Source organism: Dama dama, chromosome 18 (genome assembly GCF_033118175.1).
Source record: "Dama dama isolate Ldn47 chromosome 18, ASM3311817v1, whole genome shotgun sequence".
Lineage (NCBI taxonomy): Eukaryota > Metazoa > Chordata > Mammalia > Artiodactyla > Cervidae > Dama > Dama dama.
In genome coordinates this window covers 78,870,917-78,943,005 of record NC_083698.1, presented here as the reverse complement: position 1 = coordinate 78,943,005, position 72,089 = coordinate 78,870,917, and the positions used below count along the sequence as shown (strand labels likewise).

Here is a 72,089-nt window from a genome sequence, read left to right as displayed (position 1 = left end):
TTCTGATAATTGTGTGGTCCAACATGACATTTCAATAGCATAGGACCAAACTTTGCATACCCTGATAAAAATTCAGTGTTTGGGGTTTGCAATTAGATTCGTAGCAACTAATGACTTGTTTGCTTTACTCTATGCTGTATATGTCTAGAGCTCTCAAAACCATCATCATAGCTTTTCACATACCCAATTAATAGGCAATCATATGTTTATTCTTATTTGTTGTATTTCCACTTTTAAGAAAGTCAAAGAGAACATTGGCTGAAGCAGTCAGTACATGGAACTTCTTCACTGATGTTGTCCAAAATAAATGGCATTTTTTCCCCCATTAACAGCACACCTACTGGCATTCCGAGCTTTTACCCGAAATTGCAGCCTCAAACTTACTTCTACCTAACTTATGCCCAAAGTTCAATTTGCAACTCTGGGCACTGTACCTTAGGACAGAATGACTAAGACAAATGGCCTGGTCCAAATGAAGATGCCCGGTCCTCAAATCCTCCTCTTGTCCCCTTGGATCACTAAAACACTGGCTGCCTAACCTTACCTGCTGAGGGTCACCACCTGTGGATGACATTAAATGTTGCAGGACATAGCATTGATGTACTGGGAGTATAAATGTATTTGTTTAAAGACCATTTCTTCCATTTTATAAAATGGATACTGAAGGCAATATCCCCTTTTTATTTATTTATTTTGCAATGTCCACTTTTTACTTCATTTTCCTCTTAAAAACTCCTGCATTGAAGTTCTTTTCTAATTTTGGAGGGAAAAGCATATCATATTTGAAAATTTGGTGTGTTTACCAGTTAACAAAAAGTATGTATTCCACTACAATTTTTTTCTTCTTTCTTATTTCTTTTTCTTACTTGCCTCTTTTTTATTGAGATAGAACTGACACATAGTCTGAATATTTAATAAATGCATATTCAATATGACTTACATGATCTTTTGGGTATAAAGAGAGGTCATTTCAGTGCCATCATTAAAAGCAAAAGCATTGTTTTCACATATAAGTAGCAATACAAAGTATAAAAGAAAGAAAGTGAAAGTGAAGTCACTCAGTCATGTCCGACTCTTTGCGACCCCATAGACTGTAGCCTACCATAGACTGTAGCCTACAGGCTTCTCCATCCATGGGATTTTCCAGGCAAGAGTACCGGGGTAGGTTGCCATTTCCCTATGCACTGTGACAATACTGTAGTTAACTGAAGGATCCAGGTCAGATTAGAGAGAGTAAATATTCAGGATATAAAAACATGACTTAATGTTTCTAATATCATTAGATATTAGAAAGTAATATCTAATATACTTACTTCAGTCCAGTCCACTTACTTCAGAATAAACAAGTCTCTGTGTGAGTGTGAAAGTCACTCAGTCATGTCCAACTCTTTGCGACCCTATGGACTATGCAATCCATGGAATTCTCTAGGCCAGAATACTCAAGTGGGTAGCCTTTCCCTTCTCCAGGGGATCTTCCCAACCCAGGGATCGAACCCAGGTCTCATGCATTACAAGCAGATTCTTTACCAGCTGAGCCACAAAGGAATCCCTATTGGATCCCAAACTTTGCCAATAGTAACTAGTCATGTGACTTACAGCATTTAAGTGAACTTCTCTAAACCTCAGTTTCCTTATCTATGAAATGAGAATGAAAGGATTCCTGTTGAGGAAAAGATAAGGCACTGAAATACTTATCATGGTGCCTGGCCCTCAGTAAATATAGCTAATATTGATTAATATTAAAATTCTCTTTAATGGGATGGTTTCGAGGCCATTTTATCAGTCTTCCACCAAACAAAAGGTGTAGATTTTACAAGCAATAACTATTACATTGGGCTTCCCTGGTGGTTGAGTGTTAAAGAGTCTGCCTGCCAATGTAGGCAACATGAGTTCGATCCCTGAGTCAGGAAGATCCCTTGGAAAAAGAAATGGCAACCCACTCCAATATTATTGCCTGGGAAATGAAAGAGTCTGGCAGGCTACTGTTCGTGGGGTCACAAAGGAGCTGGACATGACCTAATGACTCAACAACAACAACAGCTATTTAATCAACTAAGAAAGGAAAACAGTTCATCAAGGTGTCCTGCCAGCCACAGATCATAGAACATGGGTCCCCATTAAGCCAGAATTTCAAACACTTTTCCACCACAATAGAAATGGTTTGAGTGTTATCCTTGTTCTGTCACGTTCACACTTTCATCTCAAGCACCCAGCACAGAAACAATTCAATAAATATTTGCTGAGAGAATGAAAGAACAAATGAGGATATGTAACCATGCACACCATTTTCATGGACTTTGGAGCTGAAATGACTTGAGCTGACAAACTTGTCCATATCCAGGAAATTTATGGCTGATTCATGTTGAGGTTTGAAAGAAAACAGCAAAATTCTGTAAAGCAATTATTCTTCAGTTAAAAAAGATTAATTAATTAAAATCTCTGTGTGTGTGTTTTCTAGAAGAAAAATTTCAACTGCTTACAAGCAGAGAAAATAAACCATTTCCAAAGTAGTTTAGTTTCCATATACAGTGACCAGTAGCTGAAAAATTGTTGTTTGTATTCAGAGCCCAAGAATGTGGCAGTCACATAAGGAGGAATCCTAAATTGATTTTTTCTAAAAAGCATCTGTCAGAAATTTCTTGGCTATCCAGGGGTTAGGATTTGGCACTTTCACTACCATGGCCTTGGGTTTGATCTCTGATCAGGGAACTAAGATCCCACAAACCCCCAAAATAAAATGAAAAGCATCTGTTAGTCTTTCATAACCAAGGTAAAAAAACAGAAAAAACTTACTTACCATGGGGAGTTATTATGAGCCTAGTTCCTTTTCCAAATATCTTCTTTCATTCTGAGCCATTTACCCCGGTTGAAGCTCCCACAATAATCTCAGCCTTCACCTACCTTCATGACATGACTAGCAGTTAAAAACTTTGTACTGGCAATTAGATTTTCTGGATTCTTTTGGAAGTCCTTGAACATAGGTTTTGTGGTATTTGATGTTTTATTAGTTTTCCTCAGATAAATGGACCCAAATATCTGCTTTCCACAGAGGAGAGATCATTGAAAACACTGATAACAGATGAAAAGCGTAAAAGCAGGAAAAGAACACATCACTGGCACCAAACAGTTAATTACTGGCCTTTCTAAATTTCCAGGAATAGTATTCAAAGAATTAAGACTTTTTTTTCCCAGGTGTTCAGCTCTGTTGAAACTGCTTAGAGTTTACATCAAAGGAAAGGCCCTTCTGTTTCCACAAACACCAGGGCTGCTCCATTAGCAATTTAGGAATGTATTTCTGAAGAGAGGAAACTCTTCAGTAACTGAAAATGCAAATATGCCAACACAAGTATACTTGAGAAATGTGAACAAAGTTCTCCATTTGTTGAGTAACGTAATTCTTTACCACACCAATGCAAGATGAGACTATATCTCCTATGATGACTTACTATTTTTCCTGGAATAAAGGAAGAAATTTGTAGAACTCTATCTGCTTTGAGGTTAGATTCCTTACTGAAACTAAAACTTGAAAACAATATCCATTTCTCTGATATGTTGAAAGAAGACTCTTAGAGGCTGTTCTGTAATCTCAAGCCACTCACCTTAGATCAGGAGAAAAAGAAATAGCCAGAAGCAACTGACTGCTTCTCTGAGCACAGATGAACAGTCCATCTGCCAGAATCCAGACAGGACTGGCCCTGAGATTCCCATGTCCATGCAGATCCACCCAGTCCTGGCCTGAGGCTCGTGAGCACTCAATGCCACTGCCCTGAGGATGAAAGTAAGAGATCATGGTGAGCAGCTGTCCACTTATAGCACCCAACACAATAGAAAAGGATGAGAGACCTGGATGAAAATCATATTTAGAAAGGAGTCTTTTTTTTAAGGGCTTCCCTGGTGGATCACACGGTAAAGAATCTGCCTGTAATGCAGGAGACCTGGGTTTGATCCCTGGGTTGGGAAGATCTGGAGGAGGGAACAGCAACCCACTCCAGTATTCTTGCCTGGAGAATCCCCATGGAAAGAGGAGCCTGGCAGGCTACAGTCCATGGGGTTGCAGAGTTGAACATGTCTGAGTAACTAAGCACATCTCATCTCATCTCATCTCATTTTTTTTAATTGAGAATTCTGGGTTATTAGTACTTGGGGCTGACATATACTCTTTGCATCTATTATAGACATGAGTGATGCCCACTCATCTCCTTTTTGACATCTTGTCTTCTGTTTTTCCTTATTCTAAGACCATGAGCAGAATTGTCAGAAGCTTTAAGAGTTGTCTGTATTCCAAGACCTATGAAGGATTTAAGTAGTAAAATGTAAAAGAACAGGTAAACAGTTATAAAATCTTTGATTATATTTACAAAATAATACAAGACCATATGAAGAAAACAGTATAGGATTTTACTAAAGGGCTGAGAAAAAACTGCATAAATTGACTGTAATTCCAATCAGAGTTAAGATAAACTTTATTTGTTGTTGTTGTATGTTGTAAGAATTGGGGTTGAGCTAATTATATTGTAAGAATTTTGAAACATAAATGAAACAAAAGTCCTACACAAAACACTCCAAGCATATATTAATGTAAAAATATGATAAGGAATTTTTAAGTTGTAGGGAAATGAGAGATTATTTTAAAACTGGCTTTGATCTACTGATCATTTGATGGGAGAACGAAAATAGCTCTTTATCAAATACCATATAAATTTGTTGCTGTTGTTTGTTGGGGTCCTTTAATGGGCCGGAACCTGGTCGTCCAGAGTCGACTATGAGAAAGTGAAAGAAGGAAAGAGGCTAATATTCCCTGGGTTACGCAGCCGGCTTTCACGCTCCAGGGAATCAGGCAGAAATAGAGAGAGAGAGAGAGAGAGAGAGACAGGGACCCAAGCTCTGATGGAACAAGGGTGCTTTATTGAATTCTGTAAGAATAATATATATACACAATACAAGTTAGCTTCTTCAGATAAAGATCAAGAGACCAGACTTTATAAGTTACCAAGGAAGCAAGGAGCAATAGAGGCCATAAGGCCAAAAGGCGATCCATATCAAAAGAGGGTCATAAATAATCCCTTTCACCAAATGGAAAAGCCAATGAAGGAAATCCTATGCAAGCATCCCATCTCTTCGATCTCCATCCTGGGAGAGGCTTGCCTGCTCCTCTTGCACCTAAATGGACCGATAAGGAACAGAGGGCTCAAGAGAGATAGGAAACAGCACACGGGAATCCTACTGTTAAACATTCCCTGACAGTTAGTTGTTCAGTTACTAAGTCATGTTTGACTCTTTGCAACCCCATGGACTACAGCGCACCAGCCTCTTCTGACCTCCACTATGTCCCAGAGTTTGCTCAAACCCACGTACATTGAATCAGTGTTGCTATCTAAACCTCTCATCCTTTGCTGCCCCTACTCCTTTTGTCTTCAATCTTTCCCAGCATCAGGTTCTTTTCCAATCAGTCAGCTCTTTGCATCAGGTGGCCAAAGTATTGGAGGTTCAGCTTCAGTACCAGTCCTTCCAATGAAGATTCAGGATTGATTTCCTTTAGTATTGACTGGGTTGATCTCCTTGCTGTCCAAGTGACTTCTCAAGACACTTCTCAAGTGTCTTCTCTAGCACCACAATTCGAAAGCATCAATTCTTAGGCACTCAACCTTATTTATGATCCAACTGTCACATCCATACATGACTACTAGAAAAATTACAGCTTTGACTATACAGATTTTGTTGGCAAAGTGATGTCTCTGATTTTTAATATGCTATCTGGGTTAGTCATAGTTTTCTTTCCAAGTAGCAAGTGTCTTTTAATTTCATAGCTAAAGTGACCGTCTTTAGTGATTTTGGAGTCCAAAAAAATAAATTCTGTCACTGCTTCCACTTTTTCTCCTTTTATTTGCCGTGAAGTAACGGGACCAGATGCCATGATCTTTATTTTTTGAATGTTGAAAAGCCAACTTTTTCACTCTCCTCTTTCACCCTCATCAAGAGACTCTTTAGATTCTCTTCCCTTTCTGTCATTAGAGTAGAATCATGTGCATATCTGAGGTTGTTGGTGATTCTCCCAGCGGTCTTGATTACAGCTTGTGCTTCATCCAGCCTGGCATTTCCCAGGATGTACTCTGCATATAAGTTAAATAAGCAAGGTAACAATATACAGCCTTGTCATACTCCTTTATTAATTTTGAAACAGTCAGTTGTTCCAGGTCCAGTTCCAGCTCTTGCTTCTTGACCCGCATACAGGTTTCTCAAGAGACAGGTCTGGTATTCCCATCTCTTTGAGAATTTTCCAGTTTGTTGTGATCCACACAAAGGTTTTAGCACAGTCAATGAAGCAGAAGTAGATGTTTTCCTAGAATTCTCCTGCTTTCTCTATGATCTGAAGAATGTTGGCAACTTGATCTCTGGTTCCTCTACCTTTTCTAAACCTAGCTTGTACACCTGAAAGTATTAGGTTTATATTAAAAAGCATCTAGAAAAGTGAGCTAGAAGGAACAAGTAGGAGACTGTTTGGATCTTTGGGTAGAGAAACTTGGAATGAGAAGATGGAAAGAGACATCTTTGGCTTTCCAGGTGACTCAGCGGTAAAGAATCTACCTGCCAATGCAGGAGATGTGGGTTTGATCCCTGGGTTGGGAAGATCCCCTGGAGAAGGAAATGACAACCCACTCCAGTATTCTTGCCTGGGAAATCCCATGGACAGAGGAACCTGGCAGGCCACAGTCCATGGGATTGCAAAGAGTTGGATGTGACTTAATGACTAAACATTAGGAGACCTCAATACTTAATATTTAATTTTTGATGATGTGGTGGGAAGTGTTACTCCCTCTTTGATAGTTTTGGAATATTTTGAGACAGATGTTCTTTTCTAAATATTAGATAGAATTAATCTTAGAAGCTGTCTGGTTCTAGACTTTTGTTTTGATTGCTGATGCAGTTTCATTTCTGATAGTGTATATTTTCTATTTATATTTTCTATTTTATATTTTCTATTTCTTCCTGGTTAAGTGGAGAGATTTTACATTTCTAGGAATTTATCCATTTATTCTAGGTTGTCTGTTTTCTTGCATGGCATATGATTATTTGCAGTAATGCCTTATCCTTTGTATTTTGATGGTGTCAATTGCAATTTCTTCTATTTCATGTCTAATTTTGCATATTTGAGATTTCTCTCTTTTTAACTTGATAAATTTGTTTTTCCAATTTGTCTTTTCAAATAACCAGTTCTTAATATCACTGATATTTTCTGTTTTTTAGGCTCTATTTTATTTATATCTGCTCTGATCTTTATTATTCTTTCCTTCTACTTACTTTTAGGTTTGTTTGTTCTTCTTTTCTCTAGTTCTTTTAGGTGTTAATGTAGGCTGTTTATTCAGGTTGTTCTTGTCCCCTGATGTAGGCTTGTATCACTATAAACCTCTCTCTTAGAACTGCTTTTGCTGTGTGCCACAGATTTTTATGGTGTTCTTCTATTTTGGGGCTTCCCTAATAGCTCAGTTGGAAAAGAAGCCATCTGCAAAGCAGGAGACCCCGGTTCAATTCCTGAGTCAGGAAGATCCGCTGGAGAAGGAATAGGCTACCCACTCCAGTCTTCTTGGGCTTCCCTTCTGGCTCAGCCGGTAAGGAATCCACCCGCACTGTAGGAGACCTGGGTTTGATCCCTGGGTTGGAAAGATCCCACGGAGAAGGGAAAAGCTACCCACTCCAGTATTCTGGCCTGGACAATTCCATGGACTGCCTAGTCCATGGGTTCACAAAGAGTTAAACATGACTGAGCGACTTTCACTTCACTCACTTCCAGTTTTATCATTTTCAAGTATTTTCTATTTTCTTTGGTCACACACAGGTTGTGAATGGCATACCTTTTATCCTACACAAGGTTGTGATTGTGTTTCTTGTGTGTACACAGTGTCTGCCAACTCTAGCTGTGACCTTGGAGAAACTGGCCTGTATAAGCAGATGGAGAGTGGAAGAGGAGGGAGAGAACAAGGACCCCATGAGCATAGGAAAAGGTAGTTATCACTACGTGATGATGAAAAACAGTGGTGTAATGATATATTTGTCAGTAACTGGGGAAGAAACTGGACCTCCGTATTAAGATTGCTACCTTACACAGAAAATGAAATCACAGCAGATCAAAGAAACAAATGTGCAGAACAAAATCTTACCACCACTGGAAAAATCTAAATTAAAATATATTTAATGCTTCAGACTGTCCTAAAGCTGCAAATAGTTAAACCATGTGGTTGCTGATCTGTTCAAGTTCAGTTTAGTTGCTCAGTCATGTCTGACTCTTTGCAACCCCATGGACTGCAGCATGCCAGGCTTCCCTGTCCATCACCAACTCCTAGAGCTTGCTGAGCAATAGAGCAAGTTAAAGTTGGTGCATTTACTAGCCAATCCCATCTTCCCTGCAGTCACAGAAGGGGAAGGACCTGAAGCTTTGACTTGTGGTTGTGGGGTTATCCTAGACGAATATGATGACCTGTGAGAGCAGCAGTGCCCAGGGGTGCAATAAGAGAGGAGGGGCTTCCTGGTCAGGAGGAAGCTCACAAGCCCTCTTCTAGGATGCATTCCTGTGTTAGGCTGGGAAGTGGCCCATTTCAAAGGGAGACATACCACTTTATCTGTTACCAGACAGACCAGTTTCAGCTGTGGGCTGAACTTCAAAAGCAGGTGTAAGTAGAACACCACGGTTGGCTTACCTAAAACAATCACTTTTTTCCTACACTTTCACTATGTCAGTCTTGCCCTAGTTAGTTATATGAGGAAAATATCTATTTGTCCATAAGAGAGATCAGATATCAGCTTGAGGTTTAGGAAGTCTCAAGTTTTCATTCCATCATTTCTTATTTTTCATATTCCTGAATAATGAAGATGCTCCATCCCCAGCCATTTTCTCTGGATAATGATGGAATTAATGATTCCATATTGTCTAACCTTTCCATTTTGCTCTTCTAAATATGTCTCCTAAGAGATCAATCCTAGATGCCCTGTTTGTCCTAAAGAAAAAATTATATGAACTCTACCAGTTCCTAGGAGAGTGAGAATATGCTGCCTGCTAGATTGCTTGCTTACAGTCTGGGGATGAAGGTCTGTTTTCAGGAAAAACTATGGCTGTTTTGGAGAGGAAGGAGGTGGCTATGGAACATATAGCTTCGGAAATGGGCATTGAGCTCAGGGTTTCTCTTTGTTCAGAGTAAAGAAAATTTGGGGGAAGAAGTGAGGCAGGGGTTGTTACCAGAGCTGCACTTGGCAGCCACAAGCAAAATTTCCAGTGCAGTGTACAGGAAGTCTGAACCAACGTGCTTATCCCAGACAGCACAGTAGTACATGCCAGAATCACTGTGTTCCAGATTTAGGATTGCAAACCTATAGCTCCTTCCTGAGCTTTTATAAACACTGTATTTTGCTTTGTTGGTTCCTGATTCGAACTCAATCTTGGAGTAGTAGACATTGTAGTAGAAAAGGCGTCGGGGAGCCATCCCCTCCTGTTGTTTGTACAGGTGGATATATGTGGCATCTTGTGTAAGATCGCAAGTGAAAGAAGCAGTCTCCCAAGTCTTACTAGTGACTGACATCTGGGCCCCTTTCGCGTTGGAAGATACCGGAGTGACTGCAATGGGAAAAGCAACAAAAAATAATGATGAAGAGGAAACACCAGTTTCTTAGTATGACCCTTCCCTACCCCCACCAGTGCCCCCACCAATGCCACAAAATTCAGAAAAATCCACGGAGCATCCAGGCAACACACTTACCAAGAGCCAGGAAAACCAAAAGCAGCACTAGGGCCCGCAACATGCCTGGATCAGTGAGCTAGACTGGGGTTCTCAGCAGATGTGACAGGCAGAGGAGTCAAGGAGGATCTTTCTTAAAAACCACCAGGCTGAGCCCAGACGGGGTGGTGTCGGAAGAGGCCTGGGGTGGAGCTGCGCCTCTCTGTACCAACCCTTTTCTTGAAGACCCCCCTGTGGCAGGCTGGGAACACCTCCCCCACCCAGGAGAAGAGACGCCTGAGCACTGAGAGCTCAGAACTGCAAGCAGAGGGATCAGGTTGGGGTCTGGGGAGGAGAAACACAGACAAAGCTTGCCTGTTGCCTGGTGGAGTGAGAAGACCAGAATCGGACTAAATTCCCTGCAGTTCAGCCTTTCAGTGTTAATGTTGATGCCATGGTCTTGTCCGGTGATTAAACATCTTTATATAGTTTCCCTGAACTATCTTTCCTTTTATACCTGTAAGCCGACTTTTAGCAGCAAATCCAATAAGAATTGAATGAGCCTTATTAAAAGAAACTAATATCAGTTATATTGGTCTACATTTGACTCTCCTTCAAAGTAAACAGATGTGTGTTTGTGTGTATGCATGCCTCATAAAACAGTTTGATGGAGGATTTATGTTCATCCTCAAGTAAAAGACTGTCTCATATAGGGTTTCCAGATTTTGTGGGGGAAAAAATTGCAAGGAACTTTGCAATATTTGAAACATCCACAAAGGAAAAAAATTTTTTTACTTATCTGAAATGCAGGGAAATGCAAATCGAAACAACAACGAGATATCATCTCACATCTGTCAGAATGGCTATTATCAAAAAGAACACAAACAATGCATGTTGGTGAGGATGTGGGGGAAAAAGAACCCTTGTACACTTTTGCTGTGCTTAGTCGCTCAGCTGTGTAGGATTCTGTGCGACACCATAGACTGTAACCCTCAGTCTCCTCTGTCCATGGGGGTTCTCCAGGCAAGAGTACTGGAGTGGGTTGCCATGCCCTCCTCCAGGGGACCTTCCCAACCCAGGGACAGAATTCAGGTCTCCAGCAGTGCAGGCAAATTCTTTATCATCTGAGCCACCAGGAATTCTTTACCGTCTAAGTACATTTTTGGTGGAATGCAAATTGGTTCAGTCACTACTGAAAACAATGTGGATGTTCCTCAAAAAGTTAAAAATGGAACTACCACATGATCCAGCAATTCTACTTCTGAATGATGATCAAAAGAAAACAAAAATACTAAAAGATACCTGCACTCCTAAGTTCATTGTTTATAACAGCTAAGTGCCCATCAACAGATGAATAGGTAAAGTAGCTGTGGTTATATGAATATATGAAATTACCATTATGTGGCCCTTAATTATGTGGTGGGTTTAGATGACTCTCCTGACTGCTCTACAGCTGTCTCTTGACTGACTCGCTTTCTCCTATCACTATTCTGTTTCTCTATCTCCCCAAAGCACCATTCTTTATATCCCTCTGTCTGTCCATCTCTATGTTCACAGATCTTCTCTATTTCCTATTGCTATACCCCACCTCTTTCTTTTCAGCTCTGACTTCTTCCCCTCCTCTCTTTCTCTTTCTCTCTCCTCTGTTTTACTATTTCTTTCCTCGTCTCTATTTCTGATTCTATCTCTCTACTTGCCTACCTCCACCACCTGTCTTTCCTGTTCTATTTCTCTGTTTATATCTCTTACCTATTGTACTTTCTATCTCTCCCTCTTTCCATTTCCTCCCACGGTCCTCATAACTATTTTAAATTCTCTGTCATTCCAACATGTGTGATATTCAGGAACCAGGGTCTCCTGCATTGCAGGTGAATTATTTACCAGCTGAGCTATCAGGGAAGCCCTATTTAAGGACTGGCATCTGTTAACTGACTTTTCTACAGTAATATGTTGAGATTTTCCTGGCTTTCTATAAATTGAGTGATTCTGGATTATATCCTACACATTTTTTTTGTTTTTTTTTTTTTTGCTGGGAATTAATCCAGTTATGGAATATAAATCCTTACCTGTCTGTGATGGGCAGGTCCAGAGAGCGCAGTTTTCAAAGCTTTTGCAGTATTATTCACACTGCACTATGTGCGCCACCCAGTGGCCCTGGGTGTTTGTTTACACTTAGATCAGTTTGCAAGATCTATTTTGGATCACATTTATGCAGGTGCTGAGGAAGGAAATGGCAACCCACTCCAGTACTCTTGCCTGGAAAATCCCATGGACGGATGGAGGAGCCTGATAGGTTACAGTCCATGGGGTCACAAAGAGTCGGACACAACTGAGAGACTTCACTTTCACTTTTTTCCACTTTATGCATGTGCAGCTAGGGGGCGGTGATCCTAGCTGTCAAACACCCTTATATGAGATTTCTTTCTTAATCTCTCTCCTCTCCGCAAGCTCTGCACCACTTTCCAGCTCACAGGAATCATCCTTCTGGCTCTTGGACCAGATAAGTGGACTTTCATATATTTGCTCTGCTGTGCATTCCTGCAACTGTGTCTCCCTTCCACACCAAGCAGGAAGAGGACAGAGAGAACAAAAGCCACTGGGATTCTCCGTGTGCTCTTGGGACCACAGTTTCCTGTGTGAGAGAGAAGTTCCCTTCCCTCAGGGCTTCACCTCCATATAGTCACTGCTGCTGTCATAGACACTGGGATGGCCTGGGTTGGGGGTGTGAGCGCGGAATGGTGAGAGTGGGAGAGAATGGAAAAGGACAAAAGAAGCACAAGCAAACACAGAAAAGCAGTGCTCCTGGCCACTGAGCACGCCCTCCCTCTCTCTGCACCTGATGCACATTCAGGCATCAGGCTTCTTTGAGTGCCAGCTAGGGGAGACCAAAAGAAAAATGAGAGAAACTCACCATCAGTTCAGTAGTGCTAACTTTACGCTTTCCTTTTTCAAAATACTTCATTTACTTTTGTAGCTGTCATTTACTTTTTGCAGCTCCCAAAATCATGGGTGTTAGTTGCATTTAGTAAGAGACATTCAAAGGCCAAATGTGCTTCTCGGCGAATTTTCCAGATTAGAACTCACTCCTTGCAGTGTGAATTCACAGTCAGTCCCTCAATCAAAGGCTGCAGTTTCTTTCCCCATTAGAATGGGGTTCCAGGTCTGAGTCTAGACCTTAAAAAGCCTGATGAAATTCTGGCAGATCTCTGGGATCCCCACCATTGTCATGACAACAAGTCCTGGAGGATGAAGACCCACCTCGTATAGAGCTGATTCATCCCTGCCCAGGCTACCTTGACCTGGTCACCTGGTGATGGCTGGAGCCTGGGTGGTCATCAGCTGAGTCTGACTCAGATCAGAAGAACAGCCTAGCTGACCAGAGAGTTAATGAGGATTAATAAATGATTGCTGTTTTAAACCACTATGCTTTGGGATGTTTGTTATACAGTGTTGCTGTGCAATAGTACAGAGAGAGGGAGGGAGAGATAGACAGGGAAAATATGCAGGTTAGTATAAATAAAGAAAGAAAGACATTTTATTTATCATATCAAGCATATTCATATATTAAATAGATATATAACAGTGTAGTTTGGAGATAACTCCTGAGTGGATATCTGGGTAGAACTCAACAACAATATAAGGTTCAGGAGACACCGACCAAGGAAGATTGTAACACAATGGTTGCTGGCAATAACATGAGAGCATGACTGTCGGTTTTATCTTTGCACTAGGAACTCTCTCACTAACTGAATATAGCCATTTGTCAAAATATGAAGAGTAAATTATTTGTACCAAAGTCCAAACTAACTGCACTTGAAAAACCTGCATAAGCTTGTCAGTAAAGAGATGCAGGAGGAGGAACGGTGGATAACAGTCCTTGGTCTAGATAAATATTTTTTGATAGACATACGTGAAATCTCTTTTGACAAATTAGCGCAACAGGTAGCTCCTGTTATAAAGGGTTTCCTCTGACAAGAAATAAGATAAAACTTTAGTTTACACATGGCATTGTGTTAATCTAAACCTCTCAAGGATTAAACCTACGTACCTCTCATTTTATAGTCTAACCGTGTGTACTGTAATGTAAAAGAAATCATTTGTTACTGCAGTCAAATGCAGTTCTTCTCCTTCCCCTTTCCTACCGTCTAGACTCTTCAGGAGAAGCAGAAGAAAAGCAGGATAGTGAAAAACCACTTTTAGGACAATGAGAACTCTTTTGTTAGAGTAAGTCTTTGAAAATGAAACTACATGACAAAGTAGTTAAATATGGAGCCTTTCTCTGAGTAGATTCAAAGTAAAATTTCAGGAATATGATTGTGATTTTATAAAGTGAGGTTTTTTTTTAAACCTTTTCCTTTTAGGTATAAATTTGTGAAGCATGAAAATCACCCCAGAGTCCCAAATTTCCAAATAAGGATGACTTAGTTCACTCTCATTTATGTAGCCAGAATGTCTCTGTGTCAGACATGGTTTAACTACAAACCCTAACTTCCGCAGGCAGTGAGGGCAGCAGTCCTGGGAGGATGGTACTGTCCTTGTCTCCACTTACACAGAGACAGGTGAGACCGAGGGTGAGTGCCTGGTCCAGGGTCCCACAGCTGACAGAGGCAGAGCCAGGACTCAGGCGCCCTCTCTGGTCCCAGGATCCGCGCTGATCCTGCACCAGTGGATGTCTCTGGAGCGTACGGGAGCTTCTGAGACGACAGACACGGTCCACTGCTGGCAATGCAGCTCCGTGTGCCTCCAAGTCGAGGCACATTCATTATTCAGTCCCTCAAGTCACCAAGGAAACATTTCAACCTCAGAAATACAAGCAAATAAACACATGATCAGTTGTAATAGCAATGACTCTGCATAATGATTTAACCATAGAAGGGAAAAGAGAGTAGATCTTAAAACTTCATGTCGCTGAGCCACGAGGGAAGCCCAGTGACCATTTATAAATGTATACAAATATGGAATCATTATGCTGGTAACTGAGGCTAATGTAAAGTTTCATGCCAATTATAGTTCCACTGAAAGCTAATAAAATCTTTTCTAAAAGAAGGGGAAAGCAGAGGACTGGATGGAGTAGCTGGGCAGCTGATACAGGGACAGGCAGGCCAGCAGAAGCAGCCACAGTCACAGCGAACAGAGACCCTGTCCGGCTTCTGTGGTTCTCAATGAACCCGGGCCTCTTGTTTCCACAGCAGTATTCAGACATAAAGCAAAAATGTGGGCATGTGAAGAGTAGATCCTTTTCTAAAATGCTTTAAAATAAAATTCTTGGGTGGCCTAAATCATATAGACACTTCAATGTCTATTTCACAGCCCATGAAATACATAGACTTTGTTATTAAAAAAAAACACAAAATAACATGCAATATTTAGCCTTTTCATACTACATCTCAAAAAATTTTTGTGTTCTTTCTTTTTCTGCATGAAAAACCTTCATTGAAAGTAACTAGAGGGGAAAAAAAAGACTGGAAATTGATTATTCTTTTTGAAAACTGAAATGGTGACATGCACTGCTGATGTTATTCAGAGGTTAATAAAGGTTTTATTTATTGTAGTAGCTCACAGACATGGCACCATAGAGTTAGTTGCCTGCCTGTGGCTGATAAGATTATGTCATGATCCACCCACTATTCCATGAGACTGAGTCTGATCTCTTAACGAAAAGTTGGGGAAAAGACCTGTGCTGTGTTCCTAATCAAAAGACCTCTTAATATATTGGAGTAGCATTTCTTTGTAAGCAAAATCTCTTTTTATTTTTAATTTTATTTTGATTTGCAGAACGGAGGGTTTTTTTTCCTTTTGTATCTTGGACTTCTTTTTAATACCTTTTTTAACACCCTACCTCTCTATTGAGTTTTTAAACTCATGCACTATTTGTACAATTGTAAAAAGTAAGAAAACAGAATATGTCGGGGGTTCCCTAATAGTCCTGCAGCTAGGACTCAGCACTTTCACTGCAGCCAAAAAATGAAACAAAATAAAAAACCCTGAACCTATCAAAATGATTCGTTTCATTCCTGATTTGCATTATGTATTTGGCCTACGGTGTTGAATTATAACAGGAAGGCAAGATGGATTGTGAATACATATAAAAGTACCAACCATTTTGTGTTACGTAGCATGAAATATTTCTCTCTTAGACATATCTTCTAAACCACTCTGAGTACTCTTGTTTTGAATCCATTCTATGAAACCATTGCCATCATTTTTCCTTATGTTTAGCTAGTTTGAACTAAAATTAACTCATATTGTGAGCTGATTTTGTTAAGCAGGAATTTTCAATGCAATGCTTCATGGGAAGGCAGCATGTCTGTCCGTTTCTTTTCATTATTCACTTGTGTCGTTCAAGAAAAATTCAACTCTGTGTAGTGAAAATGGTGTTGGTTTGGGTGCAAACTGGCCATTTGTGAGGAGCTAATCAACTCCACCCATGCTTGGTTTAAGAATGAGCAATAAGACAGAAGTGCAGCTGGAAGCTCCCTGGGAGTCTGAACCCTAAGCAGGGGGAGCTCCTTACTTGGAGAACTTGGGGGAGGGGAGCACTAGAGTCTGGCCTTGGACTCAGACCTCAGGAGTTCAGTGGCGTCATCACAATGAGTGCGCCCTGCGTCAGCAGTGGACTTGCATCTACAGCACAACCACGGATGGGGCCTGAGCCGGTCGTCAGAGTGTGACTTTAACCTGAGAAGGAGCTCTCTCCCGACGCGCTGGTCCCACCAGTTAGATGTGGCCAATCTTCCTAGGAGGTCAAGACCCCCCACATGTTGGCTCTCAGAGCAGAGACGGAGAGGAATGAAGGATGTGACTTGAATGTGCCCTGAGTTCAGACTGTCAGAGCTGAAGCTGTGACCTCAGCAGTGGAGCCCCGCTTCCCTCTGGGACTGGATGGATGGAGTCCAGGGCATGGACCCCCATCCTGGACCTGCTGGGTGGGGTGGAGGTGGGACACCTGCTCTTCATGCTCATGTGTCTGAGCAGCCCTCTGCCGTTCACCTGTCACATTGTCATCTGATGTCAGTGCCCCTAGTAAGCCTTGCTCAGGTTAACTCTGAGGTCATTTTGTCCTTTTAGGAGAACTTAATATGACTCAGTATATGATATTCAATTGCACAGGTGAACCCAGGGCCCCCATATCTCGGTTCTCATGAGGGAAAAGGCACACTATTGCTGTTGTTATTGAAGAAGCACACAGTTGTCACTGCTGCACACATCTGCGATCTGTCCACGTCACTGGGTTCAGGGAATCGGGTTTTGTGTCACCTGTCTATACTGAGAAAAATGGAACCAAGAAGCAGCAGCCTCAATAAGTCAAGATCATGGAAGAGCCCAGATGGCTGGTGGAAAGTCAGGGATGATCTTAGTGCTGCAAGGAGTCCTGTCTGCTCTTTCCTCCAGAACAGGGTCCTGAGCATGGACAGACGTGCAGCGACTGAACATCCTGGACATAAAGTTCCCAGCTCACCCAGGAGCTGCTTGCAGGAAGTCGGCTGTGGTTTAGCTGTTCTCATTTCCTTGTGACACCCCAGCTACCCCTTGCACAGCCTCAACCAGTAGAGGCCAGTTTGACTTTGAGCATTTTCCACGAATCAACCACATTTGACAGAGCACGTAAACAGAAAAACCCTGAGAAAATGAAACCCCATCAGCCACACCAGCGCCCTCCTGCTGCCTCTCAGGCTGTCACCCCATCCCCACAGCCCTCCCCTCTCTGCACCTCCAGGGCCAGGGCAGCCCAGGGCGAGTCGGGGCAGGAGGTTGAGGAGAAGTTGGAAACCACAGGAAACACTGCCCAGCGGGGCCCCAGCTGTGGAATCAGCTGCACAAAACTTTCAGTGATTTGCAAATTTCCCTTCTTGCCTCCTACATTTAATACACTGATTCTTCACAATGAAGAAATAGTTTCAAATCTCTAAGACCAGTTCAGTTCAGTTCTGTTCTGTTGCTCAGTTGTGTCTGACTCTTTGTGCCTCCCTGTCTATCACCAACTCCCGGAGTTTACTCAAACTCATGTCCATTGAGTCAGTGATGCCATCCAACCATCTCATTCTCTGTCGTCCCCTTCTCCTCCCACCTTCAGTCTTTCCCAGCATCAGGGTGTTTTCAAATAAGTCAGTTTTTTTGCATCAGGTGGCCAAAGTATTGGAGTTTCAGCTTCAACATCAGTCCTTCCAATAAATATTCAGGACTGATTTCCTTTGGGATAGACTGGTTGGATCTCCTTGCAGTCCAAGGGGCTCTCAAGAGTCTTCTCCAACACCACAGTTCAAGAGCATCTTTGGCACTTAGCTTTCCTTATAGTCCAACACTCACATCCATACATGACCACTGGATAAACCATAGCTTTGAGTAGAGGGACCTTTGTTGGCAAAGTAATGTCTCTGCTTTGTAGTATGCTGTCTAGGTTGGTCATAGCTTTTCTTCCAAGAAGCAAGTGTCTTTTAATTTCATGGCTGCAGTCACCATCTTCAGTGATTTGGAGCCCAAGAGAATAAAGTCTGTCACTGTTTTCATTGTTTCTTCATCTTCCTGCCATGAAGTGATGGGACCAGATGCCATGATCTTAGCTTTCTGAATGCTGAGTTTTAAGCCAACTTTTTCATTCTTCTCTTTCACTTTTATCAAGAGACTCTTTAATTCTTCTTCACTTTCTGCCATAAGGGTGGTGTCATCTGCATATCTGAGGTTATTGATATTTCTCCTGGCCATCTTGACTCCTGCTTGTGTTTCATTCAGCCCAGCATTTCACATGATGTACACCGCATATAAGTTAAATAAGCAGGGTGACAATATAAAGCCTTGACATACTCCTTTCCTGATTTGGAACCAGTCTGTTGTTCCATGTCCAGTTCTAACTGTTGCTTCCTGACCTGCCTACAGGAGGCAGGAAAGATGGTCTGGTATACCCATCTCTTGAAGAATTTTCCACAGTTTGTTGTGATCCACACAGTCAAAGGCTTTGGAGTAGTCAATAAATATACATGATGTACATTTTTTGGAAGACACATAGTGGTCTTTTAGTTTATTTTTTAGCTTCTTACTGGGGACTAGGGTTCATTGGGGGCTGCAGTTAACGAACATAAATCTTAGTACATTTTGTTTCCTTAGGAAATTAATGAATGGATGTTAAGATCACTTTCTGAGTAAAGCACATTCTACACTTGTGAGCTCTGTGATGGCCCCTGGCTGCGTGAGATCTGAGCTGGCAATGCTAGAACCATTTCAGTTACTTGGTGCCTCAACCCGGCTGCACATTAGGATTAATGAAGGAGAATTTTTAAAGTGTGATGCCTGGCCTGTGATGTAGTTTGGACATCAGTGACTTTTTTCTTATACATTTATCAATCTATGTCTCTAATCATTTATTTATCGCTATAATAAGAGAGCCACTGGTGTACTAAAAAGGGAGCAGGTTTTTAAGTCAGGCAGACCCGGCCCAAGTGGACTCTGGCACCGCTCTGGGTTTACCTTTGGGCATATTTCATAACCTCTCTGGGACCTCATCTTCTTATCGGTGAATTAGAGATGTTAAGTAACAAAATACAGGCTCGTAGGTCAGAGAAACCCGGTTCTAAATAACTATTACTTTAAAAGTAGATGTGATGAGTAGATAACCTCTTTCATCTGAAAACTGTGGCCTCTAACTGTACTTTCCTCCAAGGGTGCTTAGAGGATTAATGGAATTATCTGGGTGAACTGCAACAACTGAATCCCTGTTCCATCTACATCTAAACTGTCCATGGGGAATGAGATTAGAGAAAATTCTCAGTGCATTTGTGTAACTGTGAAGTCTACGGATTCTACAGTAGAGCTACCAACAGTAGATGCTAATGTGGCTTAGGGTTTGCGTGGACCACGCATCATGAACTTATCTACTTCACCTGCTCCAGGAGACAGGGCACTGTAACTTCATCACACAGAGTTCAAATCACTGCCTGGGGTCACACAGATGCTAACACAGACCCAGGGTTCAAATGCAGGCCCTCAGGGATTAGAGTCTGCATGCTTCACCTCCACCCGATGCCCCTCTGGTATCGGTGCAGTTCTCATGGGGTTAATATGAGGATCAGGAGGCAGTGCTTAAGAGACACTAGCACAGATTTGAGCACACACTGAGAAAGTCATGCTGAGTGTCAGTCACCACAGGAATGTCCCGAACCAGTAAGTTTGAATCCGCTGACTTTAAAAGAGAAAGAACCCAGGCACCTTGCTTTGGCTATGGATCCCCCTGGGGCCAATGCCCCAAAGAAAGTGCCACAACCACCATCCCAGGGAAGGACTTAGAAATGTGTTGTTGATCATTATTACAACCAGGGCTGAATTTGATAGCTCGGTTGTCATGCTGTCTTTTACCTTGGTCAGATTTCATAAAATTAAAGTACACACAGACAAAAACGGACTTTTGCGTTTTTCTTTTATTAATCACGTCTATTATGAAATAGAAAGTACAGAATTCAAGTAGCAAAGCTGGCAGCCCCAGGGTGTGTGGCAGGGAGGGTCAGGGTCATGATCTGGGGGGAGGCGCTGAGGGAAGAGATGGGGAGCTGCCCGCTGTGTGCGCTGAGAAGGCGTGAAGACTCAGGGGCCCAAGGAGCTGATGAGGTTGTGGGGACAGCGAGGGGAGAGGCTGTCCGGACCCACCCTGGGTCGTGCCCCAGTAGTAATGGCAGAATTTCTTGTTACAGAGTCAAACTGTCTGTTTGCCCAGTGGTTTGAAAAACTCTTACAAAATAAAGACATAATATAAAAATAACACATGAAATAACCCAAATCCAGAATAAAAACCAGGCTAGATTCTCAGCAGAGCTTTTAGAGACCGTAGATGATAAAGGAACGCTGATCCTCTTATGGGGCCCCTCTGTCACGAGCTCTTCTGACTGCCCCAGATGCCTGTTCCCCTGAACACACAGGAGGTGATGATGACAAAGTAGACCGTGCTCTTAATGAGGAGGAGGAGGTATGTGTAATAGGCAGAGGTATTCATGAGCTGCAGCTGCAGGGTATCTAGGAGAAGTCCTTTGATTAGTTGCCTGTTCTTTTGAAAGGTCAGTACACAGTGATGGGATGAGGTCACAATTGTTTATTTCTGACAACCTACTATAAAGTGACACCCCAGCATCACCAATCCCCACAGTCAACAAGGACCACCACTACCATCACACCACCGCCAGAACGACTCAGAATCCAACTTAAAGTTCAAGTCAATCAACAACTTCTGCTAAATTCACTTAGAACCTTTCTAAATATTAAAAAGTAAGTCTGTGTTTTTAATAAATTAGTGCAGTGGGAAAAAAGAATTTTTGAGAGATTTTAGCATTTTCTTTGCCCTCACTATGTCTCTAAGTAATAAAAACAGCTAATCTTCATTAACCATGATCCAAATACCAGGCATTTATTCTGAGAGCTTTGTAAGCAAAGTGCTAATCTTACTTCATTTCGCAATAATTTATAAGATTGTTATTTTCGTTTCCATTTTACAAGTCAACTGTGAATGGAGAGAATGAATTTGCCAGATGTCATACATTTAGAAAATACCAGAAACCGTATTTCATTCCTAGCAACTTGACTGTAAAGAACACACTCTTAACTGCTCTGGGGCCCTGCATCTCCACATGTGATAAATACCCCAGACAGGAAAAGTCTTAGCATAAACATCAAGTGGAATTGCTGATTTGGAAGCATCTGAGCCATTATATGTTGTGCATTAGTTAGAGTCCTACAAAAGTTACAATCCATGAAGTTTTCTGGTGTTCACAGAGGGTGGATAGTGGGGTTTAGTAAAGAGAACATTGCATGCACAGAAAATGCATGCAAGATACAGCACAACACCTTCCATATAAGAATATTTCAGTAAGTGTCTTTTCACGTATAACTACTAGCACAACCAAAATACTAGAAGCAAAGGCATATCATGTTTCCCTGGTCATTAGAAACAAAAGCCACACTAACAAATGAAATCCAATGTGTAAATGGTTCAGAATCTATCATGACAGTTTCTAATTTAGAGTCATCTCACACCAAAACCAGCATTTTATTGTGCTAAGATGACCCATAGGAAGTGATAACGTGTAGTAGGTAAGTCGTGTCTGACTCTTTTGAGACTCCATGGACTGTAGCCCACCAGGCTCCTCTGTCCATGGGATTTCCCAGGCAAGAATACTGGAGTGGATGGCCACTTCTTTTTCCAGGGGATCTTCCCAACCCAGGAATTGAACCTGTGTTTCCTGCATTGGCAGGCAGATTCTTTATCACTGAGCCACCAAGCCCAAGAAATGATGATAGATTTACTTAAAATACCACTCCGTCTATTTCTGCAAATCCCAACAGTATAGCTTTTTTACCTTAAACCAAGTAAGTTCAAAAGTTAATTTTATATGGTAGAAAAAAGTGCTATAGCTGACATAACAACAAAACTAAACAAAAACTTACTGTTTTCATCTTTCAGACATGCTTTTGTAGAATTTCCAGCAGGGGTTTGTTTTTCTAGAAGAAAGGAGAGCAAGTATTAGTTGATTGTGTATATCTATTTTTGACAGTGTGATATGTATATGCATATGCATGTGCATATAGACATCTATGTGCATGCTCCATTGCTGAGTCCTGTCCAATTCTTTGCTACCCCATGGACTGTAGCCCGTCAGATTCCTTGTCCGTGGGATTCTTCTGGAAAGAATACTAGAGTGGGTTGCTATTTTCTCCTCCAGGGGATTTTCCCGACCTAGGGATTGAACCCACATCTCCCAGATCTCCTGCATTTCCTGCACTGGCAGGTAGACTCCCTGCCACCTGGCCACCTGGGAAGCCATGGCTGTGGTTTAGTCACCAAGTCATGCCCAACTCTAGTGACCCCGTTAACTACAGCCCACCAGGCTCCTCTGTTCATGGGGTTTTCCAGGCAAGAATACTGGAGTGGATTGCTACTTCCTTCTCCAGGGGATCTTGTTGACCCAGGGATCAAACTCAGGTCTCCTGCATTACAAGCAGATTCTTTATATTGGGAAGTCATATATGCATGTGTGTGTATATATATATATGATATATATATATGATCATATATATATATATGATCAATTGTCCCTGCCTGTTTAGTCTGTCTATATGTCTGTACATACATGTGTGTGTCTGTGTCTATATGTCTGTACACATATATGTATTCTCCTGATAGAATATATTCTCCTGACAGAAGAGGAGTCATTAAAAGTATAACAATGATGAGCCCCACAATTGCAGGTAATTGGTCTTTTTACTTTAAAGCCAGGTAGACTTCAAAAGGGAAATTCGTCAGAAAGCAATGCAGGAAATGCAGAAGATGTGGGATAAGAAGGAAAAAAAGACTGAAGCATGACATAAAGGCAAACATGGACAAAAACTTACCACTTTTATCCTTCAAACCATCATTTGGAGGTTTAGTAGTAGTGACAACTGAAGAGGCAACTACAAGAAATGAGAACAATTATTCGTCAATTTTTCATGCCTGTTATTTGGCAATGTGCATTTGTGTTTATATATGTATTATTAAAACATATATAAGTAGATAATCTGCTGAGAAAGAAACACTCATTAAAAAATATGAGCCCTACAACCCAGGAAGAGTTGGTCTGATTCTGCATAATTCAGTAGATCAGTTCAACATCAAAACAAATTCATCCAATCCCAGAAAATAAAACAGAATCTCTTATTTGAAGGAATCTGGCTCCAGCAAATTTCCCATCGAGGAAAAATGAAAAACCAGCCACACCTTTCTACATCACTCATATCTCCAGCATCCGATACTCTTGCAGTTGTGGTATGTGTGGGAATAAAGAAAACAATGCTAATGCTAATAGCCATTGAGTAATAATAATCACTCAATGCCTGTGCCAGGCACTCGCTTCCATACTGAACATGCAGTATGTCATTTAATCTCCCACTGACACTGGAGTGAGGTGCATTTTGGAGGATTCCATGTTACAAAGGAGGAAATAAGAATCAGATGGTAAGTAACTTGCTTAGAGTCATATCACTGATGGCAGAGTCAGAACTCTAAGGATCATTGAGGGAGATTAAATGAGACAAAGCTGTGAAAAGTACTTCATAGAAATAATCCATAGAAATGCAGAAAAATTAATCTATAGACAGAAAACAGAATTCCGTACCAAAAACAGCTTCCTTTCTTAAATATTTTTAGCAATGATGATTTTATTACAGGAGCTCAGCATTTCAGTGCGATTCCTTTGAGGACTAAAAAATAGGCCAAATCCCATTTATAGTCCTCTAGCTATAGAAAACCTAAGGGGAGGACTTCCCTGGTGGAGCAGTGGATAGGAATCTGCCTGCCAATGCGAGGGGCCTGGGTTCGATCCCTGGTCTAGGAAGATTCCACACACTGTGGAGCAACTGAGCCCAATCACCACACCTACTGAGCCTGTGCTCCCTAGAGCCCATGCTCCGCAACAAGAGAAAACACCATGATAAGCCTGTGCACTACAAGGAAGAGTAACCCCCACTCACTACAACTAGAGAAAAGCCCGTGCACAACGACACAGACCCAGCACAGCCATAAAGAAATAAAATTATTAAAAAAGGAAAGACAATTTCTTAAAAAAAAAAAAAAAACACAAACCTGAGGTGAGAGTTCAGTTTATTTACAATTTTTAGAAAGACATCAAAGTGTTAGCCACTCAGCCGTGTCTGACACTTTGGGACCTCATGGACTTGTAGCCCACCAGGCTCCTCTGTCCATGGGACTCTCCAGGCAAGAATACTAGAGTGGGCTGCCATTCCCTTCTCCAGTTAAAAAGGCATACATGTAAGTGAAATATTTATTTGTATACATAATAGTTTGTTGGACTGGAAGAAAACAGTCACAATAGTCATTTTGGTTCCTCCTTAGAAATTTGCAGTAGAATGGCATTAACAGAAATGCCCTGTTAGCTTGGCTGCCATGAGTAGTCAATGGAAAACATTGCCTAGTCAATTAAGTGCCAAGTGAAACACATTATAAACTGGAATTTGTTTCCTTTACAATAATCATCACCATGAAACTTATTTTAATTCTTATTTTTCCCTGATCACCCAAAAAATAAAAATACAAGGACAATTAAGCCCATCGCTATATTAAACTAGCATTTTGCATATCTGCTTCCCTTCTTTTTCTTATGGTAGAACAAAAATTTAGGGCCATTTTGTAATCTTACTTTTAAAGAGTTTTAGGAAATGATATAAAAATATAATGAATATATGAATAAATACATCTATGTCATGTTATCTAAAGCAAGTGTTTTCACTGACATTATTTCATTTGCTCTTCACAGCTCCAAGAAAAGACCAAAGCAAATGTTTGGACCTAATTTGATCACAGGACAAACTAAGGGTCAGAGAAGATAAATACTTACTTCAGAAATTCGGATTGAAAAAAAAGAAGGAAATTCAGACAGGCACACAGCAAAACTGGCTGCACATGCTATGATCGGCTTGTTTCTCACTGTTTAAAAGGACTTCTGATTCCTTCATATGAGCCCTCTGGGACCTTTAGTCAGTGTGTTTATATGATGCAGGACTCTAAGTGACTTAGGACTTTTGAGTAATTATAGAAAGGACAGTAATTCACCTGAGTGTGTTCATCCAGACTCCCTTCAGGCCTGGCACGTGCTAGGCTTCAATGAAAGTTGGTGAGAGGCATTTTCCAATGGCAAGAAATATATTCATTATGTAGAATGTAAGTAACTCTGTGTACTCTAGCCTCACCCCGTCTTTAATCACAAAATTTTACTCCAAGTGATATATAAAAAAATCCAAATCTTAGAAACCTAACACCATGGACCATAATAAATGTACAGTAGCCAAGTTACTCTGCTTTCTGTTGATCTGTACTCTGGCTTGCTCATAAGCACATCAATTGATGTTAAGACTCGTTTCTGGACTACCGTTTGAGTAAAGCAAGATTGAAATTAGATGACTTTGTTTGATGAATAGAACATTCATAAAAGACATACAATTACTCTTACTTCCTAATAAACTAAGATCTTCAACAGTGGAATCTCTTTTTGTGTGTTTATAGTGTGCTAAACTGTTAGGTGCTTCCATATATGTTGTTTGATTTAAACCATATAACAACCCCAAAATACTTCATTATGACCTTAATATTTTGGATGATGAAACTGAGGTTGATAAAGTTTAGGTAAACTTTTCTCTTTCTTTTTTGCATTTCAAACCCTAAACTTTTTTTTTTTTAAATTCTGTAAGGAAATAGCTTGAAATTTAAGAAAGATTTGCATTTGTTTTTCATTAATGCTTGATAGAAGAGGTGGAGTATCCATTTGAAAAATTGTTCTAGGAGGTTATACTTACATTTCTATTCACATACCTTCATTCACTGACGGAAAAAGAATCTCTTGATTTCTGTCTCTTTTATTTTTCTCATGTTTGACAATACACATGTGTTCTTTATCCATGGAGTTTCCCGACACGGTCAGCCAGCTGAACTTCATGTATGTGTCATCAGTCTTCATGGTATTTCCCTGCTGGGATGGCAAAACTCTGTTGCCACTTTTTTCTCTCCAATAAACCTTAATAACATGAGGGAAAAATTTCTCCAGAAGACAAAGATATGTTCCAGTATTATCATGCTTGATTTCAGTAATCGAAGGAAGAAACATAGTGGGCTTGGGGGACATGTCTATATCAAGGTCTCTATCTGTAGGAGAAAATGAAATAGTAATTAAAAAGAGTTATTTCACAAACACAAATGTTGGTGTGATTTGGAACAATCTAGCAAGTGGTAAGAGGAAGAAAATTTGTCATTGAATTATAGCCTGGTTGTTCATCCACAGTAGGTGGTGAGGTATGTGTTATTGTTCTTATTTTCAATGGGAAGAGAGGTTCAAGACATCGTAAAACTTAAAAGTCCCCACTAATATGTAACAGAGGCTGGATTAACGTTTACATTTGTTCTTTCTCCACATGTTACGATGGGGTATGACTTTTAACTGCCCATATCAAATGCTTCCAGCCTTCATGAACACATTTATTATTTAAAAATCTATTTTATTCTATTATAATGGAAACTGTTTTAGGGTGAATGGGAGTGTGTGGTGGGAATAGGTTGAGGGAGAAGACCAGGTAACTATGAAAATGTCTCTATAGGACATATTAAAAAACATATTTATAACTCATTTTTCTTATCAAGTGGGAAAAATATGCTAAGGAGAGACAAATATCTCCAAATTCAGTTTTTTGCAGTGAGTGGACAGTAAGATAACTTTCCATTTGAGGAGTTAAAAGTACAGCTGTATTCTCTGGAGAATTTTAATTCAGTCAGCGTTCTTCTCTGCAAACAACTCCCTACTGCATACAATCCCTTAACATTTGAATTGAGTGTAGGTACACATATACATTCCCTATCATATGCCAAGACAATGTACCAAATATGATAGCTACACACTATCTCATTCAACTTTTATACAACCCCTACTGGGTATATATTATTATCCCACTTTATGGATTAGGATACTGAGGCCAGAAAATAATTACCCAGATTCACATAAGCAGTAAGTGGTGTACCTGAAATTCCAAGTCAACCTGATTCCAAAGTTTTCTTTGAAAACATCCCTTTCACTTCAGAAAAGGAAATGTGTCAACTCACAAAACTTACTTATAATAACAAATTTAAACCTTGGGCCAAACACTTTCAAGATGACTGCACACTTTATACATGAATCCTTAGTAGTAGTCCTCATGTACACAAGACAAATCCTATTAGGTTACTTGCACAATGTTTTTCCATGGTGCCCTTTACAAACAGGGATTTGTTTTAAAATTCTTCCTAAGAGTTCTACATTTAATCCCCTTTCACATTCCCATTTTTTCCTAAACATTCTTAACCATATGTTTTTCCTTGAATTGTTTCTTGCCTTCCCCAATTCCCTTGAAAAAAAATTGCTTTCTCCTGCTATCTACCTATGACAAAAATTTTATTCCATTAACAAATATTTTTCTATAATAATTTCAAAATTATTCAACCCATATGGAAGTTGTTAGACTAATTTAGCTTCTCTGACTTCTTCAAATCCTAGGGAAACTATGGTGGCCTTCAGTTCAAGAGACCAGGCTTCTGATCCTGCTTCATTTTCCTTGTAAGTTCTGTGACTGAGCCAATTGGGTCAATTAAAGCCTTTGATGCTTTATTTATTTGAAAATGCAGATGTTCATGTAAATCCCTGCCAATTAACCTTGAACACTGGTTCCCTTGATTGCAATTCTACTGTGCTCTCAACTGTCTGAAATCCTCAACTCCATCATCACAGGAAACATGCCTTTCACAAACCAAATTGATGGAAAATTACTAGTCTTATCTTAGCCACTGTATTTCCAGGGTTAAAAAAATCAAAAGGAACATTGGTTAAAACCTAATATATGCAGTTACTATATGAAACTGTTTCACTTGTTTTGTACAAAACAAATGGCATTCCCCCCAATCAAGACCACAATTGATTTTGGCTCCAAGCTTTGACTAGAAATTTTAGCCTTGAATTGACTTCTATCCAGCTCCTGAACAGAGTTCAACTTGTGAGTCCTAGCAGTGGGCCTTCAAGACAGGATAACGAGAGAAATGGCAGGATACCTGGTCCTCAGATTCTCCTAGAGTCATATTGCATCACGAAAACCTTCCCTGCCTGACCCTCTCTGCAGGGTCATCTCTGAATGACATTAAACTTTATGATGTTTGTAACATTGATGCCCTGGAAGCAAGAACTGGATTTATTTAAAGACCATTTCTTCCAATTTATATAACAGATGTTGAAGCCAATGTCCCCCTTTTACTTCATTTTTTAAAAACTCCTGCGTTGATATCTCTTTCTAATATTATTTTAACATACCTTGTTGGAAAATTTGGTGTGCTTCTTTATCACTTAATTAAAAATATTATTCCACTACATTTTTTCAACTTTTAAAATTTTTAATCACTTGTTTATAGAGATAGAACATACACATATCTCTCCTATCTCTGAGAATGAACTCTTACCCTGTGCTTCCTGCCAGGTCTTCACAGGCCTTTTTCCTTCTACTTTCCTGAGTGCCTTTGATTTTCTATTCCTATTTTTGCCCTGCCTGAACCTGTGTGTGTGTGTGTGTGTGTGTGTGTGTGTGTGTGTGTGTGTGTGTGTTTAAATATTTATTTATTCGAATGTACCAGGTCTCTAGTTGTGGCACACAGGCTCTTCTTTGCCGCATGTAGGATCTAGCTCCCTGATAAGAGAATGAACCCAGGCTCCCGCACAGGGAATTCAGAGACCCAGCCACTGGTCCAGCAGGGAAGTCCCTGTATGTGTGTTTTTATCTTAGGTCTTCTCAAATGGAGGTTGGAAACAAGCAACATATAAAATGACAAATATCGTGTGTCTTTTTCTGCCCTGGGTTTTAATAATTTACTAAGTTCTAACTCCAACAGAGCGTGAGGAATCAGATAACGTGTTTACAAATTCTAGTTCTGTGAGATATATGCAAAACATACAGAATTGCATCTGTTTTGAATTTGTGTCCACTTTTTTCAATATTTACATAAATATATGGAGAAATTGATTCTGGTACCATGACACAGAGGTGACTTTCAGCAAACCACGTAAGGTATGAATGTGTCAAGAACTGAAGAACTGTCCCTTCTCTCTCTGGGCTGCTTGGATTACCTCTGTTTCCATCTCACATCTATTGGGAGTAGGGTTCCATCTTTTCTCACTATTTTGCCTGAATCTTTTTAAATCTGCTTTCAAAAAGGGTTTTCAGTATAAAGTCAGTTCTTGGTCAAGAATGTCACTTAGAGTAAATATGTCTTTAACTACCAAAGAGGAGCAGAAGCATTGTTTTCACACATGAGAGTAAAGTAAATTATAAACTACTAAGTAGTCAATTAAAGCATTCATTTTAAAGGTCAGGCTGAGTGCTCATTCACTCAGTTGTGTCTGACTCTTGGAGACCCTTTGGACTGCAGCCTGCCAGGTTCCTCTGACTGTGGGGTTTTTCAGGTGAGAATAATGGAAAAGGTCAGGCTACGGAACAGTAAATACTCAGGATGTAAAAACATGACTTAAGTGTTTCGAACATCAATAACAGTTCAGATCATGTACTTTGGAATAGACAAATCCTTATTGAATCCTAAACTTTGCAAGGTATCCTGTCAGGTGAATTTACACTAGTAACTGAAGTTCTTGACACCTCAGTGTCCTTATATATGAACTGGGAATAAAATGATTCCTGTTGAGGAATGAGATACGGCACTGAAACTTCTTATGCTGTCTGATTCTCAGTAAATAGCGGTTGATACTAAAATTCTCTTTAGTGGGATGACTTAAGGACATTTCATTAAATTCTTCCACCAGATAAAAAAATATAAGAGTTTTATAAGCTATAACTATTACGTCAATTGAGAAAGAAACAAGTCCATCAATCCAAAATCAGCCGTCTGTCTAGCAGCCACGGATCATAGAACATGGGTCCCAATCAAGCCAGAATCTATAAAGCTCAACTGGTAGAATAGAAGCTGTCTGAGTGTTGGGACTTGCTCTATCTTTGTCTAGCTTACTCTTTTATCTCCATCATCCAACACAGAAACTGCCCTCAATAAATAAATGCTAAGAGAATGCGCAGATGAGGATGTTCAACCATGTAAACTATTTCCATGGACTTTGGAGCTGACATGGCTCGTAAGTGAGGGAGTAAAAGTCTCTGGTCATGTCTGATTCTTTGCAACCCCATGGACTATAGCCCACCAGGTTCCTCTGTCCATGAAATTCTCCAGACTAGAATGCTGGAGTGGGTAGCCATTCCCTTCTTCAGGGGATCTTCTTCACCCAGGGATCAAACCCAGGTCTCCAGCATCACGGGCAGATTCTTTGCCATCTGAGCCACCAGGGAAGACAGGGCTCATTGAGCTCACAAATTCCATGAAACTGACCCATATCCAGGAAATGTAACAAGAGATGTGACTGCATGAATTTCAACTGATCTCAGCCTTCCTCTAAGAAGCTACAGTAATAAGAAATGGGATTTACCTATGTTCTATAGTCATTTACTATAAGAATTTTTATGTACAGATTTTAGGGATGAGATGAAAACCGATAATGTAATTTTGTGAAATATTGGGAGACAAGGACACTGTGTTTTATCTCAAACTGTAGAGAAGAAATAATTAAGAAAAGTGATTCTCACTTAATAGATTGTCTAGAATCGATTCAATAGCTTATACCGATGTAATGACATAATATGTTAATGGTGTAAGAATACTGACACATAAACGAAACAATAAAAAAGACAAGGCCCTCAAATATTTTACTATCTAATCTGAGTCTGTTTTAATAATTTATGTTTGTGTGTGTGTATTTTCAAAGAAAAATCCCATTCTGTTTTTGAGGAGAGAAAAAATCATTTGCAAAGTAGTTGAGTTTCCATATACAGTGACCAGTACCTGCGGAATTGTTCATATGCTAAGACCAAGCATGTGGCAGTTAGATAAAGTGAATACTTTAGATCCTTGGGTCAAGAAGATACCCTGGAGAAGGAAATGGCAACCCACTTCAGAATTTTTGCCTGCGGAATCCCACGGACAGAGGAGCCTGGCAGGCTATAGTCCACAGGGTCATAAAGAGGCAGACATGACTAAAACGACTTAACACACAACACAGATTGTTTTCTCTAAAAAAAACACCTGTCACTTTCCCGTAACTAAGGAAAAAAAGAGAAAAACATTACTTACCAGGGGCAGCTACTATGAGCTCAGTTGCTTTTCCAAATATCTTCTTCCAACCTGCACTGTCACACTGGTTGAAGCTCCTACAATAATCTTAGCCTTCTCCTAACTCCATGTCACGACTGGAAGTTAAAAATTTTGTACTGGAAATACAATCTTCTGGATTCTTTTGAAAGTCCTTAAACATACGTTTTATGGTATCTGGTGTTTTACTAACTTTCCTCAGACAAAAGGACCCAAATATCTGCTTTCCATGGAGGAGAAATCATTGAAGACACTGATGAAAGATGAAAGGAATAAAAACAGGAAAAGAAGAGTTCACCACCAACGGGTTAACCACCTGCCTTCCTAAATTTCCAGTAATAGTATTCAAAGAATTAAGCCTTTTTTTTTTTTTTTAATTTCCAGGTGTTCAAATCTGTTGAAACTGCTCAGAGTTTGCATCAAAGAAATACCCTTCTCTTCTCACAAACACCAAAACTTGTCCCTTAGGGATTTGGGGCTATATTGTTGAAAGGAAGAAACTCTTCAGTCACTGAAAATGCAAATACTCCATCACAAGTGTACTTGTAAAATGTGAACAAAGTTCTCCATTCACTGGGTAACATTCTTTACCATGGCAACACAAGATAAGAAAATAAGTTCTGTGATGAGTTATTGTTTTTTTCCTTAGGATAAAAGAAGAAATTTGTAGAATTTTCTCTCCTTTGAAATAATAGATTCCTTATTGAAACTAAAACTTGAAAATAATATCCATTTCTCTGATATGTTGTAAGAAGACTCTTGGAGACTGTTTTGTAATCTGGAGATACTCATCTTGGATCAGGGTAAAAAAAGGTTGTCAGAGGCATCTGGGTGCTCCTCTGAGCACAGATGAGCTGGCCATCCTCCAGGACCCACACAAGACAGGTTGAGTATCCCTCTGTCCATGCCAGATCCACCTGGTTGGTCCTGGCCTAAGTCCTATCAACAAACAGTGCCTTTGCCCTGAGAATGAAAATAGAAGGTCACAGTAACAACTGTCCATTCATAGTAGCTGAGCCCCTAACACACAGGAGAAGATGAGAGATCTGGGTGAATATTTTGTTTAGAAACCTTTCTTTAATTGAAAATTGAGTTATTAGTATTAATACTTTGAGTTGTCAAATACCATTTGGACCTATTGAGATCTCAGTGGTATCTGAGGTACCACTCAGTACCTCTCTGGTAGCTTGTACTCTGTTTTTCCTTATTCTAGACCATGAATCAAATTATCAGGAGCTTTAGGAGTTGCCTATTTTTCAAAATCCATGAAAGCTTTACCAATAAAATGCAAAAGAGTAAGTAAAGAGTTATACAATCATTTGTCAAATTTATAAGAAAATTCCAAAGCTATAAGAAGAAAGAGTATAAGGTTTTATAAGAGCATAAAATTAAACCTGAATAAATAAAGAGACATCAAATTTGTGTGAGAAAAACTAAATATCATAAAGATACTGATCTTTCCTAAATTCACATTTATGAAGTTACTACAATTCTTATGAGAATTAAGAAAACATTTTATTTTTTGTTCTATGGTATAAGGGTTCAGGGTTAGCTAGTTAAACAACATCAAATATGAAATTACTAAAAATTATTTTTAAGAATAATATTGAATAGACATTTGGCCTAGCAGGTCTAAATCCTTATTGCAAAGTTGCTGACATAATGTGATAATGGTGTATGAATACTGAGACATAAACGAAACAGAAATCCTCTAGCAAATACTCCAAGTATCAGTTCAGTTCAGTTCAGTTGCTCAGTCGTGTCCAACTCTTTGCGACCCCATGAACCGCAGCATGCCAGGCCTCCCTGTCCATCACCAGCTCCCAGAGTTTACCCAAACCCATGTCCATTGAGTCGGTGATACCATCCAACCATCTCATCCTCTGTCGTCCCCTTCTCCTCCTGCCCTCAATCTTTCCCAGCATCAAGGTCTTTTCAAATGAGTCAGCTCTTCGCATCAGGTGGCCTAAGTATTGGAGTTTCAGCTTCAACATCAATCCTTCCAATGAACACCCAGGACTGATCTCCTTCAGGATGGACTGGTTGGATCTCCTTGCAGTCCAAGGGACACTCAAGAGTCTTCTCCAACACCCACAGTTCAAAAGCATATGTTGATATAAAAATATGGTAAGTCATTTTTAAATTGTAGGGAAACGTAAAGATTATCTTAAAACCAAATTAGGGTGATTGATTATCTGTTGGGAAAACAGAAATAGTTTTCTACCAAACACAATATAAGTGAAGTTCATATTAAACAGTGTCTAGAGAGGTGAAACTCTTAATATGTTGGCCACCAGAGTGAAAAACTGACTCACTGGAAAAGACCCTGATGCTGGGAAAGATTGAAGGCAGGAGGAGAAGGGGACAACAGAGGATGAGATGGTTGGATGGCATCACCTACTCAATGGACATGAATTTGAGCAAGCTCCAGAAGTTGATGATGGACAGGGAAGCCTGGTGTGCTGCAATCCATGGGGTCACAAAGAGTCGGACATGTCTGAGCGACTGAACTGAGCCGAGAGATGTGAGTTAAAAGGAACAAGTAGAAACCTAATTGACTCCTTGGGTAGGGAAACTTTGAATAGAAAGAAAACAGGAGACATCCTTACTTAATAGTTATTTTTTAAGAAGTAGGAATGTGAGCAATTTTTACAGCATTTTCATATATATATTTTTAGAAAAGAATGAATGAGGAGGAGATACTGATGGTGGTAGGGAGGAAAGTGATATGATCAGATCTGTGCTTTAGGAAGAAAAAGCAGGAAGGTTGATGTCAGAAGAGCAATCCCTGGGAAGCAGACACATTTCAGAGATGATCACCACGAGCTACTGAGAGGTCTCTGAGGACCCAGGTTACTGTAGTGACAGTGGGGATGTGTAGAAGGACTGGTGCAATAAATATTAACAGGTTTGTCAGAGTTTCTAAGGAATTCACAAGAGATAAATAAAATGACCATTAGCAAGGTTGAAAGTAAAGAAAAAGATGTTTTAACATCCTGGGACACAGTCTGTGTGGTGAAGCTTCATGGTCAAGGTTGTGGGGCAGCTACACACATCCTTGTCTTTCAGGGAAATTCCTACCCATCTCACAGAAATCAGGGGCAAGGAAGGAGCTGGGTGTAAATATTCTGTTTTTTCCTGTGCCAACCAGATATAGGATAATTGAAAAGTCAGGTTGCTATTTTCCAAATAGCTGTCCCTCCAGGATAGAAAACCTAATTACAGAAGCTATTTATGATCCTTCTTATTGGTTCGACCATGCCAAATGTGACACATGTCAACCCTCTCATTTTTCGTCTACATATTGACTTGGATCTTCTGGCTCCACAAAGCATTCTCGATGGCCCATTAATTTCTGACTATAGGAAATGAACAAATCATTAGTTTAATTTGATATTTCCTTTGAGGTACATAGTAAATAGCACAGTGCAACTCCTATCATTATTTTCTAAATATGTGAGCTGTTATATTGCTTAATCATGTTTTATCTGAAAGATAGGAATTCTTTCTGTTCCAACCATTTTCATCAAAGGATCAATTTTCCTACCTGGATACATTTACAAGAACACATGCTGCATCTCTGTGAATATACAGATCACCCTGACTCCCCCGCTTCTCTTCTTTATCCTTTCATTACTTCTTGTTGGTTCTGGGTAGAGTGTAAGGAAAAGCATAAGTTTAAATGATATTTATACTTGGCTTCAAACTGTGTCTCTTCTGATTCAATGCCTTTGTGATCTTGGATGCTACAGAGTTTCTCTGAATCCCAAGTTCATCATGCATTAGGGGTAGGGGAGGATATGATAGTACCTAAGTCAGAAAAATGATGTCAAGTTCAGGTCTGGAAATTCCTTGTTGCTCAGCCATTGCCAAGTGTTCCCAGCAGCCACAGAGGAAGCACAGGGTAACAGGGCCATCTCAGCCAAGGCTGAAGTTTTGTCTTCAACTGTCTGAACTGCAAGTGGCTCCTGGGAGGAAGACTCCTATCTGCTTCATCTGTATATTCTTTACATAGAGGCCAGGCCACAGATAACAGTTACAAGCGCTGACAGTTATTGAACTCACACTATGTGACAAGCATGGGTCTAAGTTCTTTACATGGATTGACCCAATGAATTGTCCAGAAACCCTCCAAGGTGGGAACACTTCTTACAACCCTTTAACTGAGGGAGAGATTGAATCTGAGAATGTTGAACAGGGCAATTGTGTGTCCTGTGTCGGGGCACCTATGCATATTAGGAAAAAATGGGCATTTGAGATGGAAAGGAACATGCTTCATCACAATTTTTGAACAGCACACAATAAGTCCATAAGACTTTGTACAGATGCCTCCAAAAATCCTTGATTCACTTTTGAATTTTTTTTCAATATGGCGGCCACCTCCTCCATGAATCTATCCTCTCCCAACTCGGGCACAATGACCTCCTTGCCACCATACACCCTAAATTTCAGGTTCTCATCACTAAAGGTCTTTCATTTCTGAGCAGGTCTCAGGCTGCTAGCAGTGAGGTCTGGTGTGTGTCCAAAAGAATTCCAGTGAAGAACTCCAGTCAAGCCAACCTCTCAATTCAGTCCCCATGATTGAGCCGGAAATCGTTTACTCTTTTCCATGACCTGTGACAAATATTTCTGTCTTTCCCAGCAGGGTAGATGGGGCAATGAAACCCCAATGCAGTAATCAAAGGGCATCTTAGTGTTTCATCTTGATAATTTTCTGTTGCTCAAAAGATTTGTCATGTCTTTTTGCCTTGAAAAAAATTCCTAGAACTCAGAAGTCAGGAAAATTTCATTGCATAAAAAGTCCCTCTGCAGAGAATTCTCTACAATTTCCCAATACACAAAATTTCAATGTAAAGCAGGTCAGGGAAATAAATATGCAGAATAAAACCTAAACAATATTAGAAAAATATAAATGACAATAAGTTTATGCTTCAGTCTTTTTTAAAGTTGTAAAATAGTTAAAATACATGGTCCCTGGTAGAGAACCAAGTTAAAGTTGGTTTGTTTACTATCCAATTCCTTTTTCCCCCGCAATTACAGAAATAAGAAGAACCTGAAACTTGACCTGTAGTTGTGGGATTCTCAAGCAAAAATATGACGACCTGGGAAAGCAGGGAAATCCAAGGTGCAGCAAGACAGGAATGGTTTTGGGCTAGGAACAAGCCCATGAGTACCATTCTGGAATACATTTCTGTGTCAGGCTGGGAACCTGTCCATTTCAGAGAGAAGTGTGTCACTTTATCTGTTACCACCTGGGCAGCAGTTCTTAAAAATCATTTTGAATAAGAATCAGCTATGGGGTCTATTGAAAAACACACATTTTCAGCCTTCATTCCAATGTTTGTATTAATGGTATTGGGTATCACCTAGAATTAGCACTTTTATTCCAACTCAGGTGCTTCTGATGCAAGTTGTTGGTGGACCACAGTTTAAGAAACACTGCTCTGATAGAAACTTGGAGGATCCAATACACAGGAGATCACATACATGTGAATCTAGCATTTCTGTTCCTGCTAAGTTGCTTCAGTCATGTCCAACTCTTTGCAACCCTATGGACCGAAGCCTGCCAAGCTTCTCTGTCCATGGAATTCTCCAGGCAAGAATACTGGAGTGGGTTGCCATGCCCTCCTCCAGGGGATCTTCCCGACTCAGGGACTGAAGCTGGGTCTCCTGCAGCTCCTGAATTACAGGTGGATTCTTTACAGCTGAGCCACCAGGAATTTCACATCCTTAAGTCTAGCCCATTAAGAAAGCCATACTCCTTTCATGTATACTTTTCAGCTGAAAGAGATACTATTCATTGTCTAATGGTTCACCCAAAGCATTCCTGAAGATGAATTACTGAGAAAAAAAACTAATCTGATAAATCTCATTCCAGTTTGGGACTTGGCCACATCAATGTAGAGGGTAGGGGTGGAAAGAACCCCTAGCTTGACTTGTTTAATACAGAACAGTTCTGGTTATGGGCTGAATTCAAAAGAAAGTGAAAGAAGAGTACAATGGTTGACATTGTTACAGAAATCACTGTTTTCCTACCCTTTCACTATGTCAGCCATGCCCTGATTGGTTTTATGAGGAAAATATCATTTTGTCCAAGAGAAATATGATACCAGTTTGAGGTTCAGGAAGTTCAAGTTTTCATTTTCATCTTTTCTTACTCTTCATACTCCTGAATATTGAAGATGCTTCATTCCCAGTCATTTTCTCTGGATAATGATCAGATAAATGATTCGGTATAGCTAGGTTTTTCTTTTTTTTTTAATGTTTGTGGTTTTTATTTTTTTTTTAAAAACTTATTTACTTTCTGCATCGGGTCTTACTTGCAACATGCAGGATCTCTGTTGCATCATGTGGGGTCTTCCCTTGTGGCACAGGAACTTCTAGTTGTGGAATAGAGTCTTCAAAACATGCAGGTATAGTTGCTCCAGAACACAAGTGCCCTGCATTCCAAGGCAGATTCTTAAACACTGGACTACAGTGTGGTTCCCAACCTTTCCAAGCTCTCCTAAATATTTCTCCTAAATATTTCGATTAACAGATCAATCCTATGTGCTCTGTCTCCTAGAGAGGAGGTTGAATAGACTCCACCAGCTCCTATGGGAGTTAAAAGAAGATGAGGCCTGACAGCTGCTTGCCTGAGGCATGAAAATGAAAGCCTGCTTTTAGAAAAAACTGGCTTTGGTGCAGAGGGGTGAGTAACAATTGAATAAAATGTTGGGGGATGGGGCGATGATCTCAGGATTTCACTTTGTTCAGAGTGAAGAGAACTGGCACTGACAGCAGGAAGTGAGGCAGGGGTTGGTCTATCTTGTGTACCCAGGCTGTTTTTTGGCAGCGACAAGCAAAATTTCAGTGCAGTGTAAAGGTAGGCTGAACCAACGTGCTTCTCCCAGACAGCGCAGCGGTACACGCCAGAATCACTTTCTTGAAGATTTGAGATTACAAATTTATACATCTTGTCTGTGCCTTCATAGCTATGGTATTTCCCTGGACTGATTCCTGGTTCCAACACAACCTTTGAGGAAGAGACATCATAATAGAGAAGGCGTCGGGGTACAGTTCCCTCCTGGAATTTGTACCAGTGGATATATTGGATGCTTTGTGTAGGAAGATCACAAGGGATTACAGCAGAGGACCCAGTTGCCCTGGTGATTGACATCCTGTCGTCTTCCATGTTGGAAGATACCTGAGTGACTGCAATGGGAAAAGCAACAAAAAATCCTGAGGAAGAGAAAACAGCATTTCTTAGTATGACCCCCGTCCCACCACCACCGCACCACATACACACACACACACACACACACACACACACACACACACACACACACTATTGCCAAAAAATACAGAAAAATCCCAGGAGCATCCAGGCAACATACTCACCAAGAGCCAGGAACACCAGAAGCAGCACTGGGGCCCGCAGCATGGCTGGGACAATAGCGAGACTGGGTTCCCAGCAGATATAACAGGCAGGGAAGTTAGCGAGGATCTCTCTTAAAGGCTACCAGGCTGAGCCCAGAAGGGGTGGGTGCTGGGGGAGGCGGGCAGAGGAGCCCCGCCTCACTACACCAACCCCTTTCTTGAGGGCCCCCTCTGGCAGGCTGGGAGCAGCCACGTCCCCCACAGGAGAAGAGAAGCCTGAGCTCTGAGAGCTCAGAACTGCAAGCAGAGGGATCAGGTGGGGGGTGGATGGAGAAACACGGACAAAGCTTGCCTGTTGCCTAGTGGAGTGAGCAGACCTGAATGGGCTAAGTTCCCTGCAGCTCAGGCTTTCAGTGTTAACGCTGCTGCCATGGTCTTGTCCGGTGACGAAACGTCTATAGTCTTTCCCCGATCTACCTTTCCTCTTTACCTGTAAGCAAAGTTTGAGACAACAAACAGCAAATCCAATAAGAACTGACCTGCTTTATTAAAATTAAGATTATAATGTTGGTCTGCATTTGACTCTCTATAGTAAAGGGATATGTATGTGTGAGTGTGTCTGCGTTACAAATCATTCTGATAGAGAGTGTATGTTCATCCCCAAGTAAAAAGCCACCTCACATTGGGTTTCCAAATTTCTCAAAAAACAAAAATAAAAGCAAGAAGCTTTGCAGTATTCGGAACAAACTTAAACTAAAAATAATATTTTGTTTATCTGAAATTCAGGGAAATGCAAATCAAACCAACCATGAGATTTCACCTCACTCCTGTCAGAATGGCTAATATCAACAAGGCTGGAAATAACAAGTGTTAAAGATGTGGAGAAAAGAGAAGCCTTGTGCACTGTTGGTGGGAATGTAAACTGGTGTAGTCACTATGGAAAACAGTAGGGATCTTCCTCCATAAGTTAGAAATGGAACTACCACATGATCCAACAATTTCACTTGAGTGTTTATCCATAGAAAACAAAAACACTAAGAGATACCAGCACCTCTATGTTCATTTTTTATAACAACCAAGACACAAAAACAACCTAAGTGCCAAAAACCAGATGGACAGATAAACTAGGTATGGTATATATGTGTGTTGTATACATACACACACACACACACATATATATATATATATATATATAGAGAGAGAGAGAGATAATTACCATTTTGTGCCCTAATTATCTGATGGATTTAGAGAGCTCTACTGGAGTGTTCTGGAGCTTCTGAGATGACAGATGTGGTCCAGCTACAGAAGACGGAATCCATGTGCATCCAAGGTCTGATAATATCGTTCAGTCCCTTCCAAACATCAAAGGAAATATTGCAGTCTCACAAATATGAGCATATAAACATACAGTCAATTATAGAAGCAGTAACTCTGCTTAAATATTTAACCAAGAAGGGAAAGAGTAGATCTTACAATTTTATCTTATAAGAAAAAAGTAATCTGTAACTATATACAGTGAGGGATATTGAAAATGTGGTGACCATTTCAATATATATAAAATATCAAATTTCTATCTTGTATAATTGAGAATAATATAATATTTTATGTCAGTTTTATTTTAAAATTATGTTTTTAAAAAAGGGAGAAAAGTGGTGGACTGAATGGAGTATCTGGGCAGCAGGCATAGGGCAAGAGAGCCGGCAGAAGCAGCCAGTTGCAGCAAACAGGAGCCCCGCCCTGAATGCGTGGTTCCCAAGACACTCCAGCCTCTTTTCCACAACAGTGTTCAGACATAAAGCAAAAATGTGGGCATGTGAAGAGTATGATCTTTTTGTAAAATGCTTTAAAGTAAATTCTTGGGTGACCTCATCCTTGGTCTCTTCAGTGTCTATCTCATGGCTCATGTTTGCCATGTTTATGTTTGATACATAAACTGCTATAAAAATACAGAGTGAAATGTAGCTTTTTGCTTTTCACATTGCATCTCAAATTTTTGGGGGGTTCTGTCTTTTTCAGCATGAAAAAAAAACACATAATTGAGGGAGTTCCAAAAGGGAGGGGTTATATGTATACCTATGGCTGATTCATGTTGAGGTTTGACAGAAAACAAAAAAATTCTGTAAAGCAATTTTCTTTCAATAAAAAATAAATTAATTAATTAAAAAATGTAATTGAAAGTCACCAGAAGGGAAAAAACTGAAGATGGTGTCTCCTTTTTGAAAGTTGAAATGAGGACACCCACTGCTAATGTTATTGAATGGCTAGTAAAGAATTTATTGATTCACAGACATGGTATCATATCCACACATATATACATACACCTGACTGTGGCTGGTAAAATAATGTTAAGGTCCACCCTATATTCAGTGAGACTGAATGATCTCTTAATGAAAAGTTGGAGAAGTCTTGTGTTGTGTTCCTGATCAGAAAAACCTCTTAATAAATTCAAGTAGAATTTATTTGTAAGCAAAATCTCTTTCTGTTTTGGTTTGCAGAAGGTAATTCTTGTTTCATGTCTCAGATTTCTTTTTATGTTTTTCAACACCTTACATTTCTTTTCTGGTTTTTAGCTCATGCACATGCACTATTTGTACTATTGTAAAAAGTAATACTGAACATATCAAAATGATTAGTTTTGTTTTTCTTATTTTGCATTATGTATTTGGCCTGAAGTACTAGGATCACAAGAAGACATGATGGATTGTGAATATATATAAAAGGTACTGGACATTTTGTATTATGTATCATGAAATAATAGTTTTCTCACAGATAAAGCCCCTAAAATAGTCTGAGTACTCTTATTTTGAACCCACGCTATGAAATCATTTTCCCTTGTGTTTAGCTTTGAACCCACACTATGAAATCATTTTCCCTTGCGTTTAGCTAGTTTGAATTCAAATGAACTCAATTATATTTTGAGTTGCTTTTGTAAAACAGAACTATTCAATGCAATGCTTCATGGGAAGGCAGCGTGTCTGTCAGTTTCCTTTCATTATGTACCATCATTCAAGTAAAATCCAACGGCATGAAGGAAATGGTCTGGCTTGGGGGGAAACTGGTCATGTATGTGGATCTAATCAACTCCATCCATGCTTGGTCTAAGAATGGGCCACAGGACAGAAATGCAGACGGAGGCTCCCTGGGAGGCTGGGGTCTAAGCAGGGAGAGCTCCTTACATGGAGAACATGCTGGGTCTGGCCTTGGACAGAAACCTCAAGAACTCAGTGGTGTCATCACAATGATTTGTCCTGTGTCAGGAGCTGACTCATGTCTACAGCACAACCACAGATGGGGCCTGAGCTGGACATCAGGGTGTGACTTTAACCTGAGAAGGGACTCCACCCCTGACACTGGCTGCACCAGTTAGATGCAGCCAGTCCTCCTAGGAGGGCAAGGCTCCCTAGATGTTGGCTCTCAGAGCAGAGACCAAGAGGAATGAAGGATGTGACTTGAATGTGCCCTGAGGTTAGAATGTGAGAGCTGAAGCCATGATCTCAGCAGTGGAGCCCTGCTTCCCTCTGAGACTGGACGGATGGAATCCAGGACGTGGACCCCATCCTGGGCCTGCTGGATGGGGAGGGGGTGGGACACCTGCTCTTCAAGCTCATGTGTCTGATCAGCCCTCTGCTATTCACCCTGCTATTCATCATTGTCACCTGATGTTAGTGCCCTTAGTAAGCCTTGCTCAGATTGACTGTGAAATCATTTTTTATCTTTTAGAGAACTTATATGACTTCGTATATGACAGGCTCAGTTGCACAGGTGAGATCAGACCTCCAAATCTCTGTTCTTATGAGGAACCGAGCATGTCACATCTGTCCATGAAGCTTGGGTCAAGGATTGGGTCTTGTGTCACCCCGTCTACACAGAGAAAATGAAACCAGGAAGGAGCAGCCTCAGAAAGTCACAGATCATGGAAGATCCCAGGTGGCTGGTGGAAAGTCAGGGATGATCTTAGTGCTGCAAGTCCTGTCTGCTCCTTCCTTCAGGGTCATGAGCGTAGACAAAGATGCAGATATGAACATCCTGAGCATAAAGTTCGCAACTCATATAGGAGCTCATCAGAGGAACTAAACAAAGAAATAATGAGGAAGTCGGGTCACACAGTCTAGAGTATATTTGATGACAATCACATGTGCTTGCAGAAGGATCTTTTCATCCATTAGCTGTGACCCTTTGAAAGTGAGGAAAGTTGGCCGTGGTTTAACTGTTCTCATTTCCTTGCTACACCCCACCTACTCCTTGCACAGTCCCAACCAGTAGAGGCCAGTTTGAGCATTTTCCACGAATCAACCACATTCGACAGTGCAGGTGAACAAAGAAACCTGAGAAAATGAAACCCGGTCAACACATCAGCGCATCAACCCCCTCCTGCTGCCACGCAGACTGTCATCCCCAGCCCCACTGCCCTTCCCTTTCCACCCCTCCCAGGCCAGGGCAGTCCAGGGCAAGTTGGGGCAGGAGGTTGCTGAGAAGTTGGAAACCACAGAAGACATGCCCAGCAGGGCCCTGACTGTGACATCAGCAGCATAAAACTTTCAGTGATTTGCACATTTCCCTTTCTTGCCTTCTACACTTAAATACACTTTTTTTTCATAGTGAAGAAATAGTTCCAAATCTCTAAGACCAGGGCCATATATTTCATCTAAAGAGGTCTGATCAAATTCCTAAGAACCAAGGAGTTGATCTGGACTTCCAAAGTGGCTCAGCGGTAAAGAATCCATCTGCCAATGCAGGAGACTCCAAGTTCGATCCTTGGGTTGGGAAGATCCCGTGGAGAAGAAAATAGCAACCCACTCCAATATTCTTGCCAGAATATTCCCATGGGCAGAGGAGCCTGGAGGGCTATAGTCCGTAGGATCCCAAAAGTGTCAGACACAACTCAGCAACTAAACAACAAGGAGTTGAGTAGATTAGGTTTTATCTATTTTCACTTGTCCAATTAGCAAAATCCTACATTTCACACAACAGTCTCCCGACATTCACTTACTTTGTGATTGGAAAAAAAAAAACGTGAAGTGAAAGTTGGTTGCTAAGTCATGGCTGACTCTTTGCGACCCCAGGAGTTGAGTAGATTAGGTTTTATCTATTTTCACTTGTCCAATTAGCAAAATCCTACATTTCACACAACAGTCTCCTGACATTCACTTACTTTGTGATTGGAAAAAAAAAAGGTGAAGTGAAAGTTGGTTGCTAAGTCATGGCTGACTCTTTGCGACCCCATGGACTGTAGTCCACCAGACTCTTCTGTCCATGGGATTTCCCAGGCAAGAATACTGGAGTGGATTGTCATATCCTTCTCCAGGGGATTTTCCCTACCCAGGGATTGAACCTGAGTCTCCTGCTTTAGCAGGCAGATTCTTTCCACTGAACTTTCATTTTCACTTTTTTTCCATAAAAATGACAAATACATAGTCTTAATGATATAAAACGCTATTATGACTTCAGCATTTTAAAAATAATAGCAAAATGTGTAAGATAATAGTGCATTATGAAGGGAAATTATTTTATAAATTATTGTACATCAACCTAGCTATTCAAGCATCTCTGTACATTTGGAGAAAAAGAGCTCTAGGTTGCGTAAGTACAGAGAAGTTCAAAACAATATACTCTGTATACTACCTTTGAGTATAAAGAGGGAAGTTAGAGTATGTATACATGCATATATGTTATATGTCCACTCATATTTGTTATAAAAGATTCAGAGAAAGAAAAAGCATAACATTAAAGAGGAAGAAAGGTAAATACAAGCAAGGTTACTTGGTGTATTTTTTAGAGTGTTTTGATTGATTTTAGATCCATCCGAAGATATTATCCAAAATTTTTGATGGATACTATAATGAAGATTGGCTTCCCTGATAGCTCAGTCGGTAAAGAATCTGCCTGCAATGCAGGAGAGCCTGGTTCAATTCCTCGGTCAGGAAGAGCCACTGGAGAAGGGATAGGCTACCCACTACAGTATTCTTGGGCTTCCCTTGTGGTTAGCTGGTAAAGAATCCACCTGCAATGTGGGAGACCTGGGTTCGATCCCTGGGATAGGAAGATCTCCTGGAGAAGGGAATGGCTATCCACTCCAGTATTCTGGCCTGGAGAATTCCATGGACTGTATAATCCATGGGGTCACAAAGAATCGGACACGACTGAGTGACTTTCACTTTCATAATGCAGATTATTTTTTCAATGACACTTCCTGATTGATGTTCAATTTCTAAAAATAATCTATAGTTTTTAAAGATGCAAAGTAGTCTGTCACATGGCATCATTTATTTTCAGTTTCTTATTGAGGATTACGGTTCACTAGGGGCTGCAGTAAATGGTACTACAATGAATGAACATTCAGGCATGAAAATTTAGTACATACATTCTGCTTCCTTGCGAAATTGGTAAGTGAATGGTAAGTCACTTTCAGAGTAAAGCACATTGTACACTTGTATAATGAGTCTGTGATGGGTCCTTGTGCCTGAGATCTGAGCTGGCAACGCTGGAACTATTTCAGTCACTTGATGCCTCAACCTGACTGCATGTTAGAGTTATTTAATATTGAGGGAGATTTTAAAAGTCTGATATCTGGGCTGTGATGAACTCTGACTCTGGTAACTTTTTTTTCTTATATGATTAATTACTTTTTATTTATTTATCTATTTACTATTATTATCTATGTATTACTTCAGCTCTCCTAGTGATTCAATGATTAAGAATCCACCTGCCAATGCAGAAGACATGGGTTCGATCCCTGGGTCAGGAAGACCCCCTGGAGAAGGAAATGGCAACCCACTCCAGTATTTTTGCATGGAGAATCCCATGGACAGAGGACCTGGCAGCTTACAGTCAATGCAGTTGTAAAGAGTCAAACATGACCTAGAAACTGAGCATGTAGACATGTATTATTTATTTATTTAGCAATGCAATCATTTATTCACAGCTTTAATAACAGAGCCACTGATACACTGAAAAAAGCAGCAGGATTTAAGTCAGGCAGACCTGGCCCATGTGGACTCTGCACCGCTCTGTATTTAACCCTGGGTGTTTCCTAGCCTCTCTGGGACCTCCTTCTTATGAATGAATTAGAGATATGCGGTAACAAAATACAGGCACAGAGATCAGAGAAACTCGGCTCTAAATAATTACTACTTACAAAATGGTTGTAGTGAGCAGATAACTCCACCTCTTCCATCTTTAAACTGTGAACTATAACTGTACCTTCCTTCAAGGTCTCTTAGAGGGTTCATGAGATTACCTGGTGAAAGATAGTAACTGAATCCCTATTTTGTCCACATCTAACCTGTGCATGAAGGAAACGAAATTAGAGATGATTCTTAGTGGCTCCATGTTTGTGTGGAACCTACTGATTCTACAGTAGACATACCAACAGTAGAAACTAGTTGGTGTTGAGGACTTGCATGGATCAAGCATCACTGACTCGTCTATTCCACACACCCCAGGAGACAGGGTTCTGTAACTTATTGCACAGATGGGGGGATGATGGCATAGGATCTCACAGAGTCCTGCTGAGGTCACACGGATCCTAAAACAGGCCCAGGGTTCAAATGCAGGCCTTCGAAGGCCACAGTCTGCATGCTTTACCCTCCACCTGAAGCTCCTCTGGTGCTGGAGCAGTTCTCATGGGGTTAATGTGAGGATTAGCAAGCAGTGTTTGTGAGACTCCAGCACAATCTGAGCACACACAGTGCAAAGTATGCTGGGTGTCACAGTATCTCCAAATGAATGTCCAAAACCAAGGAGTCTGCATCTGGTGACTCTGAAAGAGAAGTCACCAGATGGGCCCCTTCCTTTAGCTGTGACTCCCCTTGGAACCAGTGCCCCAAAGAAAGACCATAATCACTTAGACATAGAAACACGGTATTGACCATTATTATAACCATGCTGAATTCGTCATGTTTGTCATGCTGTTTCTTATCTTGATTGGATTTCATGAAATTAGTGTACACACAGACTTTTTATATATTTTTAAATTTTATGCCTATTATGAAAATTAAAGTTCAGAGCTCAAGCAACAAAGCTGGCGGCTCCAGGGTGTGGGGCAGGGAGGGTCAGGGTCATGGTCTGGGTGGATGCGCTGATGGAGGAGATGGGGAGCTGCCTGCTATTTGTCCTTGGGAGGCCTGTGGATTCGGGGGTGGGAGCAGCTGCTGAGGTTGTGCGGACAGTGGTGGGAGAGGCTCCCCGGACCAGCCCTGGGCCCTGCCCCAAGTAATGGCAGAATTCCTTGTTACAGAGTCAAACTCTCTGTTTGCCCAATGGCTTGAAAAATTATTACCTAAAAATGACATAATAGATAAATACACCTATGAACTGAGACAATCCAAACCCAGCAAGAAAGTAGAGCATTTTAGGGATAGATGATGAAGGAAAATTGACCCTTTCGTGGTCCCCTCTGTCACAAGCTCTTTCCATCACAGCAGATGCCTCTTCTAAACACACAGAGAAGGTGATGATGACAAAATAGGCCACACTCGAAGATGAGGAGGAGGTAGGTGTAATAGGCAGAGGTGTTCATGAGCTGTAGCTGCAGGGTATCTAGGAGAAGTCATTTTGGTTAGTTTCAAGTGTTCTTTTGAGAGAATAGGATATATTAATGGAAACAGTGGTCACAACTATTAATTTCCAGTAACCTAGTGACACCTCTGCACCATCAAACCCCAAAGAAACAAGTACAAACACCATGAGCACCGTCACCGCCAGACCAACGCAGAACCCACTTGACAATTCAAATCAATCAACAACCTCAGCTAAACTCACTAGATCCTCCCAAAATATTAAAAAGCAAGGTTATGCTTTTAATGAATGAGTCCAATAGAAAAAAATATTTTTGATAAATAGCATTTAGCCTGTTTTTGCCCCCACCACATCTCTGAGTAAGAATAATAGGTAATATTCATTAACCACTAATCAAATGTCAAACACCTATTCTGTGAGCTTTGTATGTAAAATTCTACTTTTATTTAAGTTTTAAAATAACCAAATTTAGTTATTATTAATTTCAATCCCATTTTACCAGTAAACTGAACACAGAAATAATTTTCCTGATGGCTTACATTTAAAAAGTACCAGAAACCACATTTCAATTGCAGCAACATGACTTTGAAGAACACAGCCTTAGCTGCTCTGTAATCCTGCATTTCCACGTGCAATAAATACTCCAGACATCAGAGTTAAGTATAAATATGAAGTTAAATTGCTGATTTGGTATCTGAACCATTATATACTGTGCATCAGTGAGATTCCTAAGAAGAAAACAAACCATGGAAATCAGGTGGGGTTCACAGTCGTGTGGACAGGGGCTTTTAGTAAGAGGATACTGTAAATAATGGATCAAAGTCTTGGTCCCAGGTCCCTGAAATTTTAGGAGCTCAAGCCTCACTCACCTGTTTTTCTTCAATGTCTAACATCACAGCTGTCATGTTATAGGAAAATTGCACTTACTCTCCTTTGAAGTTTTGCAAGAAATATATGATGTCAAAAACTAATTAACAACAATGATGATGGACATGACTTGTCTATTCAATTAACTATAAGGCTGAGTTTCTTCCTGTGGAAATTCTCCTTTTCCACACTTTATCTCAAAAGAGTCAGAACTCCAGAATCACTAGCATTTGGTATGGAAAGGATCTCAGGAAGTGACAGGCTCATAACTCACTGCCCTTGGTCAGGTCAGGTGTTAGCTGAGTTCCGGGCCCCCTGATACTGGGAATGGAGGAGGGGTCAGCAGGACCAGAGCCAGAACATCTAAATTCACTAAGAACCTTCGTGTGGGGAGAAAGGGCCACCAACTAGTTCTGATTCTGTGCTAGCTAAATGGATACCTTGTGGAAGACTTTCTACATATGTGATCTTATCTCTCTAATAACTGAGTTGGTGTGATTGTTCCCTATTGTTGTTCAGTCGCTAAGTCATGACTGGCTCTTTGCAACCCCATGGACTGCAGCATGCCAGGCTTCCCTGTCCTTCACTGTTTCTTGGAGTTTGCTCAAACTCATGTCATTGAGTTGGTGGTACTATCCAATCATCTCTTCCTCTGTCACCCCCTTCTCCTCCTGCCCTCAATCTTTCCCAGCATCAGGGACTTTTCCAATGTGTTGACTATCCCAAAATGACAGAGTAGAAGGATGTAAGCTTGTCTTCTCCTGAAATAACACTAAAATCACAACTAGCTGCTGAACAACCACAGACAGGAGGATGTTGAAATGCACAAAAGAACATACCCCAGGTCCAAGGACAAAGGAGATGTTGCAATGAGGTGGTAGGAGGGGTGCAATAACATTAAAATCAAATCCCATACCCACTGGGTAGGTGACCTACAAACTGGAGAACAATAGTATCAAAGAAGTTCTCACACTTTTGTGAAGGTTCTAGGCCCCACATCTGTCTTCCCAATCTGGGGATCTGGCAAAAGGATTGAGAATCCCCAAGGAATCTGTTCCCTAATAGCAAAAGAGGAACACATTGCTCAGAAAACATAAGGGATTTACCTGTTTTTCATATAGCTAATAAAGAAAAGAACTGGTGTTTAAATTTCAGTCTGTGATGCCAAGAAGCCCATGCACTTACACCCTTGCCCACAGGCCATCCTGTCTCAGGGCCTGGGCTTTGGGATTCTTGCTCTATACCTATATCATAAAGGAGGAAGAGGGAATTGAGTAAGTGTATAAACCATTTATTCAGATGGCCTGGGTTGAATCCCCAGATGTAGCTGTGTGGCTTTGTTCAAGGGGCTTAATTATAATAGCTTGCTCCCATCAATAACGTGGGTGCAGGGGAAATATTATACCACCTCCTGGGAGTTTAACGAGGATTACGCAGAAAATACACGCATGCAAGAGACAGCACAGCACCTTGTGTATAAGAAGGTTTCAGTTAGTGTCAGATTTCATGTATTAGCTACTAGCATTGAATACAGATGAAAAATATCTAGAAGCAAAGAGAAATCAGGTTTTCCCAGTCATTAGAAGCAAAGTCACACACTTCTTAGATACACTCATAATTTAAAAGCAGACATTTAATCTCCAAACCCATGGGGCTTTAAAAGTATCTTGGATATCAATCTCTCATTTTGATATTAATTTCTCATTTAAATGCTTTCTGTTCTGGCGGCTAGGACCGTAAAAGCGTCTGCCTGCAATGCGGGAGACCCCGGTTCGATCCCTGGGTCAGGAAGATCCCCTGGAGAAGGAAACGGCAACCCACTCCAGTATTCTTGCCTAGAAAATTCCATGGATGGAGGAGCCTGGTGGGCTACAGTCCATGGGGTCACAAAGAGTTGGACACTACTGACTGACTTCACTTTCTTTCTTTCTTTCACTTTCTCTACAATCACCTTCTCTGTTTTCTCAGTCTTTCAACTTTATTGAGGCTTTCAATGACTTAATCAAAGATCTCTCTTGGTAAATGTCATGTTGCCCTTGAAAATGAGGCTTCCCAAGTGGTGCTAGTGGTAAAGAATCCACCTGCCAATGCAGGAGACAAGAGACACGATTCAATCACCGCTGCTACTGCTGCTAAGTCGCTTCAGTCATGGCCGACTCTATGTGACCCTATAGATGGCAGCCCGCCAGGCTGCCCCATCCCTGGGATTCTCCAGGCAAGAACACTGGAGTGGGTTGCCATTTTCTTCTCCAATACGTGAAAGTGAAGTCGCTCAGTCGTGTCCAACTCTTAGCGACCCCATGGACTCTTAGCGACCCCACCAGGCTCCTCCGTCCATGGGATTTTCCAGGCAAGAGTACTGGAGTGGGGTGCCACTGTCTTGGTGGGTCAGGAAAATACCCTGGCAAAGGACATGAAAACCCACTCCAGTGTTCTTGCCTGGGGAAACCCATGGACAAAGGAACCTGGTGAGTCCATAGGGTCACAAAGAGTTGAACATAACTTAGCATGCACTAGAAAATATGTGGGCTGTTTTCAAACATCTTTTGATATTGATTTATAACATAATTCCACAGTGATAAGAGAACAGACTCTGTATGATTTCAGTACAAAACTATGAAACTTTTGCGTCTTGCTTCATGTCCACAGATATGTTGCAGTGTCTCCTGGTTTATAGTCTATGGGAACTGAAATAGAATTTGTATCCTGCTGCTGTTTGAAAATTATATAAATCTTAATTACGTTGAGTTGGTTCATAATGATTTTCATATCTACATATCCTCCTACTTTTCTGTATATTCATTCTATTAATTTTTTAGACTTTGATATTGAAATTCCAACTAAAATCTTAATTTATCTACTTAAAAAATAACTGTAATATATAGTGAAACTATATGTAAGTTTGTTCTGTATTTTCCAAGTCTCCTGTTAATGTGTTATTGTACTTTCATAATTTAAAAAATAGAAAAGAAAGAAAAAAATTAAAAATAATTTTAAAAAAGAAACAAAGCCACACTAATGAATGAAACCCATTGTTTAGATAATTCAGGGCCTATCACTATACCCTCTAATTTACAGTCCACTCACACCAAAACCAGCATTTATTGTATTAAGATGGGTCCTAGGAAATGATAGTATATTGAATTAAAATATCACTCAGCCTATTTCTGCAAATCCAAACAGTCTGATTTTTCTGCCTTAAACCAAGAAAGTTCAAAACTTAAGTTTATCCAGAGGAAAAAAAAAACGTGCTATAGCCTGACATGAAGGCAAACATAGACAAAACTTACTGTTTCCATCATTCAGACGTGTTTTTGTAGGATGAACATCAGTGACTTCTGGAAGAAAGAAGACCAAATATTAGTTTATTGTTCATACCTAGTTTTTGACACTGTGATATGAATGTATGTGTGTGTGTCTATATACACACTCATAATCTACATATTTTAGCATGTATAATCTACGTGTGTGTGTATATATATATAATGTATATACTTTGCCAGTAAAGAGTCAGGAGAGATACTGATTAAAAATATCAGCCCCACAAATCCACAAATAATTGGTCTTTCCCACTATAGACCAGGGAAGTTAAAAAGATAATTTGATTAGGAGGGGGGAAGGCTAGAGGATGAAATGAATGCAGATATATTCAAAAACTTACCATTTTCCTGTGTTAGACAGCTTTTGTAGAATAAACATCAGTGCCTTCTAGAAGCAATGAGATCAGATATTATCAGTCACCCTTGCCTATTATTTTAGAATCTGTCCATATGCCTGTATATATACATGTGTGTCTGTATACATACGTCTGTTTATATATACATATACATATATATATATATATATATTCTCCTGACAGAGAAACAAAAGAGGAGTCATTAAAAGTTTCACAATGATGAACCCCACAATTGCAGATAATTGGTCTTTTTTAATTTGTTCAGTTGCTCAGTCCTGTCCTACTCTTTGAGACCCCATGGACTTTAGCCCACAAGGCTCCTCTGTCCGTGGAATTTTTCAGGCAAGAATACTGGAGTGGGTTGCCTTTTAAGCCAGGAAAACTTCAAAAGGGAAAATAATCAGAAGGGAAAAATTACTGAAGCCTAACTTATAGGCAAACATATACAAAAACTTACCACTTTCATCATCAAACCATTATTTGGAAGTTCAGTAGTAATGACAATTGAAGTGACAACTACAAGAAATGAGAACAATTATTAATAACCTTTCATGCCTGTTATTTGACAGTGTGCACATGGGTTTATACATGTGTTGTTGTAACACACACATATAAGTATATACTCTGCTGACAAAGAAACATTCATTAAAAATAAGAGCCCTATAATCTAGGAATAGTTGGTCTGATTCTGTGCAATTCAGTAGGTCAATTCAGCATCAAAATGAACTCATCTGATCCCAGAAACTAAAATAGAATCTCATGTTTGAAGGAGTCTGGCTCAAGCAAATTTCCAATCTGGGAAAAATAAACAACCAGCCACAACTTTCTATACCACTCATATTCCCATTATCAGCTACTCTTGCACAAGGTTCTACAGATGTGGTATGGGTGGGAATAAAGAAAACAATATTGAGAGTCTAATAGTCATTGAGTGATTATTACTGTGCCAGGCACTAATTTAAATACTTCACATGCAATGTCTTGTCCCAGTGACACTGGAGTGAACTGTATTTTGGAAGATTTCATAATACAAAACAGGAATAAGAATTAGAGGGTAACTTGCTGAGAGTCATACCAGTGACGGCAGAGTCAGCATTCCAAGGATCACGGTGGGGGATTAAATGAGACAAAACATATGGAAGGTACTTTGTGAAAATAACATAGAAATGTAAGAAATTGCTCTATAGAAAGAAAACAGAATTCCACCACTGTGGACACTAAAACCTTCTCTTCTATATATCTCAAGTATTCTTAGCAATGACAATTTTATTACGGGGGCTTGGCATTTCAGTGGAATTTTTTAAAGGACAGAAAAATAGGTCAAATCACATTTATAATCCCCTGACTCTTAAAAACCTGAGGCAAGAATTGTATTTATTTGCAATTTTAAAAAGGCATACATATAAGTAAAACATTTTCTGTATAGATAATGGTTTGTTGGATAGAGGAACACAGAGTCACAAAAGTCAACTGGGTTCCTCCTTAGAAATTTGCTGCAGAATGAAGTTAACTGAAATGACCTCATTCACTTTGTTGCCATGAGTAGCCTGTGGGAAACATTTGTCTGATCAATTAAGTGCCAAGTGTAACACATTATAACCCAAACCTTCTCTTCTTTATGATAATCATCACTATGAAAGTAACTTGAATTCTTATTTTTTTCTGATCACTAGAAAACTTAAAATCTAAGGACAATTAAGTCCATAGTTATACTAAACCAGCACTTTGTTTGCTTCCCCTTTATTTCTTAGCCACAGAAATAAAGATTCAGGGCTACTTTATAATCTTACTTTAAAGAGTCTTATAAAAGATACAAAAAAACCCACAATGAATATATGAATAAATACACCTGTTATGTTTTTGAAAGCAAGCATTTCCACTGTCATTACTTCACTTACTCTTCATTGCAGTCCCAGGACAAAATGTTCAAAGCAAGTATTTGGACAGACTAAGGGTCAGAGAAACTTACTTCAGAAGTATGGATGGCTCAGTGCAAAAGTCTCTGTACATTTTATTATATTTTGGGCATGTTTCCCACTGTTTAAAAAGGGTCTTTAATCAGAGGGAAAAGTCCAAACTGATTCCTTCTTATGGGCCCTCTGGGACCTTTGGGCAGTCGTGTTCATATGAAGGACTGTAAGTGATTCAGAACACTTTTGAGTGATTACAGAAAGGCCATATACTCCTTGCTGTAGGACATCATCCTGGAAGAGGAATTCACCCCAGTGTGTTCATCCACACGTCCCTTCAGGCCTGGTGTGTGCTAGCGCTGCAGTGAGAGTTGTGCGAGGAATTTTCCATTAGCAAGAAATACATTCATTATATAGAATGTAAGTCTCTACACTTCAGCCTCAACCCATTTTTGTTTACAAAATTCTACCTTATGGTGGTATATAAAACACAAATCTTGAAAATGTAAGACCATGGATCATAACAAAAGTACAGTAGTCGAATTATTCCACTTCCTATTGAGCTGCAATCTGACTCTCTCATACAAACACCACTTTGTCAACAATACGCATTTCTGGATATAGTTTGAGTAAGCAAGATTGAAATGAGGTGACTTCGCTTGATAAGCAGAATATTCATAAAAGACATAATTCTTCTTACTTCCTGATCACGTAAGATCAACAACAGTGGAATTTCTTTTTGTGTGCTTTGCTGGCGAGCTGCAGTCCATAGTAGTGCAAAGAGTCAGACACAACTGCGAGACTGAACAAGTATGCTAAGAACACTATAGGTGATTCCATATACATTGTTTATTTAAACCATATAACAATCCTAAAAGGCATCATTATAAACTTAATATTTTGGCTGATGAAATTAAGATGGGTAATATTTAAGCACATTTATCTCTTTATTAAACTTCAAACTCTACTTTTTCCATTCTGTAAGGACATAGCTCAACATTTTAAAAAAGATTTGTATTTGTTTTTCATCAAAAAATGTTCTGGGAGGCTGCATTCAGTATAAACACATTCCTTGACTAACTGAAGGAAGAAAGATCTCCTGATCTTTTCCTCTTTTATTTTTCTCATGTTTGATGATATGTATGTGTTCTTTCTCCATGCATTTTTCAGTCATGGTCAACCAGCTGAACTTCAAGTATGTATCAGTGGCCTTCGTGGTGTTTCCCTGTTGGGATGGCAGAACTCTGTTGCCATTTTTTTCTCTCCAATAAACCTTAATAACATGAGCAAAAAATTCTCCAGAAGACAAAAGTATGTTCCAGCATTATTGCGGTTGATTTCAGTAATTGAAGGAAGAAACATAGTGGGCTTGGGGGGCATGCCTACATCAAGGTCTCTATCTGTAGGGGAAAAGAAAGTAGTCATTAAAAAGAGTTGCTAGATAAATACAAACATTGTGTGACTTGAAACAACCCAGCACATGGTAAAAGGAAGAAAAGTTGCCATTGAATTACAGCCTGGCTGTTTATCTGCAGTAGATGGTGAGTGGTCACTGTTGTTCTTATTTTCAATGGGAAGAGAAATTCAAGCCATCATGTAACTTGAAAAACGTCCTAGCTACTAAATAACAGAGGATAGATTACATGTTGGCCTTTGTTCTTTCTCCACATGTTAAAGTGAACTGTGACTTTTAACTGCCACATATCAAGGCTTCCAACATTCATGAACACAGTTTTAAACAATCTCTTTTATTAGTAGAATTGACATATATACACTACCGTGTGCAATATAGATAACTCGTGAGAAGTTGCTACTTGACACAGGGAATCCAGCTTGGCTCTCTGTGATTACCTAGAAGAGGGGGCGAGGCGAGTGGAGGAAGGCTCAAGAGGGGAGGTGTTATGTGTATAATTATGGCTGATTTGTGTTGTTCTATGGCGGAGACCAGCATAACATTGTAAAGAAATTTTCCACCAATTATAAAATAAATTTTAAAAGGTGGAAAAAATATATTTTAAAAATCTCTTTTATTCTATCGTAGGGAAACATATTTTAGGGTGGATAGGTGGTATGGTGGGAATGAGTATACAAAAGGAGACCAGATAACTATGATGATCTCTCTACAGGACATACAAAAAACATACATTTAAATACCGTTTTTCTCTCCAAGTGGGATAAAGCAAGCTAAAGAGAGACAAGTAACTCAAATTCAAAATTTTTGTGGGTGAGTGGACAGTCACGTTTCATCACCAATACCTTACCTGCCTGACCCTCTCTGCAGGGTCACCAAATGAATGACATTAAATTTTATGATGATTGTACTATTGATGCACCAAAGGCATGAACTGGGTTTATTTCAAGACAATGTCAAAGAATGCTCAAACTACCACACAACTGCACTCATCTCACACTCTAGTAAAGTAATGCTCAGAATTCTCCAAGCCACATTTCAGCAATACGTGAACCGTGAACTTCCAGATGTTCAAGCTGGTTTTAGAAAAGGCAGAGGAACCAGAGATCAAATTGCCAACATCCATTGAATCATCAAAAAAGCAAGAGAGTTCCAGAAAAACATTTCTGCTTTATTGACTAATCCAAAGCCTTTGACTGTGTGGATCACAATAAACTGTGGAAAATTCTGAGAGATAGGAATACCAGACCACCTGACCTGCCTCTTGAGAAACCTGTATGCGGGTCAGGAAGCAACAGTTAGAACTGGACATGGAACAACAGACTGGTTCCAAATAGGAAAAGGAGTACATCAAGGCTGTATATTGTCACCCTGCTTATTTAACTTATATGCAGAGTACATCATGAAAAACACTGGGCTGGAAGAAGCACAAGCTGGAATCAAGATTGCCGGGAGAAATATCAATAACCTCAGATATGCAGATGACACCACCCTTATGACAGAAAGTGAAGAGGAACTAAAAAGCCTCTTGATGAAAGTGAAAGAGAAGAGCAAAAAAGTTGGCTTAAAGCTCAACATTCAGAAAACTAAGGTCATGGCATCCGGTCCCATCACTTCATGGGAAATAGATGGGGAAACAGTGGCAACAGTGGCTGACTTTATTTTGGGGGGCTCCAAAATCACTGCATATGGTGATTGCAGCCATGAAATTAAAAGATGCTTACTCCTTGGAAGGAAAGTTATGACCAACCTAGAAATCATATTAAAAAGCAGAGACATTACTTTGCCAACAAAGGTCCCTCTAGTCAAGGCTGTGGTTTTTCCAGTAGTTATGTATGGATGTGAGAGTTGGACTATAAAGAAAGTTGAGAGCCGAAGAACTGATGCTTTTGAGCTGTTGTGTTGGAGAAGACTCTTGAGAGTCCCTTGGACTGCAAGGAGATCCAACCACTCCACCCTAAAGGAGATCAGTCCTGGGGGATCACTGGAGGAACTGATGTTGAGGCTGAAACTCCAATACTTTGGCCACCTGATGCGAAGAGCTGACTCATTTGAAAAGACCCTGATGCTGGGAAAGATTGAGGGCAGGAGGAGAAGGGGATGACAGAAGATGAGATGGTTGGATGGCATCACCGACTCAATGGACATGGGTTTGGGTAAACTCCGGGAGTTGGTGATGGACAGGGAGGCCTGGTGTGCTGCGGTTCACGGGGTCGCAAAGAGTCAGACACAACTGAACAACTGAACTGAACTGATTTCTTCCATTTTGTAAAATAGATATTGAAGTCAATGTTCCCCTTTTTCTTCATTTTCCTACAAAAGACTCCAGCATTGAGGTCCCTTTCTAATTTTATGGTAGGAAAAGCATATCTTATTGTAAAATTTGGTGTGCTTCCTTATCACATCAAAGTTAATTATAACTATTATTCCACTACATTTTTCAACTTTTACATTTTTTGCTTACTTTTTTTTATAGAGATAGAACAGACACATACCTTTCCTACCTTTGAGAATGAAATCTTATCCTGTGCTTCCTGCTAGGTCATCACAGGCCTCTTTCATTCTACTTCCCTGAGTGACTTTGATCTAGTTTTTTGCCATGGTCTGTACCTATGTTTTTTATCTTAAGTCTTCTCAAGTAGATTTCGGAAACTAACAGTTTAAATAAAATAATAGTTTGTGCATTATAGCTTGTTTCCTTTTCTGCTCTTGGGGTTGATAATTTAGTAAGTTCTAACTCCAATATGGCAAGAGGAATCAGATAATGTATTTACAAATCCTAATTCTTTGATAAGGATACAAAATATACAGAATTTAAAAAGAACTGTGCCTGTTTTAAAATTGTGTCTATATTGTTTCAATACTTACAGAAATGTAGAGAGTAATTGGTCCTGCTACCTTGACACAGAGGTGACTCCCAGCAAACGACATACAGTATGAATGTGTCGAGAACTGAAGAGTTGTCCCTTCTCTTCCTGGGCTGTTTGGCTTACATCTGTTTCTGTCTCACATCAGTTGGGAGTAGGGTTTCACCTTTTCTTACCATTCTGCCTGTATGTTTTAAAATCTCCTTTCAAAAGCTTTCCTGTATAAAGTCAGTTCTTTGCTGAGAGTGTGATGCGGAGTTAATGTGCCTCTACTTTTCAATAAGGAATATTTATAGGAATAATATACTTGAGCATTTAATAAATGTATGTTCAATATGTTTTCCAGGTATTTTTGTGATTTGTGTGTGTTGAGGTGTAAGCATCTAAAACGATTCTAAAGTAGCTTCATTCCAGAATCCAGTCCTCATTTAGGAGACCACATGAGTTGTTACAGACCTTTTTTGGAGTGTAATTTTTTACAATGTTATTTTAGTTTTTGCTGCCCAGCACAGTGAATCAGCCATGTGCCTGCATGCTAAGTCACTTCAGTCATGTCTGACTCTTTGCGACCCCATGGACAGTAGCCTGCCAGGCTCCTCTATTCATGGGATTCTCCAGGCAAGAATACTGGAGTGGGTTGCCATGACCTCCTCCAGGGGATCTTCCTGACCCAGGGATCAGAACCACCTTCCTGCGTTGGCAGGCGGGTTCTTTACCACTAGGACCACCTGGAGAGCCCCATGTATAAATATATCCTCTTCCTCTTGAACCTCCTTCCCATCCCTCCATCCCACACATCTATGTACAATGAAGTTTAGTACAAATGCTCCATTTCTTTTAAAGCTTCAATATTTCTGACAAATATGATGCCAAAACAGAAAGAAAATTCAATGCAATGGTGTCATTCTGTTGAGATACACTAAGAATCCTATTTTGAATATTTAATAAATCTATATTCAATATGACTTCTATAAACTTTTTAGGGGGAAGGGAAGTCATTTTAGTGCCATGATTAGAAGTAGAAGCATTGTTTTCACACATCAGTAGTAAAACATCTTATGAGCTAATTGGAAAACAGTGGTTCCTACTGTTAGGAACAGTTAATACTCAGAATATAAAAATATGACTTAAACATTTCTCACATGACTTAATTGTACAGACCATGCACTTTAGAATAGACAAGTCTCTATTGGATCCTAAACTTTGCAATGTAACCTGTCATATAATTTTAAGCAAGTACCGGAACTTCTCTAAATCTATTTCCTTACCAACAAAGTGGGAATAAGAAAATTCCTGTTGAGGAAAGAGATAAAGCACTGAAACTACTTATCATGGTGTCTGGCCCTCAGAAAATAGTCTCTAATATTAAAATATTTAACAGGATGGTTTAGGAAGATTTCCTCAAATGCTTCCATGAAACATAGTAACTATTACACCAATTAGGAAGAGAAACAAACTAGTCAGTTCAAGAACTCCTGCCTCTGAGCTACACACCATAGAACATGGGTCCCAACCAAGCCAGAATCTAGAATGCTTTCCTAGACTAGAAGCTGTTTGAGCATTAGGACTTGTTCTATCTGTGTCTTGTTTACCCTTTTATCTCAGCATCCAGCACAGAAAATGTCCTCAATAAATATTTGTTGAGAGAATAAGCAAATGAGGATGCCCAACCATGCAGACCCTTTTCGTGGACTTTGGAGCTGAAATGGCTCATTGAGCTCACAAATTCCATGAAACTGGTCCATATCCAGGCAGTGTAACCAGATATGTGACTGCTGGAATTTCAACTGATCTCAGGTTCTCTCCAAGAAGTTAAGTGGAATTTATCAATATCTATAGTCTTTTTCTGTATGAATTTTTATGCACTGATTTTAGGGATGAGAGGAAAACCAATAATATAGATTTTAAAGGTTATTTTGAGATAGGAGCACTGTGCTTTATTTCAAACTCTAGAGGACAAATAATTAAGAAAAATATTTCTCAATATACTGTCTATAAGAAAAGACACTTGAACCAATAACTTTTTACCAACATAATGATATAGTATATTAAAGGTGTAAGAATATTGAAACATAAATGAAACAATAAAGTAAAATGTTTTACTATCTAATCTTAGTCGTGAGTGTGTGTGTGTGTGTGTGTGTGTGTGTGTATTTTAAAAGGAGAATTTCAGTCTACATCCAAACAGAGAATAAATTAGTTGCAAAGTAATTTAGTTTCCCTACACAATGACCAGTAGCTACAGAATTGCTATTCTTATGCTGAGGCCAAGAATGTGACAGTCAGATAAAAGAAATATTAATTAAAAAAAAAAAATCTGTCAGTCTTTTATAACCAAGGTAAAATTAGAAAAAGAGTTACTTACAAGGGGGAGCTACCATGAGCTCAGTCACTTTTCCAAATATTTTTTTCCTTCCTGAACTGTCACACTGATTAAAGCTCCTACAAAAGTCTCAGCCTTCTAAGCTTCAGGCCATGACAGCAGTTTGTCCTGGCAATTTGGTCTTCTGGATTGTTTTGGAAGTCTTTGAACATAGGTTTTAGAGCATTTGATGTTTTACAAGTTTTCCTCACCTAAATGGACCCAAATGTTTGTTTTCCATGGAGGAGAAATCATTGAAAATACAGATAATAGATGAAAGAAATAAAAAGAGAAAAAGAAGAGTTTGCACCAACTGGTTACTCACCTACTTTTCTACGTTTCCAGGAAAAGGATTCAAAGAATTAAAACTTATTTTTTTAATTTCCAGATGTTCAACTCTGTTGAAACTGCTCAGAAAATGCATCAGATAAAGTCTTCTGTTCTCACAATGACCAGGGCCAGTCTGTTAGCAATGTGGGAATGTATTTCTGAAAGGATTTCAGTAACTGAAAATGCAAATATACCATCACAAGTGTATTTGTGAAATGTGAGCAAAGTTCTTCATTTATTGGGCAACAAGATTCTTTACCATGCCAACACACGGTGAGAAAATAAGTCCTGTGATAACTTATTTTTCTTAGGATAAAGAAAGAAATTTGCAGAATTTTTTCTCCTTTGTTCTTTATTGAAACTAAAACTTGAAAGTAATATCCATTTCTCTGATATGTTGAAAGTAATTAGCCTCCAACTAATAAAAATAAATGAAAAATAAAATAAAATAAAATTAATCTCCATTAAATAAATAAATAAATAAAAGAAAGTAGTCTCTTGGAGGCTGTTGTGTAATCTTAAACCATTCATCCTAGATCATGGGAAAAAGAAGTTGCCAGAAGCAGCTGAGTATTCCTTTGAGCACAGATGAGCTGACCATCCGCCAGGCCCCAGAGAGGACAGGCCCTGACTATTTCCATGTCATCGCTAGATCTGCCTGGTTCCATCTTTAGTCCAGGGAGCAGGCATTGCTTCTGCCCTGAGGAAGAAAGTAAAAAGAGGACATGGTGGGCAACTGCTCATTCACAGTGGCTCACATCCCTCAACATAATAGAAGAGGAAGAGAGACCTGGATGAATATTTTGTTTAAAACATTTTTTTTGTAATTAAAAATTAAGTTATTCGTGCTTTCAGTTGTCAAATACTCTTTGCACCTATGTAGATTTGAATGATACTTACTCAGTACCTCTCTGATACCTTGTGATCTGTTTTTTCTTATTCTAAGACCATGAGTTGAATTCTCAGGAGCTTTGGGAGTTGTATATATTTCAAAATTTATAAAAGTTTTGAATAATAAAATGCAAAATGTAAGTACAAAGTTGTAAAATCATTTATTTAATCGTTTATTAACTTTTAAGGAAATACAAGAACTATAAAAAGAAAGAGTATTAGATATTAGTAAAGGGCACTAAAATTAAACCTGAATAAATGAAAGATATATCATAGTTGTGAAAGAAAAACTCAAACTCATAAAGATGTTAATCTTTCCTAAATTCATGTATATGCTTATAATTCCAATCAGAATTAAGAAAATATTTTGTTTTTGTTCTATGGTATAAGCGTTGGGGAGTAAGCTATTATTTTCTAAGAATAACAATGAATAGACATTTGGCATAGCAAACCTCATCTGCTATTGCAAATAATGTGATAAGGATATAGGAATATTGAGACATAAATGAAACAGAAATCTTCCAGCCAATACTCCAAGTATATACTGAAATAAAACTACTACAAAAGCATGTTTAAATGTTGGAGAAATGATAGGTTATTTTAAAACTAGACTTGAACTATTGGTTATTTGTTCTGAAAACAAAAATAGCTTTCTATCAAACACCATATGTTAGATTTATATTTAAAAGCATCTAGAGGCGTGAGCTAGAAAGAACAAGCAGGAAACTAATTGGGTCCTTGGGTAGAGAAACTTGGAATAGAAAAGTGACAAGAGAACAGGAGGCATACTTAATTTCTAAGAAAGAAGAATGTAGACAATCTTTCCTTTCTACAGCATTTCCAAATCATTATTTTTTTAAAAAGAATTAATTACGAGAAGATACTGAAGACTGTAGAGAGGAGAGTGACTTAATCAGCTCTGAGCTTTAGGAAGATCAAGTGCAGGTAGGTGAATTGGGCAGGGGAGCAATCCCAGGGAAAGCAGACATGTTTCAGAGACGGTCACCATAAGTCACTGAGAGGCGTCTGAGGACCCAGGTTACTGTAGTGACAGTGAGGATGGACAGAAGGGCTGGTACCATAAATATTAACATGTTTTTCAGAATTTCTAAGGTATTCACATGGGAAAATTCAAATTATTAATGCTGAAAGTAAAGAAAAAGATGTTTTAATATCCCAATACACACTCTGTGTGGTGGAGCTTCATGGTCAAGATTATAGGGAGACATCCTATCCAAGTCCTTCAGGAAGATTTCAATCACCTCACAGCAAACCAGGGTAAAGAGCGAGCTGGGTGCAAATATTCTATTTGTTCCTGTGCCAAGGAAGATACAGGAAGCTTGAAATTTTGGGATGTTCTTCTCCAAAGACCTATTCTTTCAGTGTAGGAAACGATTCCAGAAGCAGTTTTACTGACCCCTCTTACTGGTTCAACCATGCCAAGTGTGACAAAAGTAGACCCTCTCATTTTCTTATTTAGTGAAGTGAAAGTCACTCCCTTGTGTCTGACTTTTTGTGACCCCCATGGACTGCAGCCCATGGGATTCTCCAGGTCAGAATACTGGAGTGGGTAGCCTTTCCCGTCTTTGGGGGATCTTCCCAACCCAGGGATCTAACTCAGGTCTCCCACATTGCAGGCAGATTCTTTACCAGCTGATCTACCACGGAAGCCCTTTCTTATTCAGCTACATATTAATTTAAATCTTCTAACTCCACTAAGACTTCTGGCACCTCCTTGGTGCTCAGCACTTGCCGAATGCTTTTGGCAGCAGAGAGGAAGCAGAGAGTAATGGGCATATCTCAGCCAAGGCTGTGGTTTTGTCTTTCAGTTATCTGGGCTCCAAGTGACTCCTGGGAGGAAAGCTCATCATGGAGGACTCTTGTCTGTCTCACTAATACCCTCTTTAGTCAGGGCTGAGGCTACAGATAACAATGACAAGCACTAATGGTCATTAGTGTGTGATCAGCACAGGTCTAAGTTCTCTATAAGTATTAACCCAATAAATCTTCCAGCAATCCTACAACATGGGAACGCTTATTACATCCTTTTAACTAATGGAGAGACTGAAGCTGAGAACATTTAATAAGGTTGCTGTATGTCTTGTGTGGGTACCTACATATATTAGAAAAAAGGGGTGTCATAGGTGGAAAGGGACATGCTCCAACACAGTTTTTGAACTGCGCACAGTAAGTCAATTAACACTCTGTACAGCTGCTTCCAAAAATCCTTGATTCACTTTTGAATTTTTTTAATGTGGTGGCCGCCTCCTCCATGAACTTGTCCTCTCCCAGCTCAGGCAAAATGACCTCTTAGTCACACCATACACCCTAATGCTCAGGTTCTTATCACAAAGGATTTTCCATTTCTAAGCAGCTCTCAGGCTGTTACCAGTGAGGTCAGGAATGTGTCCAAAAGAATTTCAGTGAAGAATTCCAGCAAAGAAAGTGGTCAAACCAACTTATCAATTCAGTGCCCATGACTGAGCTGGAAGTCCTCTACTCTCTTTTTCTGCCACCTATGGAGACTATTTCTGTCCTTTCCAGCAGCACCAAATGTGATAATCAAGGGGCATGTCTTTGTGTTCCATCCTGATACTTTTCTTTGGCTCAATACAGTTGTTATGCCTACTTTTTCTCATAAAAAGTCTTATAACTCAGATTTCAGGAAAAATTTGTTGTATAAAATATTCTCTGCAGTGAGTTCTCTACATTACCCCCATACCCAAAATTTGAATTCAAAGCAGATCAAAGAAATAAATGTGCAGAGCAACATTGGAAAAATATAAATTACAGTAAGTTTATGTTTCAGGCTTTCTGAAGTTCTGAAATAGTTAAAATACATGGTTCCTGGTCCAGAGGGGCAAGTTCAAATTGGCTCCATTACTATCCAATCCCTTCTTCTCTGCAGTCACAGAAGTGAGAAGGACCTGAAACTTTGACTTGTGGTTGTGGGATTCTCATGAGAAGTGTGGTGACCAGGGAGAGCAGAAGCATCCAGGGTGCAACAGAACAGGAGGGATTCTGGGTTGGAGACAAGCCCAGGAGCAATATTCTAGAATGCTTTCCTGTGTCAGGCTGGGAATCAGCCCATTTCAGAGGGAGACATATCACTTTATCTGTTACTGTTAGCACAGCAGTTCTTATAAATCAACTTGAATAAGAATCAGCTATGGAGCTTAAGAATCCACCTGCAATTCGGGAGACCTGGGTTGGATCCCTGGGTTGAGAGGATCCCCTGGAGAAGGGAAAGGCTACCCACTCCAGTATTCTGACCTGGAGAATTCCATGGAATGTATAGTCCATGGAGTCAGAAAGAGTCAGACACGACTGAGCAACATTCACTTTCACGTGGAGCTTATTGAAGTCTCATTTCCAGCTGTCAGTCCAAGATTTGTGTTCATGGTGTTGAATGCAACCCAGAATGTGCACTTTTACGCAAATCCAGGTATTTCTGATACAAGTGGTCCATGGACCACAGTTTAAGAAACACTGTTCCGATAGAAATTTGAAGGATCCAGTACAAAAGAGACATGTACATATGAATCTGGCATTTCTGTACTTCAGTATTAATTTATGTTCTTAAATTTAACCCAATAAGAAAGCCTCACCCCTTTCTTAATTGACCTTTCAGTTGAAATAGATACCACTCATTGTCTGGTTGTTGACCCAAATTGTTTTTTCAGATGAATTGTTGAGAAAAATATAATCTGATAAGTCTCATTCCAGTTTGGGATTTGGTCATATCAAAGTAGGAGGGAGGGTGGAAAGAATCTCTGGCTTTGCTTGTTTAAAACAGAACAGTTCTGGCTCTGGGTTGAACAGAAGGTGTAAGAAGAATACAATGGTTAGCCCAACTACAGCAATCACCTTTTTCCTACGCTTTCCCTATGTCGGCCATGCCCTGGTTGGTGATGTAAGGAAAATATCAGTTTGTTCAAAATATAAATCAGATACCAGCTTGAGGTTCAGAAAGTCCAAATTTTCATTCCATCTTTTCATCATTCTTCATAATCCTGAATAATGTAGGTGCTTCATTCCCTGCCATCTGCTCTGGATAATGACTAGATAAATGATTCAGTATAGCTAATCATTTCATTCTATTCTCCTAAATATCTCCAGGAACAGATCAATCCGAGGTGCCCTGTCTGTCCTAAAGAGAAGGTGAAATAGACTCCACTAGCTCCTAGGGGAGCTAAAAGAATATGTTACCTGGCAGCTGCTTGCCTGAGGCCTAAAGGTGGTGACCTATTTTCAGGAAAAATGTGGTTTCTGAGAGGAGGGGTGAGTAGTAACTGAATATAAATGTTGGGGAATGGGCATTGAACTCAGGATTTCTCGTCCTTCAGAGTAAAGAGAATTGGGGGCAGTGAGTGAGGCAAGGGTTGGTCTATACTGTGTATCACGGCTGTGCTTGGCCGTGACAAGCAAAATTTCCAGTGCAGTGTAAAGGCAGTCTAAACCAATGTGCTTCTCCCAGGCAGCACAGTAGTACATTCCAGAATCACTTTCTTGCAGGTTTGAGATTGCAAAAGTATAGCTCTTCTCTTTATAAACTTTGTACTTCCCTTCACTGACTCCTGATTCCAACGTAACCTTTGAGTAAGAGATGTCATAGTAAAGAAGGCGTTGGGGAGCTGTGCCCTCCTGGTGCTTGTACAAGTGGATATATTTGAGGGTTTGGGTAATAAGATCACAAATGATTTCAACAGACGACCCAGTCACCTTAGTGATTGACATCTTCTCCCCTTCCGTGTTGGAAGACACCTGCGTGACTGAAATTGGAAAAGCAACAAAAAATAATGAGGGAGAGGAAACACCATTTCTTAGTATGATCACCCCCCACCCCGCAACACACACACACCGTTGCCACAAAACACAGAAGAATCCCCCCAACATTCAGGCAACACACTTACCAGGAGCCAGGAAAACCAGAAGCAGCGCTGGGACCCGCATCATGCCTGGGACAGTGAGCTGGACTGGGTTCCCAGTATAAGTGGCAGGCAGGTCAGGCAGCGAATATCTCTCTTAAAGACCACCAGGCTGAGCCCAGAAGGGGTGGGGCTAGCTGGGACCTGGGGAGGAGCCCCACCTCTCTGTACCAACGCCTTTCTGGAGGGCCCCCCTGTGGCAGGCTGAGAGCAGCCACCTCCCCCACAGGAGAAGGGAAGGCTGAGCTCCGAGAGCTCAGAACTGCAAGCAGAGGGATCAGATGGAGGGGCAGGCAGAGAAACGTGGACAAGCTTGCCTGTGGCCTAGTGGAGTGAGCAGAGCTGAACTGGGCTAAGTTCCCATCAGTTCAGTGTTTCAGCGTTAATGTTGATGCAGTGGTCTTGCCCAGTGACTAAACGTCTTTATATTCTTTCCCTGAACTATCATTCCTTTTACATCTGTAAGCAAACTCTGAGGCAACAACTAGCAAACCTAATAAGAATCAAATCTGCCTTATTATAAGAAATTAAGATCATTTATGTGGGTCTACATTTGATTCTCCTTAAAAGTAAATGGAAAAAAAAAGAAACACACACAAAAAAGTAAATGGATGGGTGTTTGTGTGCATGTCTTATAAATCAATTCGATGGAGGATTTATGTTCATTCTCAAGTAAAAGGTTGCCTCATATAGAGTTTCCAGATTTCATTTTTAAAAAAAGAGCTTCGCAGTATTTTGAACAAACTGAAACTAAAAAGACAGTTTTCATTTATTTGGAATTCAGGGAAATGCAAATCAAAGCATCAATGAAGTATCACCTCATCCCTGTCAGAATGGCTATTATTAACAAGGCTGGAAATAACAAGTGTTGAAGATGTGGAGAAAAGAGAACCCTTGTGCACTGTTGGTGGGAAAGTAAACTGGTGTAGTGCTATGGAAAACAGCATGGAGCTTCCTCCGTAAGTTAGAAGAGGAACTACCACATGATCCAGCAATTCCACTTCTGAGTGTTTATCTGTTCATCTGAGTGTTTTTGAAAACAAAAACACTAAAATGTATCTAAAAGCCTATGTTCATTGTTTATAACAGCCAAGACTTAGAAACAAGTCAAGTACCCATCAGTGGATGTATAAAGTCGCTGTGGTATATATGTATGTATAATTACCAATATGTGGCCCCTAATTTCCTACTTTACAGCTCTACTCTTGACTTGTTCTTTTTCTCTCTCTACTGTTCTGCTTCTCTTTTCCCCTGTTGCACCACTCTTTATGTCCCTCTGTCGGTCCACATCTTTGCCCACAGATCTTTTCCCTTTCCTTCTGCAACCCTACCAAGGCTCCTTCTCTGTCTTTTTTTTTTTTCCAGATCTGACTTCTTCCCTTTCCTCTTTCTCTTTATCTCTCCTCTATTTTAAAATTTCCTTCCTCATCTCTATTTCTGTCACTTTCTCTCTCTCTACTTGTCTGTCTCTAACACCTATCTTTCCTTTTCTATTTCTCCATTTATGACTCTTAGGGATTTTACCTCTCTGTTTCTACCTCTCTTTCCATTTCCTCCCATGGTCACCGTAACAATTTTAATTTCTCTGTTAATCCAACATCTGCAATATCTCAGGATTGGCACCTGTTAATTTACCTTTCCATATTAAGATGCTGAGATTTTCTGAGTCCCCTGTAAGTTGAGTAATTGGGGATTGTATTCTGCACATGTTGGATATTAGATTATGCGCTCTAGGCAGTATTTTTAAATACTACGGCAAGTGCTGAGTTTTTTTGTTAGCTAAGAATTGACCTAGTTATGGAATGTAAGTTCCTACCTGCTCTTGAAGGGCAGGTCCAAATACTGCAGTTTTTGAGGATTTTGCAGTTGTGTGGACCACCAAGAGTAGTTTCAAAGTAAAATGTATAGAATATGGTTGTGATTCTATAACCATACTTTCATAATGTAGATTTTTATAAACATTTTCCTTAGTGGTATAAATTTGTGAATATTGAAAAATACCTCAGAGTCCCAATAACCAAATAATGATGACTTAATTCATTTTGTTGACTGAACCAGAATATCTCTGTGTCAGACATTAACTACAAACCCTAACTTCTGCAGGCAGCGAGGATGGTACCGGCATCCTGGGAGGATGGTACCGTCCTTGTCTCCACTTACACGGAGACAGGTGAGACTGAGGGTGAGTGACTGGTCCAGGGTCCCACAGCTGACAGCGGCAGAGCCAGGACTCAGGCGCCCCATCTGGTACCAGGATCTGCTCTGGTTCTGAGCTGCACGGTTGTCTCTGGGTGTACAGGAGCTTCTGAGATGACAGACATGGTTCGGTCACAGCAGTTGGGCTCCATGTGCCTCCAAGTTGGAGCACATTGTTCAGTCCCTTCAAGTCGTCAAAGGAAACCTTTTATTCTCACAAATTTGAGCAGATAAATATACAGTCAATTGTAAAAGCAGTAACTCTGCTTAAATATTTAACCAAAAAAGGAAAGAGTAGATCTTAAAACTTCGTCTTGGAAGAAAAAAATAATCTGTAACTATATACAGTGAGGGATGTTGACTTAGTCTGGTGACCATTTCAGCATATATACAAATATCAAATCCCTATGTTGCATGACAGAGACTAATGTAATGTTTTATATCAATTATATCTCCACTGAAAAATAATAAAAATTTTTTGAAAGAAGGGGAAAGTAGTGGACTGAATGGAGTAGCTGGACAGCTGGCGTTGGGGCAAGGGAACCAGCAGAGGCAGCCAGAGTCACAGCAAAGAGAAGCCCCGTCCTGCATCTGCGGTTCTCAACACATCTCAACCTCTCGTTTCCACAACAGTGTTCAGACATAAAGCAAAAATGCGGGCATATACAGAGCAGATCATCTTCTAAAATGCTTTAAAACAAATTCTTGGGTGGCCTCAACCACGGTCTATGCAGTATCTATGTCACGGCTTATGTTTGGTACATGAACTTTGTTATAAAAATACAGGGTAAAAAACAGATTTTTGCCTTTCCATGTTACATTTCAAGTGTATTTTGTGTTCTGTCCTTTTCTGCATGAAAAAAAAAAAACCTTCATTGAAAGTCATCAGAAGACAAAAAAAATTCTTAAAGATGGAGTTTCCTTTTTGAAAGTTGAAATGAGGACACCCCCTGCTGATGTTAGTGAATGGCTAGTAAAGAGTTAATTAACTGTAATTACCTCACAGACATGGTACCATACCCACATAAGTACCATATCCACATACATTTATCACCTGCCTGTGGCTAGTAAGATACTATCATGGTCCACCCTATGTTCAGAGAGACTGAGTCTGGTCCTTTAATGTAAAGTTGGAGAAAAGGCTTATGCTGTGTTCCTAATCAAAAAATCTTTTAATATGTTTGAGTAGCATTTCTTTGTAAGTAAAATCTCTTTTTATTTTGCTTTGCAGAATGGAATTTTTTGTTTCATGTCTCAGATTTCTTTGGTATTTTTTAACACACTACATTTCTCTTCTGTTATTTAGCTCATGCATATTCACTATTTGTACAACTGTAAAAAATAATAAAACTAAACATGTCAAAATGATTAGTTTTATTTTTCTTGTTTCGCATTGCATATTTGGCCTAAAGTCTTGGAATCACAACAAGAAGACATGATGGATGGTGAATACATATAAAAAGTACCAAACATTTTGTATTATGTATCATGAAATAATAGCTTTCTTATAGATGTATTCCCTAAAATAGTCTGAGTACTCTTTTTTTTAACCCATTCTATGAAATCATTTTCCCTTGTGTTTAGCTAATTTGAATTCAAATGAACTCAATTATATTGTGAGTTGTTTTTGTAAAACAGAAATATTCAATGCAATGCTTCATGGGAAGGCAGTGTGTCTGTCAATTTCCTTTCATTATTCACCATCATTCAGGTAAAATCCAGCTGTACAATGGAGATGGTCTGGCTTGTGTGGGAACTGGTCATTTATGCAGATCTAATCAACTCTATCCATGCTTGGTCTAAGAATGGGCCACAGGACAGAAATGCAGCTGGAGGCTCGCTGGGAGGCTGGGGTCTAAGCAGGAGGAGCTCCTTACATGGAGAACATTCTGGGTTTGGCCTTGGACTAAGACCTCAAGAATTCAGTGGTGTCATCACAATGATTTGTCCTGTGTCAGGAGCTGACTCGTGTCTACAGCACCACCACAGATGGGGCCTGAGCTGGACATCAGGGTGTGACTTTAACCTGAGAAGGGGTTCCACCCCTGACACTGGCTGCACCAGTTAGATGTGGCCAGTCCTCCTAGGAAGGCAAGGCCCCCCAGATGTTGGCTCTCAGAGCAGAGACCAAAAGGAATGAAGGATGTGACTTGAATATGCTCTGAGGTCAGAATGTGAGAGCTGAAGCCATGATCTCAGCAGTGGAGCCCTGCTTCCCTCTGAGACTGGACGGATGGAATCCAGGACGTGGACCCCATCCTGGGCCTGCTGGGTGGGGAGGGGGTGGGATACCTGCTCTTCAAGCTCATGAGTCTGAGCAGCCCTCTGCTATTCACCCGTCATGCTGCCATCTGATGTTAGTGCCCCAGTAAGCCTTGTTGAAGTTAACTCTGTAGTCATTTTGTCCCTTTTGGGGCATTTACATGACTTAGTATATGACACTCGCACAGATGAGAGAGCAAGGCCTTGGAACCTCTGCTCCTATGAGGAAAAAAGCCCTTCACATCTGTCCATGCAGCTTGGTTCAGGGATCAGGTCTTGTGTTACCCTGTTTACACTGAGAAAATGAAACCAAGAAGTAACAGCCTCAGTAAGTCACAGATCATGGAGGAGCACAGGTGGTTGGTGGAAAGTCAGGGATGATTTTTAGGGCTGCAAAGAAGCCCTGTCTGCTCCTTCATTCAGGGTCCAGAACATGGCAGAGGAGCAGCACCTGAACAGCCTATGTGTAAGTTTCCCAACTTATATAGGAGCTGATAGGAGGAACTTTATATGTGTAGATTGGGGAACCTGGACCCATAGCCTAGAGTGTTTTAATAACGATCACATGTGAGTATAGAAGGATATTTTCTTCCATTAGCTGTGACCCTTTGAAAGTGAGCAAAGTTGGCCATGGTTTAACTGTTCTCATTTCCTCGTGACACCTCGGCTACCCCTTGCACAGCCTCAACCAGTAGGGGCCAGTTTGACTTTGAGCATTTTCCAAGAATCAACCACATTAAGCAGGGAGTGTAAACAAAAGAAGCCTGAGAAAATGAAACTCCATCAGCATATCCGTCCCCTCCAGCTGCCATTCAGGCTGTCACTCCCACCCCCACTGCCCTCCCCTATCCGGACCTCCCAGGCCAGGACAGCCCAGGGCGAGTTGGGGCAGGAGGTTGCTGAGACGTTGGAAACCACTGGAGACATTCCAAGCAGGACCCTGGCTGTAAAATCAGCTGCACAAAACTTTCAGTGATTTGCAAGTTTCCCCCTTTCCTCCTACACTTAATACACTGTTTTTTCACAAAGAAATAGTTCCAAATCTCGAAGACCAGGGCCACATATTTTGT

The 72,089-nt window shown here is 40.1% G+C and overlaps 1 pseudogene and 2 gene segments (V, D, J or C); all 3 read right to left on the bottom strand.

Annotated features, from left to right (window-relative positions):
• Window positions 1-9,894, bottom strand: part of LOC133072431 (T cell receptor gamma constant 1-like) — a 21,579-nt gene extending 11,685 nt beyond the window's left edge. Inside the window, 2 exon segments of the C gene segment in view lie at window positions 9,301-9,604; window positions 9,747-9,894. Of these exon segments, the coding sequence occupies window positions 9,301-9,604; window positions 9,747-9,789 (347 nt within the window).
• A 10,201-nt stretch (window positions 9,895-20,095) lies between these two features.
• LOC133072430 (T cell receptor gamma constant 2-like) lies at window positions 20,096-38,963 on the bottom strand. The segment is given in 7 exon segments: window positions 20,096-20,702; window positions 22,128-22,181; window positions 23,073-23,132; window positions 26,044-26,373; window positions 31,426-31,476; window positions 38,320-38,637; window positions 38,824-38,963. Coding segments are annotated over 7 exon segments (999 nt in total).
• An 8,237-nt stretch (window positions 38,964-47,200) lies between these two features.
• LOC133073039 (T-cell receptor gamma chain C region DFL12-like) lies at window positions 47,201-67,196 on the bottom strand (annotated as a pseudogene).
• Between the last annotated feature and the right edge of the window lie 4,893 nt (window positions 67,197-72,089).